This window comes from Zea mays, chromosome 5 (assembly GCF_902167145.1).
Source record: "Zea mays cultivar B73 chromosome 5, Zm-B73-REFERENCE-NAM-5.0, whole genome shotgun sequence".
NCBI classification, from domain to species: Eukaryota; Viridiplantae; Streptophyta; class Magnoliopsida; order Poales; family Poaceae; genus Zea; species Zea mays.
Genome location: NC_050100.1, coordinates 67,155,335 through 67,224,374, shown reverse-complemented (window position 1 = coordinate 67,224,374; position 69,040 = coordinate 67,155,335). Strand labels below are relative to the sequence as shown.

The following is a 69,040-nucleotide window of genomic DNA, read 5'->3' as shown; positions in this document are numbered from 1 at the left end:
GAAGCTTCTAAAATGAAAACTGCTGAAGCTGAATCCGGCGAAGCCGAAACTACCGGGGCCGAAGCCGGGGCCACCGAAGAGTCGAACCTGGAAACCACACTTGAGGTTATTGACAACATACTACTGAGAATGGCTGAAGAGGAAGCTACCGTGGCTACAGTGAATACGGCAACTGAGAAGGGGAAAGAACAAATTGATGAAATTTCAGAAGAAGAAGATTTTAACTTTCAAGATTTGCTCGGACAAGAATTAACGGATGCCGAAAAAGAGGAGTTGAAAAAATATGCCATATCTTGCGGATACAAATCAGGGGCTATGCTTTTTGGTGGGGTCAACGAAGGGAAATTGAGATGCCTTCGGAACCGCACCGAAGCCAAAATTGTTAGAACCCTTTCCAAAAGCATTGGCTTGCCGAAGCTGGAAGCGGACTTATGCCGTTACCAACGACAACACATCGCCGGAAGTTTGCTTTATGCTAACTTCAAGGTAACGAATATTTTTTATTATTTTATTACTATTATTATTTAACTTTTTTGGGTCGTGTTCTGACGAAGATCATTTCGACAGAGCATATTATTAAGCAAAGTTCTGAAGATGCAACAAGATCTGGAGGACGAGAAAAACAAAACCGTCATTCAGGATTTGGCTGAAAAAGTTGAAAATCATGAAGCCAATCTGAAAAAGAAAGACTTCGCAATTCAAGATCTTGAAATTATGGTCAAACAGCACGAAGGTGCACTAGAAAAGAAGGATTTCATTATTTAGACCATGGAGGGCTCTTTGGCTGAAGTCCAAACTGAAAATGACAAATTAAAGAATGAATTGCTGCGTCAATCAGAAAAATTCGAGCAAGAAAAGAAATATTTTGAAGCGAGCCTGAAGACTGAAGTGGATAAATACTCAAATTTGCAGAAATCCTTTACAGAACTTCAGGAGAAATGCTTAAGCTTCGGCATCCGATGCGTGCAGCGGCAAAAGGACGTATTTCACTCTGTCGGAGCTAGCTCTTCGAAATTTACACCTTCAGCTGAAAACTTGCCAAGAACATTAGAACATATTGAAGGCGAAGTTGATGCCCTTGACGAAGTTATTGGTGGGCACGCTGACTTCTGCGCCCTGGTAGCTTCTCGGGGCACAGCTGCTGCTTTTTTGAAGGCTGGCTGCACACATGGAAACATTGTGAACAGACCAAACTTCAGCTTGTCAGCTTCGGATTTGTTAGATATCCCAAGCTTAGCCAGAAGTATTGGGAATAGATTCATGACCCGGATCTGGGTAAGTGGCGGGCGGAAAATGGCAGGCGACGAAGCTCGAAGCCATCTTAAGCCGGTAAAAAACTTATGTTTGTTACTTTTACCTTCTCCTTTGAAATTTGTATCTTTCTTACTGTGTTGTTTGATATATACAGGATGACGAAGCTGAAGATTGACAATGCTGAAGTTTGACAAAACTGAAGACAAAGCCTTAGCTGAAGCTTGAAATTGCTTATACTGTGCTTACCTGCAAAAATTCTTGGAGAAACTCTTGTAATATAGATATGGAATGACATGTAAATTTGTACATACCTTGTAATATATTATGTCTCCTTTAACTGCATCCAGTCTGCTTTGCTGTGGACGAAACTTGTCTTTTGAGCCGAAGGCGAAAAACACCTTCCCTTCTTTTCGTACACAACGAAGCATAGAAAAAAATTCCTTCGAATCCTTCGAATCCAGTCTGAAGCACCTATCTTTTTTGTGTAGCATGATCATGATTCTATATATGTCTAAATGGATGTTTATGAATGCAAATGACATGATGATATGTTATGTGCAAATGAATATTAAGACACGTTCAAAAAACCATAAGCGCAGCCCTTCGTCCCCTCAAGAATGATAAAAATCTTTTTGTCGTTTACTTTTCGGCTTCACCGTTTATTTTTCGGTATATCAGCGTTGACTTTTCGCGGTAAGCCTCCCTTAGGAGCTTCTTCGCCTTTTACTTTCAGCGGAATCAACGTTTATTTTTCGTTGTAAGCCTCCCTTAGGAGCTTCTTCGCCTTTTACTTTCAGCGGAATCAGCGTTTATTTTTCGCTGTAAGCTCTGCATTCCCTTAGGAACGACTTTTGAGCTTCTCCCTATTTTCTTTTCTTTCTCTTTGCACTCGAGGGTGCGTTCTCAGCTTTTACATTTACATCCTTGGGGGATATCAGTCTTATAAAATTGAAATAAGGAAAAGAAAAATTACATGTTGTGGCCCCATTAAAAACCTTTCTCCCCCTTTGGAAAGGAAAAGGGTGCCACGAAAAAGAATATATAAAAAATTACATCAAACTAAACATAATATCTCCGAAGCTCATCCGCATTCCACGATCTGGAATGTCATTGCCGTCCAAATCCTTCAACCTGTAGGAACCAGGTCTTGACGAAGATACTACCAAAAAGGGGCCTTCCCACTTCAGCTGTAATTTACCTATTGTTTCAGGGTTAGCTACTCTTCGAAGTACCAAGTGCCCTGGTTCAATGTTCTTCAACTTGACCTTTCTATCTCGCCATTTTATTGTTTCAGCTTGATACTTATTGATGTTTTCCACAGCTTGGAGTCTGATCCCTTCAATAGCATCTTTTTCTACGGAGCAATCAGCTTCATGTTTGCCCTCTGCCGAAGCTACTGTCCTTATTGATCCTGTTTTAGCCTCTTCTGGGGTTATTGCTTCGTCACCAAACAATAGTTTAAAGGGTGTAAAGCCTGTTGATCTTGAGATGGTTGTGTTATGACTCCACACCACTTTGATTAACTCGTCTGGCCATTTTCCCCTCGGCTGATTGAAGATTGACTTCATTATTCCTGTCATTATGATCCCATTGGCTCTTTCAACATGTCCATTTGATTCTGGGTGTCGGACTGATGCAAAATGGATCTTCGTACCGATCTGATTACAAAATTCTCTGAAGGATTCAGAATCAAACTGTGTCCCATTGTCCACAGTGATAGCCTTCGGCACTCCGAAGCGACAAATAATGTTTTGCCAGAAAAACTTTTGAATAGTAAATGAAGTTATTGTGGCTAAGGGCTTCGCCTCAATCCATTTGGAAAAATATTCCACTGCCACCACCACATATCTTAAGTTCCCCTGTGCTGGTGGTAATGGACCTAGCAAATCCAGACCCCATCTTTGCAATGGCCAAGTGGGTTGTATTAATTGAGTTAAAGACGAAGGTTGTTTTTGATCTCTTGCACATTTCTGACAACCTTCACACTTTTCAACTAAATCCGCTGCATCCGAAGCTGCCTTTGGCCAATAAAATCCTTGGCGAAAAACTTTCCCAAGCAAGGGCCTAGATCCAATGTGAGATCCACACAGACCTGCATGTATGTCCTTCATTAACTCTATACCTTCGGATCTGGATAAGCACTTGAGTAATGGGGAACAGACCTCGCGCTTGTATAACTCTCCTTCTATTATAACATATGGTCGAGCTCTTGCTTCTATTCTCCTGTTATAAGCTTCGTCATCTGAAAGAAAATTACCCTGAAGGAAAGAGATGATCTCAGTTCTCCAATCTTCACTATAAATAGGGGATATGTTAAGGATTGCTCTTTCAAGAAGCTCGACCGAAGGTGCTTTTATTGTTTCAAAAAACACTTCCGAAGGTATAGGCAGCCCCTGGGCTGCTGACTTAGCCAATAGATCAGCGTATTCATTTTCTCCCCGAGGAATATTTTTGACAGAGAAACCTTCGAAGGAAGCCTCAATCCTTCGGACTGTATCTAGATACTTTTCAAGCTTCGGGTCTCTTGCTTTGTAACTTTTATCAATATGACCAGAAATAACTTGGGAATCAGTTTTAAGGATGGCCCTTCTGATTCCCATTGCCTTTAATTTCCGAAGACCCAAAAGCAGAGCTTCATACTCGGCAATGTTATTTGTGCAACTAAAATCAAGTTTTGCTGCATAACAAGTTTTAAGCTTGGAAGGTGAAACCAACACAGCAGCCGCTCCTGCTCCGAAGGTTCCCCAAGACCCATCGCAAAACACTGTCCATGCTTCGGCGTCTTTATTTGCTTCTTCCTCCTGAGCCCCTGGCGTCCAGTCAGCAATGAAGTCTGCTAACGCCTGGGACTGAATCGAAGATCTATGAACATATTGAATACAAAATTCATTGAGCTCTGCAGCCCATTTTCCAATCCTTCCAGTAGCTTCTCGGTTACTCATAATATCCTTCAGAGGTTGTGAAGAAGGAACAATTATGTTGTAAGCTTGAAAATAGTGCCGAAGCTTCCTGGAGGCCATCAAGACAGCATACAGTACCTTCTCCAACTCTGTATAATTTTTCTTTGACAAACTAAGAACCTCGGATACAAAATATATTGGGGCCTGCCTCTTAACTTGGCCTTCGAGCTTTTCCTGAACAAGTGCTGCACTTACCGCTGAGTGCGAAGCTGCCACATATAATAACAAAGGAGCCCTGGCGTAGGTGGAGTTAGTGTTGTCAGATCTATCAAATATTGTTTCAGCTCTTCAAAGGCCTTCTACTGGATTGGTCCCCATTGAAAGACTTCGGCTGACTTCAGAACTTCAAAGAATGGTAAGTTTCTTTCTGCTGATCTGGATATAAATCTATTGAGAGATGCCAGCCTTCCTGTCAATCTTTAAGCCCCCTTTTTTGTACTTGGTGGCTCCATTCGAAGTATAGCTTCGATTTTGCTTGGGTTGGCCTCAATTCCCTTTGTTGAAACTAAGCAACCAAGAAATTTCCCCTTCTTTACTCCGAAGACACATTTTTCTGGATTCAGCTTTAGACCAGCCTGTCTAAAATTAGCAAAGGTCTCTTGTAAATCAGCAATGTGGTTATCCTGCTTCGTGCTCTTTACAATGATATCATCAACATAAGTTAGTACATTCCTGCCTATCTGAGAATGGAGAACCTTTGCTGTCATTCTGCTGAAGCTTCCTCCAGCATTCTTAAGCCCTTCAGGCATCCGAAGGTAACAGTATGTTCCACTAGGGGTTATGAAGCTGGTTTTTGGTTCATCCTCCTTCTTCATCCAGATTTGATGATAGCCTGAATAGCAATCTAGCAAACTCATAAGTTCTGATGAAGTTGCTGCATCGACTAGAGAATCTATCCTTGGCAATGGGAACTCATCCTTCGGACAGGCCTTATTGAGATCAGTAAAATCGATGCACATTCTCCATTTACCATTGGCCTTCTTCACCATAACAGTGTTAGCCAACCATTCTGGGTATTTTACCTCTCTAATGACTCCGGCACTGAGGAGTCGTTTCACTTCATTCCGAGCCCCTTCGGCCTTATCATCAGACATCTTCTGAAGCCTCTGTTTCCTGGGTCTGAAGGATGGATCTACGTTGAGCGAGTGCTCAATAACATCCCTGTTAACTCCGCAAAGATCATTAGCTGACCAAGCAAAAACATCTTTATTGTTGAACAAAAACCTTATCAAGGTTTTCTCCTGCTCTTCAGACAATTGAGATCCCAATAGCACCTTCTGCTCTGCTATATCCTCACATAAGAGCATGGGTTTCGACTGGTCAGCTGAAGCAGCTTTTTCCCTTCTGAACTTGTATTGCTCACAAGCTTCAGTTCCATCTATATTATGGATTGCTTTTGAGTCTGTCCAATTTCCTTCGGCCCTTCTGGCAGCTTCTTGACTTCCATGAATAGCAATGGGCCCTTGGTCCGAAGGTATCTTCATGCAAAGATAAGCTGGATGCAGAATTGCTTCGAAGGCATTAAGAGTACCACGACCAATGATTGCATTGTAAGGATACTCCATGTCAACAATATCAAACATAACTTGCTCAGTCCTTGTGTTGTTGATGAATCCGAAGGCCACTGACATTGAGATTTTGCCGAGTGCTACAATCTGCCTTCCTCCGAAGCCGCAAAGGGGATGCGTAGCATCAAGAATTTTATCTTCGGGCTCTTGCATCTGTCTGAAGGCCTTAGCAAATATGATATCAGCTGCACTGCCTGTATCAACCAAAACATTGTGGACCATAAATCCTTTGATAACACAAGAGATAACCATAGCATCATTGTGTGGGTAATCCTTGAGTTGAAGGTCCTCTTGGGAGAAGGTAATAGGAATGTGAGACCATCTTGACTTGATGAAGGGTCCTTGTACCCCGACATGTTGTACCCTTCTCTGTGCTTCCTTCTTCTGTTTCTTGTTGGCTGGTTCTGAACATGAACCGCCTGTTATCGGAAGTACCAGCTTCGGAACCGAAGCAGCTCCAGCTCGAGTATTGAACGAAGCCATCAGTTCAGAAAAGTGGAAGTGAGTTCACCGGAGGTGGGCGCCAATGTTGGAGACTCGTTCTCAAATGCTATGAATTAAGAACAAGGCAACATAAAATGTTAAATGTCAATGCCCTTCGTCCAACGAAGCATTATTCCTTTAAGGATTAATGGACTTCGGACGAAGGTTTAAGACGGTACAATTACGAAGGTTAAATCTTCGTAATCGAACTTTAATGGATTATATGAAGTAATATAAAATATGAAGCATCAAAGACAAACAAATTATAAATGAACAACATTACTTTCATAATATATCAACTTAATGTATTTAAGTATTAAATACAATTATACCTCTGCCTTGGCAAAGATTGATTCCCGAATGATGCGATTGCAATTACAGGAACGCGTGAACAGTAAAGGAATGTTGTTCACTATTTATAGGCACGGGACACAGCCTGTGAGGAATTACAATTATGCCCCTCATAAAAGTTTACAACAACGACTCAAACATTTATGGACTAAAAGGTCATTCTACTTTTAAGTCGGTTTGTAATTCCGAAGCTTCATGAAGAGGAACCTTCGGTCATCACATGCGGACAGCTTCAGCCGAAGCTGTTTCCTCCTGCAGGACCTTCGGCGACGAAGCATGGTCCCAACAGCGTGACCCCGCTTCGCTCCTCCTCGACGCGCAGTGCCTCACCCTCGGGGGTCGAGGGTGCCTTGGGCTGAACCGAGGGTGCCTCAGGCCGAGCTGAGGGTGCCTCGGACCGAGCCGAGGGTACCTCGGGCTGGGCCGAGGGTGCCTCGGGCTCGGGCGTGTCGTCGATCTTGACGGAGGGTTGATGCAGGTCTCGGGAGAAGACGTCTGGGGGAACCGTTGTTCGCCCCGAGGCTATTTTAGTCAGCTCGTCCGCAGTCTCGTTGTAGTGCCGGGCGATGTGGTTGAGCTCGAGCCCGTAGAACTTGTCTTCTAGGCGCCGAACCTCATCGCAGTAGGCCTCCATCTTCGGGTCGCGGCAGTGGGAGTTCTTCATGACTTGGTCGATGACGAGCTGCGAGTCACCGCGAGCGTCGAGGCGTCGGACCCCTAGCTCGATGGCGATCCGCAACCCGTTGACCAGAGCCTCATACTCAGCCACATTGTTGGACGCCGGGAAATGGAGGCGTAGCACGTAGCATAGGTGCTTCCCGAGGGGCGAGATGAAGAGTAGGCCTGCGTCGGCTCCTGTCTTCATCAGCGACCCGTCGAAGAACATGGTCCAGAGTTCCAGCTGGATCGGAACTGTTAGGAGCTGGGTGTCGACCCATTCAGCCACGAAGTCCGCCAAGACTTGGGACTTGATGGCCTTCCGAGGGGCGAACGAGATTGTTTCGCCCATGATTTCCACCGCCCACTTTGCGATTCTACCCGAGGCCTCTCGGCACTGGATGATCTCCCCCAGGGGGAAGGATGACACCACAGTTACCGGATGAGACTCGAAGTAGTGTCGCAACTTCTGTCGCGTCAGGATCACCACGTACAGCAGCTTCTGAACTTGTGGGCAGCGGATTTTGGTCTCGGACAGTACCTCGCTGATGAAGTAGACTGGCCTCTGGACGGGCAATGCCTGCCCCTCTTCCCGTCTCTCAACCACAATCGCGACGCTAACCACCTGAGTGGTCGCGGCGACGTAGATCAAGAGGGCTTCTCCGGCAGATGGGGGCACCAAGATGGGCGCATTCGTGAGGAGCGCCTTCAGGTTCCCGAGGGCTTCCTCGGCCTCAGGGGTCCAAGTGAAGCGCTCGGCCTTCCTTAAGAGGCGGTACAGAGGCAGGCCTCTTTCGCCGAGGCGTGAGATGAAGCGGCTCAGAGCCGCAAGACATCCCATGACTCTTTGTACGCCTTTTAAGTCCTTGATGGGCCCCATGCTGGTGATGGCTGCGATCTTCTCCGGGTTGGCTTCGATGCCCCGCTCGGAGACGATGAACCCCAAGAGCATGCCTCGGGGTACCCCCGAAGACACACTTTTCGGGGTTGAGCTTCACGCCTTTCGCCTTGAGACATCGGAATGTCACTTCAAGGTCAGAAAGGAGGTCGGAGGCTTTCCTCGTCTTGACTATGATGTCATCGACGTAGGCCTCGACCGACCGGCCAATGTGTTGACCTAACACATGGTTCATGCACCGCTGGTACGTCGCGTCCGCATTCCTCAAGCCGAACGGCATGGTGACATAGCAGTACATGCCGAAGGGCGTGATGAAAGAAGTCGCGAGCTGGTCAGACTCCTTCATCCTGATTTGGTGATACCCTGAGTAGGCATCGAGGAAAGACAGGGTTTCGCACCCAGCAGTGGAATCCATGATTTGATCGATGCGAGGCAGAGGGTAGGGAACCTTCGGACATGCTTTGTTTAGACCAGTGTAGTCTACACACATCCGCCATTTCCCTCCTTTCTTTCTCACAAGCACAGGGTTGGCAAGCCATTCGGGATGGAATACCTCTTTGATGAACCCTGCCGCCATTAGCTTGTGGATCTCCTCGCCTATGGCTCTGCACCTCTCTTCGTCGAATCGGCGCAGAGGCTGCTTGACGGGTCGGGCTCCGGCTCGGATGTCCAGCGAGTGCTCGGCGATATCCCTCGGTATGCCGGGGATGTCCGAGGGACTCCACGCGAAGACGTCGGCGTTCGCGCGGAGAAAGTCGACGAGCACCGCTTCCTATTTGGGATCGAGCTCGGAGCCGATCCAGATCTGCTTGAAGGCGTCGCCGCTGGGATCGAGGGGGACGGACTTAACCGTCTCCGCTGGCTCAAAGTTGCCGGCGTGACGCTTCATGTCTGGCACCTCCTTAGAGAGGTTCTCCAGGTCGGCGATGAGGGCCTCGGATTCGGCGAGGGCCTCGGCGTACTCCACGCACTCGACGTCGCATTCGAACGCGTGTCGGTACGTGGGGCCGACGGTGATGACCCCGTTGGGGCCCGACATCTTGAGCTTGAGGTAGGTGTAGTTGGGGACGGCCATGAACTTCGCGTAGCATGGCCTCCCCAGTACCGCGTGGTAGGTTCCTAGGAACCCGACCACCTCGAACGTGAGGGTCTCCCTTCGGAAGTTGGAGGGTGCTCCGAAGCAGACGGGAAGGTCGAGTTGTCCGAGGGGCTGGACGCGCTTCCCGGGGATGATCCCGTGGAAAGGCGCAGCACCTGCCCGGACCGAGGACAGATCGACACGCAGGAGCCCGAGGGTCTCGGCGTAGATGATGTTGAGGTTGCTGCCTCCGTCCATGAGGACCTTGGTGAGCCTGACGTCGCCGATGACGGGGTCGACAACGAGCGGGTATTTCCCCGGGCTCGGCACGTGGTCGGGGTGGTCGGCTTGGTCGAAGGTGATGGGCTTGTCGGACCAGTCTAGGTAGACTGGCGCCGCCACCTTCACCGAACAGACCTCCCGACGCTCTTGCTTGCGGTGCCGAGCCGAGGCGTTAGCCGCTTGCCCACCGTAGATCATGAAGCAGTCGCGGACCTCGGGGAACTCTCCTGCCTGGTGATCTTCCTTCTTGTCGTCGTCGCGGGCCCTGCCACCCTTCGCGGGTGGTCCGGCCCTGTGGAAGTGGCGCCGAAGCATGGCGCACTCCTCAAGGGTGTGCTTGACGGGCCCCTGGTGATAGGGGCATGGCTCCTTGAGCATCTTGTCGAAGAGGTTGGCACCTCCGGGGGGTTTCCGAGGGTTCTTGTACTCAGCGGCGGCGACAAGGTCCGCGTCGGCGACGTCGCGTTTCGCTTGCGACTTCTTCTTGCCCTTCTTCTTGGCGCCGCGCTAAGTTGACGCCTCGGGGGCATCTTCCGGTGGGCGGCCCTGGGGCTGCTTGTCCTTCCGGAAGATAGCCTCAACCGCCTCCTGGCCAGAGGCGAACTTGGTGGCGATGTCCATCAGCTCGCTCGCCCTGATGGGGGTCTTGCGACCCAGCTTGCTCACCAGGTCGCGGCAGGTGGTGCCGGCGAGGAACGCGCCAATGACATCCGAGTCGGTGATGTTGGGCAGCTCGGTGCGCTGCTTCGAGAATCGTCGGATGTAGTCCCGGAGAGACTCTCCTGGCTACTGTCGGCAGCTTCGGAGGTCCCAGGAGTTTCCAGGGCGTACGTACGTGCCCTGGAAATTGCTGGCGAAAGCTTGGACCAGGTCGTCCCAGTTGGAGATCTGCCTCGGAGGCAGGTGCTCCAACTAGGCGCGAGCGGTGTCGGAGAGGAACATGGGGAGGTTGCGGATGATGAGGTTGTCATTGTCTGTTCCACCCAGTTGGTAGGCCAGCCGGTAGTCCGCGAGCCACAGTTCTGGTCTTGTCTCTCCCGAGTACTTTGTGATAGTAGTCGGGGGTCGGAACCGGGTCGGGAACGGCGCCCGTCGTATGGCGCGGCTGAAAGCCTGCGGACCGGGTGGTTCGGGCGAGGGACTCCGATCCTCCCCGTTGTCGTAGCGTCCTCCACGCCTGGGGTGGTAGCCTCGGCGCACCCTTTCGTCGAGGTGGGCCCGACGGTCGCGGTGATGGTGCTCGTTGCCGAGGCGACCCGGGGCCGCAGGCGCTGTGTTGCGCGTGCGCCCGGTGTGGACCGAGGCTTCCCGCATGAATCGGGAAGTCGCGGCGCGATGTTCCGAGGGGTACCCCTACCTTTGGGAGGCGGAGCTCTCGGCTCGTCGGACCGCGGCGCCCTCCACGAGATTCTTGAGCTCTCCCTGGATTCGCCGCCCCTCGGTAGTTGATGGCTCCGGCATCGCGCGGAGAAGCATTGCCGCTGTAGCCAGGTTCTGGCCGACCCCACTGGAAGCGGGTAGTGGCCTTACCCTGACATCGTCGGCGATGCGGTGCTGGATACCCTGGGGTAGATGACGCATTTCTCCGGCCGGAGGCTGGCCCGCCCATTCCTGCCCGACGTCCCGGTGGATCGGCTCAAGTGCTCCTGCTCCCTCGTCGAGCCTGGCCGGCACCCCGCGGATTTGCTCAAGCTGTGGGTCATGACCCCCCGCCTGAACGGGGACCACTGCTAGCTCCCGTAGGATGTCAACGCGAGGCACAGGCCTAGGGAGATCACCGTTCTCCGGCATACCAAGATGGTTGACTTTGGAGGGACCCCCTAGATCGACGTGGAAACATTCGCGACTCGGGCCGCAGTCCTCGTCGCCGAGGCTGCGGCTACCGTCGGAACAGTCGGAAAGGCAGTAGTCGCATGCGGTCATGAAGTCCCGCATGGCACTGGGGTTACTAAGTCTGGAGAAATCCCAACAGAAGTCGGGCACGTCGTCTTCCTCGGACCCAGAGGGCCCGTAGGTCGAGACGTCCGTCAGCCGGTCCCAGGGTGACCGCATACGAAACCCCAAAGGGTTTGGACTCGCCTCTACGAGAGCGTCCGCCAAAGCGAAGCCGCTTGGCGGGTCGAGGCTGAATCCAAGGGGCGTGAGATGGGAATCGATCGGTACCTCTTGGTCGACGGGTGGTGATGAAGTCACGTCAGGGACTGACTGCACCGTCGTCTCAGGTACGAGGGTGACGCCCAGCAAGCCTTTCGCGAGCGTGCTGGCGTCGTCCGTTTGCTTGGAATTGGCGCGTTGCGGGGAGGCGGCGCTCGTCTTCGTCTCAAACGCGAGGTCGATGCCCGGCGCACCCCCCGTTGGGGTGCCGGCGCTGTCGACTCGCTCGACAGCCGACGAGGCGCTGCCTCCTGCTTGGCCTTGGTTGCCCCGCCTCCTCCTCCGTCGGCGGGGGAGAAGACAGGGTGAGCTCGAATGTTGTTCTTCCACCACGCGGGGAAGACGTTGTCGATTCCGCCGCCGGCGGGCGGGCTGTCGGCCGCCCTTGCTGCTGTCGCACGACGGGGAAAGGAGTATCATTCGTAGCTGCCATCGAGGGACATGAACTCAAGACTCCCGAAACGGAGCACCGTCCCGGGCTGGAGAGGTTGCTGGAGACTGCCCATCTGGAGCTTGACGGGAAGCTGTTTGTCAACACGCAGCAGGCCCCTACCTGGCGCGCCAACTGTCGGCGTTTCGAGACCGGGGGGTCCCTGGGCCGACGAGTGAAATGTCGCCGCGTGCCCCAGCCCAGATGGGTCGGCGCGAGGCCGAGCGCGAAGGGGGGAAAAGGTGGCCGGAGACGGGCGTGAGAGAGGTGGAAATCCTGAGCCTTCGTGTTCGTCCCGCGCCCAGGTCGGGTGCGCTTGCAGTAGGGGGTTACAAGCGTCCACGCGGGAGAGGGAGCGAGCGGCCTCACGCGAGCGCCTGTCCCATCCTCGTCCCCGCGCGGGCCACCCTCCGTAAGAGGGCCCTGGTCCTTCCTTTTATAGGCATAAGGAGAGGATCCAGGTGTACAATGGGGGTGTAGCAGAGTGCTAACGTGTCTAGCGGAGGAGAGCTAGCGCCCTAAGTACATGCCATCGTGGCATCGTGGCATCCGGAGAGGTTTGGGCACCCGGTTCGTGTGGTGTCGTGGCCGTCGGAGGAGCGCTGGAGCCTGGCGGAAGGACAACTGTCGGGGCTGTCGAGTCCTTGCTGACGTCCTCTTGCTTCCGTAAGGGGGCTGAGAGCCGCCATCGTCATAGAGCGTGCGGGGCGCCATCATTACTTTGTCTGGCGGAGCGAGCCAGATGGGACGCCGGTCTTGTTTCCCATAGCCTGAGTCAGCTTGGGGTAGGGTAATGATGGCGCCTCTCGTTGACGTGGCCGGTCCGCGCCCTAGGTTGGGCGATGTGGAGGCTCCTTCGAGGTCGAGGTCGAGTCTGTCTTCCGTGGCCGAGGTCGAGTCCGAGCCCCTGGGTCGGGCGAGGCGGAGACCGTCTGCTGAGGCCAGGGCTGAGTCCGAGCCCTGGGGTCGGGCGAAGCGGAGTTCGTCGTCTTCAGGGGCTGAGCCCGAGTCCGAGCCCTGGGTCGGGCGGAGCGGAGTTCGTGATAGTCGCCTAGAGGGGGGGTGAATAGGGCGAAACTCAAATTTACAATATAAACACAACTACAAGCCGGGTTAGCGTTAGAAATAAAAACGAGTCCGTGAGAGAGGGTGAAAACAAATAGCAAGCGAATAATGAAGTGAGACACGTGGATTTGTTTTACCGAGGTTCGGTTCTCTCAAACCTACTCCCCGTTGAGGAGGCCACAAAGGCCGGGTCTCTTTCAACCCTTCCCTCTCTCAAACGGTCCCTCGGACCGTGTGAGCTTCTCTTCTCAAATCGAAACCGGGAACAAAACTTCCCCGCAAGGGCCACCACACAATTGGTGCCTCTTGCCTTGATTACAATGGAGTTTTGATCACAAGAACAAGTGAGAAAGAAAAGAAGCAATCCAAGCGCAAGAGCTCAAAAGAACACGGCAAATCTCTCTCGCTAATCACTAAAGCCTTGTGTAGAATTGGAGAGGATTTGATCTCTTTAATGTGTCTAGAATTGAATGTCTAGCTCTTGTAAGTGGTTGAGAAGTGGAAAACTTGGATACAATGAATGGTGGGGTGGTTGGGGTATTTATAGCCCCAACCACCAAACTTGACCGTTGGTGGAGGCTGTCTGTTCGATGGCGCACCGGACAGTCCGGTGCACACCGGACATGTCCGGTGCCCCAGCCACGTCACCAGTGCCGTTGGAATCTGACCGTTGGAGTTCTGACTTCTGGGCCCGCCTCGATGTCCGGTGGCGCACCGGACATGAACTGTTCAGTGTCCGGTGCGCCGGTATGGGCTCGCCTGCCTTCTGCGCGCGCTGCGCGCGCATTTAATGCGTTGCAGGTAGCCGTTGGCGCGAAGTAGCCGTTGCTCCGAGGATGCACCGGACAGTCCGGTGCACACCGGACATGTCCGATGAATTATAGCGGAGCAGCCTTCATGAAATCCCGAGGCTGGCGAGTTTCTGAGCCGCGTCCCGTTGGAGCACCGGACACTGTCCGGTGTACACCGGTCAGTCCGGTGAATTATAGCGCGCTGGCTCTGGATTTTCCCGAAGGTGACGAGTTGCAGTTGGATTCCTCTGGTGCACCGGACACTGTCCGGTGGTGCACCGGACACTGTCCGGTGGCACACCGGACAGTCCGGTGTGCCAGACCAGAGGAGCCTTCGGTTGCTCCTTTGCTCTTTTGTTGAACCCAACATTTGGTCTTTTTATTGATTGAGTGTGAACCTTTTACACCTGTATAATTTATACACTAGAGCAAACTAGTTAGTCCATTAGTTTGTGTTGGGCAATTCAACCACCAAAATTATTTAGGAACTAGGTGTAAGCCTAATTCCCTTTCAGTCTCCCCTTTTTGGTGATTGATGCCAACACAAACCAAAGCAAGTATAGAGGTGCATAATTGAACTAGTTTGCATACTGTAAGTGTAAAGGTTGCTTGGAATTGAGCCAATATAGATACTTACAAGATATGCATGGATCGTTTCTTTCTTAATTAACATTTTGGACCACGCTTGCACCATAGGTTTTGTTTTTGCAAACTCTTTTGTAAATCCTTTTCAAAGTTCTTTTGCAAATAGTCAAAGGTAAATGAATAAGATTTTGTAAAGCATTTTCAAGATTTGAAATTTTCTCCCCCCGTTTCAAATGTTTCTCCTTTGACTAAACAAAACTCCCCCTAAATGAGATCCTCCTCTTAGTGTTCAAGAGGGTTTTGATATATCATTTTTGAAATACTACTTTCTCCCCCTTTTGAACACAATAGGAAACCAATTGATAATATTCTTGGAAAACACGAAGTTTTTGAAATTGGTGGTGGTGCGGTCCTTTTGCTTTGGGCTCTTACTTTCTCCCCCTTTGGCATGAATCGCCAAAAACGGAATCATTAGAGCCCTTTGACATACTTTCTTCCCTTTTGGTCATAAATAAATGAGTTAAGATTATACCAAAGACGAAGTCCTTTTGCTTGGTGCTCATGCTTTCTCCCCCAAGAATGGAGAGTTGCTTGGAGTGACGGTGAAGGATGAGTTACGGAGTGGAAGCCTTTGTCTTCGCCGAAGACTCCAATTCCCTTTCAATATTCCTATGACTTGGTTTGAAATGCACTTGAAAACACATTAGTCATAGCATATGAAAGAGGTATGATCAAAGGTATGTAAAATGAGCTATGTGTGCAAGTTAACAAAAGAAGTTCCTAGAATCAAGAATATTTAGCTCATGCCTAAGTTTGTTAAAAGATTGTTCATCAAGTGGCTTGGTAAAGATATCGGCTAATTGATCTTTAGTGTTAATATATGAAATCTCGATATCTCCCTTTTGTTGGTGATCCCTTAAAAAGTGATATCGAATGGCTATGTGTTTAGTGCGGCTATGCTCGACGGGATTATCCGCCATCTTGATTGCACTCTCATTATCACATAGCAAAGGGACTTTGGTTAATTTGTAACCGTAGTCCCGCAGGGTTTGCCTCATCCAAAGTAATTGCGCGCAACAATGGCCTGCGGCAATGTACTCGGCTTCGGCGGTGGAAAGAGCGACTGAATTCTGCTTCTTTGAAGCCCAAGACACCAAGGATCTTCCCAAGAACTGGCAAGTCCCTGATGTGCTCTTCCTATTGATTTTTCACCCCGCCCAATCGGCATCCGAATAACCAATCAAATCAAAAGTGGATCCCCTAGGATACCAAAGCCCAAACTTAGGAGTATAAGCCAAATATCTCAAGATTCGTTTTACGGCCGTAAGGTGAGCTTCCTTAGGGTCGGCTTGGAATCTTGCACACATGCATACGGAAAGCATAATATCCGGTCGAGATGCACATAAATAGAGTAAAGAACCTATCATCGACTGGTATACCTTTTGATCCACGGGCTTACCTCCCGTGTCGAGGTCGAGATGCCCATTAGTTCCCATGGGTGTCTTGATGGGCTTGGCATCCTTCATCCCAAACTTGTTTAGAATGTCTTGAGTGTACTTCGTTTGGCTAATGAAGGTGCCCTCTTGGAGTTGCTTCACTTGAAATCCTAAGAAATACTTCAACTCCCCCATCATAGACATCTCGAACTTTTGAGTCATGATCCTACTAAACTCTTCACATGTAGACTCGTTAGTAGACCCAAATATAATGTCATCAACATAAATTTGACATACAAACAAGTCATTCTCAAGAGTTTTAGTAAATAGAGTAGGATCGGCCTTTCCGACTTTGAAGCCATTAGCAATAAGGAAATCTCTAAGGCATTCATACCATGCTCTTAAGGCTTGCTTGAGCCCATAAAGCGCCTTAGAGAGCTTATAGACATGGTTAGGGTACTCACTGTCTTCAAAGCCGGGAGGTTGCTCAACATAGACCTCTTCCTTGATTGGTCCATTGAGGAAGGCACTTTTCACGTCCATTTGATAAAGCTTAAAGCCATGGTAAGTAGCATAGGCCCATAATATGCGAATTGACTCAAGCCTAGCTACGGGTGCATAGGTTTCATCAAAATCCAAACCTTCGACTTGGGAGTATCCCTTGGCCACAAGTCGAGCTTTGTTCCTTGTCACCACACCATGCTCATCTTGCTTGTTGCGGAAGACCCATTTGGTTCCTACAACATTTTGATTAGGACGTGGAACCAAATCCCATACCTTATTCCTAGTGAAGTTGTTGAGCTCCTCTTGCATCGCCACCACCCAATCCGAATCTTGTAGTGCTTCCTCTACCCTGTGTGGCTCAATAGAGGAAACAAAAGAGTAATGCTCACAAAAATGTGCAACTCGAGATCTAGTAGTTACCCCCTTATGAATGTCGCCGAGGATGGTGTTGACGGGGTGATCTCGTTGGATTGCTTGGTGGACTCTTGGGTGTGGCGGCCTTTGCTCTTCATCCTCCTTGACTTGATCATTTGCATCTCCCCCTTGATCATTGCCGTCATCTTGAGGTGGCTCATTTGTTTGATCTTCTACTTCATCAACTTGAGCTTCATCCTCATTTTGAGTCGGTGGAGATGCTTGCGTGGAGGAGGATGGTTGATCTTGTGTATTTGGAGGCTCTTCGGATTCCTTAGGGCACACATCCCCAATGGACATGTTCCTTAGTGTGATGCATGGAGCCTCTTCATCACCTATCTCATCAAGATCAACTTGCTCTACTTGAGAGCCGTTAGTCTCATCAAACACAACGTCACAAGAAACTTCAACTTGTCCAGTGGACTTGTTAAAGACCCTATATGCCCTTGTGTTTGAATCATATCCTAGTAAAAAACCTTCTACAGTCTTAGGAGCAAATTTAGATTTCCTACCTCTTTTAATAAGAATAAAGCATTTGCTACCAAAGACTCTAAAATATGAAATATTGGGCTTTTTACCGGTTAGGAGTTCATAAGATGTCTTCTTGAGGATTTGGTGTAGGTATAACCGGTTGATGGCGTAGCAGGCGGTGTTGACCGCCTCGGCCCAAAACCGATCCGAAGTCTTGTATTCATCAAGCATGGTTCTTGCCATGTCCAATAGAGTTCGATTCTTCCTCTCCACTACACCATTTTGTTGTGGTGTGTAGGGAGAAGAGAACTCATGCTTGATGCCCTCCTCCTCAAGGAAGCCTTCGATTTGTGAGTTCTTGAACTCCGACCCGTTGTCGCTTCTAATCTTCTTGATCCTTAAGCCGAACTCATTTTGAGCTCGTCTCAAGAATCCCTTTAAGGTCTCTTGGGTTTGAGATTTTTCCTGTAAAAAGAATACCCAAGTGAAGCGAGAATAATCATCCACTATTACAAGACAATACTTACTCCCGCCGATGCTTATGTAAGCGATCGGGCCGAATAGATCCATGTGGAGTAGCTCAAGCGGCCTGTCGGTCGTCATGATGTTCTTGTGTGGATGATGGGCTCCAACTTGCTTTCCTGCCTGGCATGCGCTACAAATCCTGTCTTTCTCAAAATGAACATTTGTTAATCCTAAAATGTGTTCTCCCTTTAGAAGCTTGTGAAGATTCTTCATCCCAACATGTGCTAGTCGGCGATGCCAGAGCCAGCCCATGTTAGTCTTAGCAATTAAGCATGTGTCGAGTTCAGCTCTATCAAAATCTACTAAGTATAGCTGACCCTCTAACACACCCTTAAATGCTATTGAATCATCACTTCTTCTAAAGACAGTGACACCTATATCAGTGAATAGACAGTTGTAGCCCATTTTGCATAATTGGGATACAGAAAGCAAAATGTAATCTAAAGAATCTACAAGAAAAACATTGGAAATAGTATGGTCAGGTGATATAGCTATTTTACCAAGACCTTTGACCAAACCTTGATTTCCATCCCCGAATGTGATAGCTCGTTGGAGATCTTGGTTTTTCTCGTAGGAGGAGAACATCTTCTTCTCCCCTGTCATGTGGTTTGTGCACCCGCTGTCGATGATCCAACTTGAGCCCCCAGATGCATAAACCTACAAAACAATTTTAGTTCTTTACTTTAGGTACCCAAACGGTTTTGGGTCCTTTGGCATTAGAAACAAGAACTTTGGGTACCCAAACACAAGTCTTGGAACCCTTGTGTTTGCCCCCAACAAACTTGGCAACTACCTTGCCGGATTTGTTAGTAAGCACATAAGATGCATCAAAAGTTTTAAATGAAATGCTATGATCATTTGATGCAATAGGAGTTTTTCTTTTAGGTAACTTGGCACGGGTTGGTTGCCTAGAGCTAGATGTCTCACCCTTATACATAAAAGCATGGTTAGGGCCAGAGTGAGACTTCCTAGAATGAATTTTCTTAATTTTGCTCTCGGGATAGCCGGCAGGGTACAAAATGTAACCCTCGTTATCCTGAGGCATGGGAGCCTTGCCCTTAACAAAGTTAGACAAGTTTTAGGAGGGACATCAAGTTTGACATTGTCTCTCCTTTGGAAGCCAATGCCATCCTTGATGCCAGGGCGTCTCCCATTATAGAGCATACTTCTAGCAAATTTAAACTTTTCATTTTCTAAGTTATGCTCGGCAATTTTAGCATTTAATAACGCTATATGATCATTTTGCTGTTTAATTAAGGCCATGTGATCATGAATAGCATTGATATCAACATCTCTACATCTATCACAAATAGACACATGCTCATTAGTAGATGTAGAGGGTTTGCAAGAATTAAGTTCAACAATCTTAGCATGCAAAATATCATTGTTATCTCTAAGATTGGAAATTGTAACATTGCAAACATCTAATTCTTTAGCCTTAGCAATTAATTTCTCATTCTCATTTCTAAGGCTAGCAATAGAGACATTCAATTTATCAATCCTAGCAAGTAAATCAACATTATCATTTCTAGGATTGGAAGTTGAATCAATATAAACATGAGAATCAACCTTAGCAATTAATTTATCATTTTCTTTTCTAAGGTTGTTAATGGTCTCATGGCAAGTGCTTAGCTCACTAGACAATTTTTCACATTTTTCTACCTCTAGAGCATAAGCATTCTTAACCTTAACATGTTTCTTATTTTCTTTAATTAGAAAATCCTCTTAGGAATCCAAAAGGTCATCTTTTTCATCAATGGCACTAATCAATTCATTCAACTTTTCTTTTTGTTCCATGTTAAGGTTGGCAAAAAGGGTACGCAAATTATTTTCCTCATCACTAGCATTATCATCACTAGAGGACTCGTATTTAGTGGAGGATTTAGATTTAACCTTCTTCCTTTTGCCGTCTTTTGCCATGAGGCACTTGTGGCCGACGTTGGGGAAGAGGAGTCCCTTGATGACGGCGATGTTGGCGGCGTCCTCGTCGTCGGAGGAGAAGTCGGTGGAGCTCTCGTCGGAGTTCCATTCGCGGCACACGTGGGCATCGCCGCCCCTCTTCTTGTGGTACCTCTTCTTTTCTCTCCTCTTGCCCTTCTTGTCGTTATCCCTGTCACTGTCACTTGATAATGGACATTTAGCAATAAAGTGACCGGGCTTACCACACTTGTAGCAAACCTTCTTGGAACGGGATTTGTAGTCCTTCCCTTTCCGTTGCTTGAGGATTTGGCGGAAGCTCTTGATGACGAGCGCCATTTCCTCATTGTCGAGCTTGGAGGCGTCGATTGGTTGTCTACTTGGTGTAGACTCCTCCTTCTTTTCCTCTGTCGCCTTGAATGCGACGGGTTGAGCTTCGGATGTGGAGGGATCATCAAGCTCGTTGATCTTCCTCGAGCCTTCGATCATGCACTCAAAACTTACAAAATTCCCGATTACTTCCTCGGGGGTCATTAGTGTATACCTTGGGTTGCCACGGATTAATTGAACTTGAGTAGGGTTAAGGAAAATAAGAGATCTTAGAATAACCTTAACCACCTCGTGGTCATCCCACTTTTTGCTCCCGAGGTTGCGCACTTGATTCACCAAGGTCTTGAGCCGGTTGTACATGTTTTGTGGCTCCTCCCCTTTGCGAAGCCGGAACCGACCGAGCTCCCCCTCGATCGTCTCCCGCTTGGTGATCTTTGTGAGCCCATCTCCTTCGTGAGCGGTTTTGAGCACATCCCAAACCTCCTTGGCGCTCTTCAACCCTTGCACTTTGTTATATTCCTCTCTACTTAGAGAGGCGAGAAGTATTGTTGTCGCTTGAGAGTTGAAGTGCTCGATTTGGGCCACCTCATCCTCATCATAGTCTTCATCCCCTACGGATGGTACCTGTGCACCAAACTCAACAACGTCCCATATACTTTTGTGGAGTGAGGTTAGATGAAATCGCATTAAATCACTCCACCTAGCATAATCTTCACCATCAAAAGTTGGTGGTTTGCCTAATGGGACGGAAAGTAAAGGTGTATGTTTAGAAATGCGAGGGTAGCGTAGGGGGATCTTACTATACTTCTTGCGCTCTTGACGCTTAGAAGTGACGGACGCCGCGTCGGAGCCGGAGGTGGATGGCGATGAAGAATCGGTCTCGTAGTAGACCACTTTCCTCATCCGCTTTTTCTTGTCCCCACTCCGACGCGTCTTGTGAGAAGAGGATTTCTCCTTCTTCTCCTTGTGGTGTGAAGAAGACTTCTTCTCCTTCCCTTTGGAGGAGTTCTTCTTCTCCTTTCTCTTGGTGCGGGACTCTTCCGATGAAGTGCTCCCGTGGCTTGTAGTGGGCTTTTCGCCGGTCTCCATCTCCTTCTTGGCGTGATCTCCCGACATCACTTCGAGCGGTTAGGCTCTAATGAAGCACCGGGCTCCGATACCAATTGATAGTCGCCTAGAGGGGGGTGAATAGGGCGAAACTGAAATTTACAAATATAAACACAACTACAAGCCGGGTTAGCGTTAGAAATAAAAACGAGTCCGTGAGAGAGGGTGAAAACAAATAGCAAGCGAATAATGAAGTGAGACACGTGGATTTGTTTTACCGAGGTTCGGTTCTCTCAAACCTACTCCCCGTTGAGGAGGCCACAAAGGCCGGGTCTCTTTCAACCCTTCCCTCTCTCAAACGGTCCCTCGGACCGTGTGAGCTTCTCTTCTCAAATCGAAACCGGGAACAAAACTTCCCCGCATAGGCCACCACACAATTGGTGCCTCTTGCCTTGATTACAATGGAGTTTTGATCACAAGAACAAGTGAGAAAGAAAAGAAGCAATCCAAGCGCAAGAGCTCAAAAGAACACGGCAAATCTCTCTCGCTAATCACTAAAGCCTTGTGTAGAATTGGGGAGGATTTGATCTCTTTAATGTGTCTAGAATTGAATGCCTAGCTCTTGTAAGTGGTTGAGAAGTGGAAAACTTGGATACAATGAATGGTGGGGTGGTTGGGGTATTTATAGCCCCAACCACCAAACTTGACCGTTGGTGGAGGCTGTCTGTTCGATGGCGCACCGGACAGTCCGGTGCACACCGGACATGTCCGGTGCCCCAGCCACGTCACCAGTGCCGTTGGAATCTGACCGTTGGAGTTCTGACTTCTGGGCCCGCCTCGATGTCCGGTGGCGCACCGGACATGAACTGTTCAGTGTCCGGTGCCCCGGTATGGGCTCGCCTGCCTTCTGCGCGCGCTGCGCGCACATTTAATGCGTTGCAGGTAGCCGTTGGCGTGAAGTAGCCGTTGCTCCGAGGATGCACCGGACAGTCCGGTGCACACCGGACATGTCCGGTGAATTATAGCGGAGCAGCCTTCATGAAATCCCGAGGCTGGCGAGTTTCTGAGCCGCGTCCCGTTGGAGCACCGGACACTGTCCGGTGTACACCGGACAGTCCGGTGAATTATAGCGCGCTGGCTCTGGATTTTCCCGAAGGTGACGAGTTGGAGTTGGATTCCTCTGGTGCACCGGACACTGTCCGGTGGCACACCGGACAGTCCGGTGTGCCAGACCAGAGGAGCCTTCGGTTGCTCCTTTGCTCTTTTATTGAACCCAACATTTGGTCTTTTTATTGGCTGAGTGTGAACCTTTTACACCTGTATAATTTATACACTAGAGCAAACTAGTTAGTCTATTAGTTTGTGTTGGGTAATTCAACCACCAAAATTATTTAGGAACTAGGTGTAAGCCTAATTCCCTTTCAGTTCGCCGTCTTCCGGGGCTTAGCCCGAGTTCGAGCCCTGGGTCTGGCGGAGCGGAGTTCGCCGTCTTCCGGGGCTGAGCCCGAGTCCGAGCCCTGGGTCGGGCGGAGCAGAGTTCGTCGTCTTCCGGGGCTGAGCCCGAGTTCGAGCCCTGGGTCGGGCGGAGCGGAGTTCGCCGTCTTCCGGGGCTGAGCCCGAGTCCGAGCCCTGGGTCGAGCGAAGCGGAGTTTCATATGGTGCTTGAGGCCAGGCCTGACTGCCCGTCAGCCGCACTCTGCCGAGTGGCGCAGCAGTCGGAGCGGCGCAGGCGGCGCTGTCCTTCTGTCAGGCCGGTCAGTGGAGCGGCGAAGTGACTGCGGTCACTTCGGCTCTGCTGACTGAAGGGCGTGCGTCAGGATAAAGGTGTCAGGCCACCTTTGCATTAAATGCTCCTGTGATTTGGTCAGTTGGCGCGGCGATTCGGTTAGGGTTGCTTCTTGGCGAAGACAGGGCCTCGGGCAATCCGGAAGTATGTTCGTCGCTGGAGGTGGGCCTCGGGCGAGACGGAGATCCTCCGGGGTCGGCTGCCCTTGCCCGAGGCTAGGCTCGGGCGAGGCGTGATCGAGTCCCGTGAATGGACCGATCCCTGACTTAATCGCACTCATCAGGCCTTTGCAGCTTCGTGCTGATGGGGGTTACCAGCTGAGAATCAGGAGCCTTGAGGGTACCCCTAATTATGGTCCCCGACAATATGTATATATGTTTTTTGTAAAATAAAAAATATAATCATGTCGGGCCGGGTCAGTACTACGAGTCGAGGCTACAACCCAAGCACGACACGTCGTTCTTGGCTCTTGGAAGCATTAGGTCGTTTCGAAGACCACATTGGCGCAATGAATTCCATGGTGTTTGAGGTTGCTGAATTGGATGGAACAACAATAATTTGTCACACTAACAGTAAAATGAAAGATTATTTGTTGGTTTTAAACGTTAGTAATTGATACGAAGTAGCATAATTTATATGGAGCGCATCAAGTTTTATTAATGCCTGACTTTAACAATCACTCTATATTTTGATCTATTTTTTTTATAAGTTTGACTTCATGTGACTTATTTTAGAAACTTGAGCTTACAAACTTTGTCTTATTTGGTCTCTGTATGGTGGAATTATGTCATTTTATAATCTCTGTTTGTTCAGTCAGTCGTTATGAGCTCTCTTGTAATCGCTCACTTCATTGGCTGTATTGTACCAAGACATATTGCATAGAGTAAACAATAACATCAGTTAGCCAAATCAAAAAATATTATACAGAGAGCGGAGACCATCAATAAAAGATCTTAAATTTTTTTGATGGATAGTTTACGTGAGTATTGTTGTAAGTTGTCACAACACACGGATAATCGACTAGTTATATGTTAAAACCTAACTCCTAGAAGAATCGAACTATTACGTCTATCAACTTGAAGACCAAAACTTTCGTTCCTCAATATTTATGTTGCATTTTGATATCATACAACAATTGAAAACAGGGCCTTGGTCGAGTTAAAAAAAACGCGAGTGAAACACACTGACACCGCACACACGCCAACCGGCCTACCGCCTTCTTCTCTTGTCTCGTCCTCCTCGCGACTATGGCCGCCGCCGCCGAGGTAGACCCCAGCCCCAACCCGCCGCCAACTACAGCCTCCGGCCTCTCCAAGACCAAGACGCGGGAGGCCGACCGCCGCCGACGCCGCCGCAGCAAGGCCAAGAAGAACAAGTCCGTCACTGAGGCTGATGCCCAGGACGCTGACGGGGGAGCTTCCAGCTCCGACGCCAAGGAGAACGCCGATCCCAACCCCGAGCCACAGGTGAGCTACTTTCCGCGCCGCATCCTCCGTCTCCATTTGCAAGTCGGCCACGCACGGGCACGGGGCCGAAGATCTAGGGTTTCTGAACGTGATGTATTTGGATTTGCTCCAGGTTGAGGTGGAGATAGAGTACGTGCCGGAGAAGGCCGAGCTTGACGACCCTCTCCTGGATGATTTCAAGGCCATCTTCGAGAAGTTCACCTTCAAGGACGCTGCTGCAGCGGCGGCCGAGGTATTTGGATTAACCAAGTGTTTCTTCAGTCGGTCGGTCGATTGGTGAGCCCAAACTCTGGTGTCCTGATGTTCGCTGACAGGATGATAAGAAAGACGAGGGTGCCGCTGATGCCACAAAGAAGGGGTCACTGGATGATGATGACGACGACGAAGATGATGAGCAGGAGGCAAACAAGAAGAAGGACGGAGGCCTATCCAATAAGAAGAAGAAGCTGGAACGCAGGATGAAGATTGCAGACCTCAAACAGATATGCAACAGACCTGACGTCGTGGAGGTGCACTTTTCATTCCAATGAAGTGACCCCGCTGCTAGCAATTTTATTTTTTGTTGATAAAAACCAACTATGTATAGACCATCTATCTTCATCTCATTTTCTTTCCAATTCCAGGTCTGGGATGCAACTGCTGCAGATCCAAAATTGCTTGTATATCTCAAGGCGTACCGAAATACAGTACCTGTCCCTAGGCACTGGTCTCAGAAGCGCAAGTTCTTGCAGGTTTGTGACTCTCAACTCATCTATTTAATTTTAAATATGGGTGCTTACATTTGCTGAAATCAGTTGGTGTACATTTACATATCGTGTTTGCATTCTCTTCTCGGCGAGTCACTGAGGGTGTGGGGTGTGGGAGCACAACGTCGATATGGTTTCACACCTCTTATACAGATACCTAATTCTTGCAGGGATGGCTATAACAACTGGGGCGGCTGGGCTTGCTGGTGCAGTACTTGAGTGGGTTCTGTAGTCTATATATTGGATCATTGTAACTAGTTTATTTCACTTGGGGGCCTCTTCAGTGGAATGGAATAGATTAAGGTCCAGCTAGAGTCTGTGACATTAAATATTAATTCACGTGCCTTATATATTAATTAACACCACAAATACACGTGGTTTTCCTCTCTCTTTTTTTGCAAATCTTACTGAAGTCTACATATTTAAGCACACCAATATTTTCTTATTCGTCTGTTAGTTATAACCGTTTCTTGTTTGTATATAGTGAATTTACAATGCTATCTTGTTGTTTCAGGGGAAGAGAGGTATTGAGAAACAGCCTTTCCAGCTTCCTGACTTCATTGCTGCAACTGGAATAGAAAAGATAAGACAGGTAACTTGCTTCTGGTATCTCAGTAATCTACCTCTCCCTCTCTCTGCTTATCCAATTTTTTTCTTGGTGGAACACTGCAGAACTATTGATATCAGTTTGGTGGCATAAACATGAACCGCCTGATTGATTTCTAAATGTATACACAGGCTTATATTGAGAAAGAGGATAGCAAGAAGTTGAAACAGAAACAGCGTGAGCGTATGCAGCCCAAGATGGGCAAAATGGATATAGATTATCAGGTAGACTCCTTTCCACCCACAAAGCGTGAAATGTGAAAGGGTAGTAGTAGGACCATGAGCAGACATATTTCTACTTAGTACTTTCTTCCTTAGTCATATATTCACATGATATCTTGTTGTGTGGCTGTTTTTGACTGTCGTCGTGCCTCCACATTTGATTTTAATTTTATTGTCTTAAAGTCGTGACCACTTCATCGTAGTTTTCATATCACTAGCAATTATTGGTGTTTATGTCTTATGGAGTATATTATGCCCTAGATTTGGCTAGTTACCTGGTTTTGAGATTGCTGTCACACAGATGGATTGTGTAACAATAAATTTTTCTTGGCAGGTTTTGCATGACGCGTTCTTCAAATATCAGACAAAACCCAAGCTGTCTAGTCATGGTGATCTGTATTATGAAGGCAAAGAATTTGAGGTACGTATGTTTTTTGTGTTATAACTGCAAAGATAGAGCAATTACCATCCAGATGGTCATTGTACGGTTTTGATGTGATAACTCACCATGTTCTTAATTTCTACTTTATTCCAAAGGTTAAACTGAGGGAAATGAAGCCAGGCATGCTGTCTCGTGAGCTTAAAGATGCTCTTGGTATGCCTGATGGCGCCCCTCCCCCATGGCTTATAAACATGCAGGTTTGTTCTTTTAATCTGAATTTCAGATGTTCTCCTATTGATAATGCCTCTGTTACTGGATAACTTGGATCAATGTACAATGTTCCAGCGCTATGGTCCACCTCCATCTTATCCCCAACTGAAGATCCCAGGTCTAAATGCCCCAATCCCCCCTGGTGCCAGTTTTGGTTATAGACCAGGGGAGTGGGGAAAGCCACCAGTTGATGAGGTATGTTTTCTATTGAAACCTCGCTTTGACACTGTCTAGATGTACTCAAGGTTCCTTTCATGAGCTCTTGTATTGTTCCTTGCCAACAGCATGGACGTCCACTCTATGGAGACGTTTTTGGTGTTCTGCAGCAGGACGAACCTAACTACGATGTATGTTTCACTTTACGTTTTAGTGGGCAAATACTGCAGAGTTCAGAGCCAATTTAGAAGCAGAACTTGTTTTCTTCAACCTTGCAGGATGAACCTGTTGATCGCAGCAAACACTGGGGAGATTTGGAGGAAGAGGAGGAGGAAGAAGAGGAAGAGGAGGAAGAGGAAGAACCAATGGAAGACGAGGAAATGGAAGACGGAATTCAGTCTGTCGATACCATCTCAAGGTGGTTTACTATATTTCTTTCTTTAGTATTTTGTAGGTCCTTGTTTTCCCTTTTCTTTAGTAATGCTGATGCAGTAGACATGTATGCCTAACTTTTTTTTACCTCCAACCAGTACTCCAACTGGTGTTGAAACACCTGATGTTATCGACCTTCGGAAGCTGCAGAGGAAGGAGACTGACAAGCAGGCAGAACGGCCGCTGTACCAGGTAAGTAGATGTTTGTGGTATTGCTGGGGTTTGTGGTATCTTTGTTAATATCCATTGCTCATGTTCCTTCCTTGGCTTCTGAAGGTTCTTGAACAAAAGGAAGAAAGGATCGCCCCTGGGACTCTATATGGGTCAAGCCATACGTACGTCTCCTAACCACAAAACCTTTTGCATGCTCCCCCTGCTTTTGTATTTATTTTAAGCATAAAAAGAGATGTATCTCATGCCGTGAGTGCTCGCTTTACAGGTATGTGTTGGGAACACAAGATAAATCATCAGCTCCGAAAAGGGTGAGTGTTGGAGCTGCCTCCATCTACCCCCTTGGGTGCTCTTTGCAACTAGTTCGTTTCCCTGATATTTGATATACTTGGTCTTCGTCTAAACTCGTGTTAAAAAAAAATCGGTGGCAGGTGGATCTGCTTAAGAATCAAAAGTCAGACAAGGTGGACGTCACCATCCAACCCGAGGAACTGGAAGCCATGGATGATGTTCTGGCAGCCAAGTAACGACTGATGTCTTTGTTCAGTTGAGATATAAGTGTTTTTTTTTGTTCTTCCGAAGTCAGACCTGTTCTCTTCCGATAATGCAACAGGTATGAAGAAGCTCGAGAGGAAGAGAAGCTTCGGAACCAAAAGGAGGACTTCAGTGACATGGTGGCAGAGGTATGTACTATTCTTCCATGACACTTCTGATTTGGAATAGCTGGGCTGATTGACACGAGTGAGCGCTCTCTGCAGAATGCTCACAAGAGGAAGAGGAAGCAAGAGAAGGAAGGCAAGTCGAAGAAGAAGGAATTCAAGTTTTAAGGGCAGGCGGGCGATGTAGGTCATGAGGCACCGTTGTAGCTGTTCCAAATATGACTGGCTGTATGGTTTAGTTGCTGCGATCAGACAGTTCCGTTCCGTGTTCCAAGTTCCAACCGAGAGGTCGGGCTCATTCGCTTGGTTAACACAAATGTCGCTTTGGATTTTCACTGGAATATGCTTAATTACTCTGTAAGAAATCGTTGCGCTGTTGAAATATCACGTGCTGGAAAGGCGGTCTTTGCTATGGGGGGGGGGGGGGGGGTGCTTTGACCTGCCGAAGGGGTTATGCGGCGCGATGATCTATTTCGGTGGAGCCAACAAGACAATTGATTATGGCTAGTGTGGGAACATTTTCCCGTGTTTTTCTTAGAAAAAATGAACTAATTTCTTTTGAGCAAATGAAAACCCCTTAAAAAAAATAGGGTTTTCAAAATAGCTCTGGTCAGAAGAGAAAAAAATACAGCTTCTGCAATTCAGATTTATACAAAGGTAATTTAATACTATGGGGTGTTTGGTTGGTCTGAAGTTTAATGTTCAAATTTAATGTCTGAGTGTCAATTACAGTTATCAAATCTAGTCTAACTATAAAACTGTAATTATAAAGACTAAGTTTAAACGAAGGCCTAAATAAATTATATTTAATCCTAATATGTATATTTAGTTTATAATTAAATTATATTTAATACTTCTACTAGACAAGTATATATGAAACAGGGCCTAAATAAAATATTGCATTGGTGTATATATGGAACTCTTCTTTCTTTCTCTGGGTATGGTTTGAGGGAGACGAAGGGTGAGAATTGGTCGGAGCTAGCAAGTAGGGCCAGATGAAATACTCGTCGGTTTGGCTCGGTACCTTTGAAATTTTTTACGAGCTAAGCTAATATACCGGCTCGATTTGTTAATGAACCAACTTTGTTTGTTAACGAGCCGACTCATGAGCTAACGTGTATATGAATTATGAATTTGTAATGAATTGATGAGTAGTGAGCCGTGTTAACTTGGTGTTGAATTGATGTGGTTGTGTTAACTTGGTGTTGAATTGATGTGGTCCGTAAAATCGTGAGCTATAGTTACTATTTTTGTTGTTAAACTGATTTGAAATTAACTAGAAATTGATTTTTATATGCATACGGTTTGAACTCAACAAACTGAGCCGATTTAACTCTCTGAATCGGTTTCTTAGCAAGCCAACTCAAACTCGCAAGATCCAAGCCGGTCTGAATCAATATTTAGTTCTACTAGCAAGCATGACCATGCGTGCGGCCGAAGAGAAAGAGAGTGGACCGAAGTGGGGCAAGGACGGAGTAGACGCGAGTAGGGAGAGCTGATGAGGGCGGGTGGGGCACGGCTGGTTGATGCAAGCGAGCGAAGTAAACGATGTTAGGAAGTAGAGTTCGTAAATGAAAAATAACGAATCGGTATATATCTAATAAGTGTTGGTAGAGATATATCGGCTCCATTAAACTTCTTTAACAAGCTTGGCGAATCTAGTCACTACATTTGTTTGTATTGGGTGAATCTAGACTTGGTGGATCTGAAACGTTTAACCAACTTTTTTGTAGAGTAAAATTGTTTTCGATTTTAGTTGGTGAAGTTGTCTGAAACATAATCTAACAACTGACAATATAAAGGAAGAAATGGTTTAGGATTATAGATCTATATTAAAAATGAATTGCCTAATTTTCTGTCCCTTCCTTTATGGCGTAAGGATCGTTTTAGATAGTAAATAGTAGTAGAGTTGAGTTTAAAATAGTAAATACGATAGAGAATGACATAGCCCATGATACAAATGGTAGTGACAAGGGAGTGATCGCTTTCCCTTTTCTTTTTTCTTCCTCTGAATCTGAATACGATATCAGAAAAGCAAACGATGATAACATTGTTGTTAGTAGGTACAGTGCGTACTAGTGGTTTTGGTGTTTGGGCAGTTTGGCAGAGGGTAGGGTTCATTTCACTCATCACGGACCGACCGGCGACCGCACCCAATGCAAGCAATTTTTGCGGACAGGGGGACCTTCCTCTTCTTCTTCCTCGTCCCCGGCCCCTGCCCCTCTCCCCTGCGGAGACGGAGCGCCACCTTCCTCACCTTCTAGAAAGAACTAGAACCCTCCCTCCAGAACCTTGAAGACCAGCCCAGACCAGACCAGCCCCGAAGCTCTCCGCCGGCCCCGCCCTTGACGACATGAAGCACCAGCCGCCGCGCCGCTGGGGCGTCGTGGCGGCGGTCGTCGCACTCGTCCTCCTCGCCTGCCTCCAGATCCAGTACCACCACCTCAAGGTCGCCCTCTTCCCTCCCTCCCTCCTCCGTCCACGCCCGTCTTTCCATTTTTAGCTCTCTCTCTCGCTTATTTCTTCACCCTCGCCCGCTGCTCTCAACCCGGGGATAATACACATGCTGCTGTATCTTATCTTCAGGTGGATCTCGGCAAGGCCGGCTTTGCCTCTGCCACGCAAGAGAATAACGCGATCCGCAGCCGCAATCGCATTCGCTGGGGCCCCGACAGGAACGGCGCCCACTCCTTGCCGCGCGGGATTGTCCACCGCCACTCCGACATGTCCCTCCGCCCGCTCTGGGAGGACGACACTGCTTCCACCCACAAGGTACTATACCCACAGTCTTTCGCTTTCTGGTTTCTGCTTTTGGTTGCTCACTGCTTCTAACAGATCAGTTCATGCTTCGCTCGCGACGAATTATCGCTACTTGCATATGGCAACGGTAATCGTCTGGTCAATCGATAGCAAATAAAGAATACAAGGCGATAGGTCACCGGTAGAAGCTGAAGCATGTCGTTGAGTCACCGCTACCGTCTTGTTCAAACCATTCTCAATTTCAACAAACAAACAAACAAACAAACCATCCTCAACTAAAGATCCCGTTCATCCATGATCCATGTACATATAACATGATGTGCCGGTTACTCGTTGGACTACTAGTTGTTCTCACATCTTGTTATCTGTTCTGCCTACTTCATTTCCTTCCATACTCTGCGCGCAGAATAAAAACAGTGACTACAGTGCTCTCCTCGCCATGGCAGTCGGCATCTCCCAAATAAAAAACATTGACACTATGGCCCGTAAGGTCTGCATGCTTCTCCTTTCTCTTACGCTTAGCTGACCATGTTGTTCAGTAAAAGAGAATAGAGCTTCACTAAATACGATCTGTTACCGTTTGCTTTCTTCAGTTTCTGAAGGAAAACTATGCAGTCATGCTCTTCCATTATGATGGAAATGTAGATGGATGGCGTCATCTTGAGTGGAGTGATAAGGCCATACACATCCTTGCTCACAACCAAACAAAATGGTAAACTTTATGAAAGTACATTGATCTGTTATATATGGTAGCTGCAAGTTCGACAGCCCTTATGCGCAGCTGTTAGTCTTCCATCATATTCTGTCACATCTCAGAAGAATGAACTCATGTCCCTTCTTCAGGTGGTTTGCTAAGCGTTTTCTGCATCCTGATGTCATGGCTATCTATGATTTCATTTTTCTATGGGATGAAGACCTTGGAGTGGAGAACTTCAACCCTAGAAGGTATGCATTATGGACATAATAATTCTTTCCCTATAGTCAGACACACTACTCAGTTGTCACGGTGGAACCAAAACTTACCATATTGTCATCCAAGTGCTGGATATCAGCCATTTTAGAGCAGATCAACTAATTGATTCTCATACTCTTTTTTGCTATGGCCTGGTAGTTATCAAACATTAATCAGATATTATTTATTAGAATGGGAATATGTGCAGCCAGTTTGAGCCTCTTTTCGTAACTGTTTAGTGAGATCTGTTCAGAGGGAAACTGAGTAAGAACTTCAAACAATGTCATCTTCACTTCCTTTCTACTGTAGAAGCTTCCTGTGAATACATCTATGATTTAATTGTGTTTTTATGTGCAAATACGCTTCCTCATCTTTCGTGTTGTTTGGTCCTAGATATCTTGATATAATGGTGTCCGAAGGCTTGGAAATAACACAACCTGCTCTGGACCCTGATCTATCAACTGATATCCACCATCGAATCACAATCCGTAATAAGATGGCAAAAGTTCACAGGTGATTTTGTCTTTCTATTTTTTTTTAAAGAAAACATTTATGTTTCTTTTGAAAGTCTTTCTATTATCTAAAAACACATTTTCACTATTTATGCAGGAGAATATACGACAATCGGCCTAGTATGAATTGTTCTGACGAGAGCAAAGGACCTCCATGTACAGGGTATGCTTTAGCCTTATGCAGTTATTTTATTTGGAAGATAGACTAAGTTTTTTTTTTTGTGTTACATTGAGATGGTATATTCCTATTTATGTTAGTCCCTAAACAGGGCACCATTTGGATTGTATCTTTTGGACATTTGATTTATGAAGCAAAATCATATTGTGCACCTGACTTATTCTCGACCCATTATCTAATGAACAAACATATTCCACCATTTACTCTGTCAAACAGTTAAAGAGTTTTGATTCACATTCTTGATAGGTGGGTAGAGGGCATGGCACCAGTTTTTTCTCGCACTGCTTGGAAATGTGTATGGCATCTAATTCAGGTGCAAATACTATTCCTCTAGCCTATTTTTTTGTAAAGATTATTGTGATAATAAATTGGTCAATATGAGTCATTGTCTCATTTTATTAAGTGTGAGTGGAAGGTCATGAATTTCAATAATTAATACACTTGTTTAATCATTTGTGTTTGCAGAATGATCTTATTCATGGATGGGGTCTTGACATGAAGCTTGGATATTGCGCTCAGGTTCTCAATATATGTTAACAGTCTTAAAAGATATTTTGATAGGATGTCTGTTGACTATTGAGGCATGCTATTTCAGCTTCCATGTCCTTTGTTAAACACGGTGGAGCATGGGCATGCTATTTCAGGTTGATTGACACAGTCACATGATATTTCAGGGTGATCGAACAGAGAAAGTTGGTGTTATTGACAGTGAGTATGTAGTTCATCAAGGGATACCATCATTAGGAGGGCCATCACTTAGCAGCAAGGTGCTTGACATCTCAGCAACAAACTATTTTTTTAGAAACTTGGAGTCCGGTAGGACCAAGGATGAAGTGTACTGATTCATCCAAACTTTGTTTGAAAAAAAAACTACCAGAGCATCGATTTTCCTTGTGTGCTTTTCTTTTACCCTAGTTGGCATATACCTGCATGATAGTAATGTTAGGTGTCATGAATTCATGATCGTTCAATAAAATTTGCATGTGCCGCTACTGACATCTTGTTGACGCAGACACCTCGAAGATCATTGGATTTGAGGACCCACGTGAGTATAATCTGTGGCATTTTATCTTCCCGGATCAAAGGATTAAAGGTTGACATGTTACCTACTGTTGCTTTAATAGATACGAAGACAATCATCGGCTGAGCTGGAGAAGTTCAAGGAGAGGTGGAACAGGGCTGTAAGGGAAGATGAAGGATGGAGGGATCCTTTTGATTCTTGATTACTTGGAAAGCAGAGTGTGACACTTCTGATAACAAAACTGGCCAGTGGCCACAGTCACAGCAGTAGAGTTTGGAAGCGGAGAGCATCTTCTGCTTCATGTCAAAAACACTTGTTTGGTTATAGGATGACGAGACGGTTGGTTGGTTATAGGATGATGACTTACATACACACACACACATCATAACTTTATCCACATGAGTTAAAAGCGGGAACATTATCGTCAATACAAGGAGCTGATGGAGAAGTTGAAACTAACAAAGTAACAGGGGGTTTCCGAAAGTGCTGTAATTTTCCGTTGGAAATATCTGTTCGGGAGAGTTGTATAGTGTCATGATATACACACTTGTGCAGTTATTTGATGAGGAAACTTACATAGCCTAGAGCAGATGTGTTTCCTATATTATTATTGCCTTGTACAATGTAAGATGAATTCCATGAGTCAGAAATAGCATCAGGTCTCTATGCTTATACTTGGACAAGTTAAGAGGATGGCACGGCATATTTTTTGTGTCACCGCACCGAGGTTGTCGCTCTCTTTATGTGTATCAAAAATATAAAAGCTCTTGTTTATGTACATGAACGATGTTTTGGGTGTCATTGGAACTTTGCATTCTTTCATTTTAGTGGAGTTAGAATCTACATTTTAGATATAAGGTAGTCTTAAATTCATTAAAGGGTGTTTGTTTTTGAAGAATCAATCATTTTAGACGAGGTGCTGCATTATGAATATTCCATAAATTTGGTAGAATGAATTTATTCCTTATATTATTACTAATTATTCTATTCATTCCAATTTATAATCCGTTTGACTTTTTAACCTAAGTTTGATCGTCTTGTCTTATTAAAAAAACTCATAATTATTATCAATTTTTACCGTAATTTTGTTTAGCATATACTTTAATTATGACTTTGAAATTTTTATTTTTGCCAAAATTTGAATAAGACGAGCAAGTCAAACTTGATAAAAAAAACAAACAAATTATAATTTGGGAAGCGGGAGTATTAGCCTATGAGGATTGAGATGGATCAACTCATCTCCATTCCACAAACCAAACAAAAAATTGAAGAGTGAGAAGATAATAAACCACCTCATTCATCAAACCAAACACACTATAAATTTATAGATCTTTCTGCTATCTTTACACTTTATAACAACTTTGTGGGGTGTAAACTTATGATGTGTTTGGTTTGAGAAATAAAGTGGTCCATCTTCTTATCACATTTCACTTTTTTATTTGGTTCGTGGAATAGAATGAGCTGATCTATCACCGCTCCATTCCTCATAAGCTAATAATTAGTATATACGTGAAGAATGGGTTGATTCCATTAAAATTTATGAGATAAACTCATGACGCATCACCTCTTGAATTAGAATTATAGGATGACTCCACAAACCAAACATACCATCAGTTCAGTAGTCCATACGCTCTAATTATATTTTTCACATATCTTCACGCTCTATGGGTGTAGTAGTGGTATCGAGTATGGCATTTACTTCACATGCATGATTCTCTTCATTCTATCTGTATACATATACTATTATAACTATCGAGGGTATGTTTGGTTGGACGTATAAGGAGAAATGAAAGGATACGACTATATTTTCTATAGTGTTTGGATGAGAGTCACGTAAGGAAAAGGTGAACACCGGAGCAACTTTTTGGTGGCAATGTGGCCCCAAAAAATCGAGAGAACGGTGTAGCCCCCACCTCATCTACTTTTACCTCAAACCAAACACACCATAAATGTCAATATTACAAGTTATTTGGGCATGCTGAACATTCATTGCATCCCCTTTTCTCCCCTTGTTGCCAAAATTTGTCCCGATAATGGGGATGTTTCTTTTAGCTTATGATCAGATTGTGCTCGTCACAATTGTTGAAAAAGATGAAAAGAATATGATTCTGACAGCTAAACACTTTACTTATCAGTCTGTTTCTATAAGAATATAGAATCCTCGAGTCGTTGCCAGGAGAGGAATTCACGGTTTTCTAGTTCCTAAATTCTATAAAACACTTCATATTTTCCGCACACAAGTCCTCACGATATTTAGATTCTTATGCAGCTAGTTATACACGAATTCAAATTCTATATTTAAAAGGAGTACCAAACAGGTCCAATGTGTGTAATAAAAAGAAAAAAAAAGATTCCAGTAGCAGCAGTAAAGCCCATTCGTATGTGGCCCTGCTCCGGACCGAAAGATAAAGCCCATTTGAAATCCAGCTCGGCCTGCTGTCAGTTCAGGAGCAGGACGAGTCGGGGTCGGCGCGGCGGCAGGCCGCAGGCCGGCAGCAGGCTCTCGCTTCGCTCTCTCGTTGTCTGTCGAGAGGAAGAAGACGAGGCGAGGGACGGCAGCAGTAGCAGCTCCAGCATCTTCTAGCTTCTTCATTCATGGGATTCGGTCTCTACTAGGATTAGGGGTGCTTCATTTCATCCGATCCCCAACGACTTGACCTGATTCTGATCTCGACGACGATGCGGAAGCGGGATCTGGGCATCCTGCTGCTCGCCGCCTTCGCCATCTTCTTCTCCCTCCACCACGAAGGCGACTTCTCCTTCCGGGAGTCCTGGTACCACCTCACCGACGAGGACTTCCCCATCAAGTACGAGGCCGACCGCCTGCCCCCGCCGCTCGTCGCCGATCTCAACGGCGACGGCAAGCCCGAGGTCCTCCTCCCCACCCACGACGCCAAGATCCAGGTTCTCCAGCCGCCCCACGCCCGCCACCTCAACGATGACTCCGCCTTCCAGGAGGCCCGTGTCATGGCCGACATCTCTCTCCTCCCCGACAACGTCCGCCTCGCCTCGGGGAGGCGCCCCATCGCCATGGCCGTCGGCAACGTCGACCGCTCCTACAGACCTGGCGAGGTCAGGAAGCAGGTGCTCGTCGTCGTCACCTCCGGATGGTCAGTCATGTGCTTCGACCATAACCTCAAGAAGCTGTGGGAGCACAACCTCCAGGACGATTTCCCTCATGCCGCCCACCACCGCGAGGTCGCAATCTCCATAACCAATTATACTCTCAAGCATGGAGATGCAGGCCTCGTCATCGTTGGAGGAAGGATGGAGATGCAGCATCATGTATGTTGATGCTATTACCCTGTCTGCACTACTGTCATGCCTATCTGTTTGCCTACATTACATATATGTTGGCAACTTGCCCTTGTAATGATTCATTCGCTTATCAGTCAGCAGATCTCTTCGATGAATTTATGATACCAGAACACAACATGGATGATCGCCGTCGAAGCGCCAGTGAGAAACAGGTTATTATATTCTGTGCTTTTAGCTTTTCATCTTGTTAGTGTATTCTACACTCCTTGAATAGTAATGCATGGAAAACAGCTATTTACATCCCTGAACTTTGATTTGTGGCTTCTGTCGGGTTTCAACTCTAGCCTATCTCAACTTGCTTGAGACAAAAGGCTTTGTTGTTGTAGTGTATTCTACCCTACAAGCTCCTTGCATGATTAACTGACTAACACCTAACCCTGTGTTGGAGCTGCATGCAGGGCTCTGAGGCTGGCAATGCAGACCTGCGCCATTTTGCCCTTTATGCCTTCGCTGGACGTAGTGGCGACCGTAGATGGAGCCGGAAGAATGAGGTGCACTGGATCCAACTTCTCTTTTTATTTCATATATTTTTTTTGCCTCCACTGTAGTAAATGATGATCACCGTTATTTCGAGCCCCCAAGCATGGAAAACTCAAATTTCCATGGCATTACTTTAAGATTACTGTCTACAGAAGCCTTATACATTCTTTCTATGTTTTCTCTTGTGGCGCTGCAGAACATCCAGTCACAGCCATCAGATGCTTCTGTGATGTTACCACAGCATAATTACAAACTCGACGTTCATGCCCTCAATAGTCATCAACCTGGTCAGGTGAACAATGTGTTCTCCAATCTTAATAGCGAATAACTACGAGCAGTGCTTATCTTTGAGCAAGTCTTGTGTCAATGCTTCCTCTGCTCTTTGTTGCTTGGTTTATGTATTTGACTATTTTAAGGGTCGTCTTCTGACAGATTTTTGTATCTACCTGAATTCTTCATTATGATCAACAGGAAGCCTGGGATATATGTTGCCATCATTTTATTCTTGCTTGGAAAACATGAATTTCTTGCTTATCTGCACACTCCTTAATGGTAGCATGTTATAAACTAAAAATGTGTTATGTTTAGACTTGAAAGGTAGTGTTTCCTAATGAAGTTTGCTACCTATTTTTGGTTTGATTTGAGAATATACATGGCAAATGTGTTGTTCTTAGCTTATCTTTTGACCCAGGCAGATGCTAAGCATTTAGTTCACACAGTGGCATTTTAGCCAATTGGAAACTAACATGTCACTTGTTAATTTTCAGTTCGAATGTCGTGAATTCAGAGAATCAATCCTTGGCATCATGCCTCATCATTGGGTAAGAATAGTACTTGTTTTCTTGTACCTAGCTTTCATGCTCTGGAACTGTTGAGCTCAGGTATGGGTATTCCTTTTCAGGATAGGAGAGAGGATACTACCCTACAACTTGCACATTTTAGGAAGCATAAAAGGAAACAAGTTAAGAGAACGCCTGGAAAGGCTGTTATTAATAGCGTGAACAAGCCCATTGAACACAATCCACCTGGGAAGGATGCTTCCAATAGAATAGCTAGAGCTCTTGGGAAGGCTGCAGATATGGCTAACTCAAATAAAGCCAGGAAGGTAATGACACATAAGCATGGCTATTACATTTCAGAATTTTCCTTGTCTTATAGCAAAGATTGCAATCATCTCCCTGAAGCATCATGGATAGCCTTGCATCCTTGTGCACACATACCTGTCTGTTTGTTGCACTTCTGTTGTTACTTTGTCCAAATAGATTAAGTGCTCACACAAAATAAAGTAACACCTCATGCTTTGTACTGAGGTGAAGGTTGTTTCTTTTACTGCAGGCACAGAGGATGCAGTATGTTCCGACAATCACTAATCATACTCAAGTTTGGTGGGTTCCTAATGTTGTTGTTGTACATGAAAAGGAAGGGATAGAGGTTGTCCATCTAGCTTCTGGACGTACAATATGCAAGGTCTACATGATATGTCCCTTTAATTTTATCTTACTTTTAATTCAATACAACCGTACAGTATATCACCTCTGACTCTCTTTTTTTGAAATTATTCTCATTTCCAGCTTCATTTAAATGAAGGAGGCCTTCATGCAGATATTAATGGAGATGGAGTTCTGGATCATGTCCAGGTGCGTTAGGAGTGTATTTACACTGGAATTTTTCCTTTATGTACTGACTATTTCTTTGGTAGCTCTGGGCAGTTGAAATATGGATGTAAATGTAACTCATATTTTCTGTCCATAAGTTTGTTTGAGAATAATTTGGGAGCTCTGGATCCATCGAGTACTGCTCCCATAAGACTCTGTGGTCTCCTGTAGAGTAGATGTTTATGCAAACACTAGGTATGTGCCTGTGCGTTGCCACGAGGTGGGAGAGCGTGGAGAGCGGCGCCTAGGCTACAAATATATTTTTTTGTTTATTTTTAAACACTAAGGTACGTGTGGTCTAGTGGTTAGTCCCAAATTTCTGGAACAGAGGTGTGTGAGTTCGAGTGCTCGTTCTGCACTGTTTTTTTGCGGGCGCTGGGCATGGGGAGGGTGAAGCCGTGGTAGCACCAGGTGCCCACATTAGGTTCTTAATAGACTAGTATAGATTAAGCAAATGAGTTGGAGTGCTTTAGGGATTCAAATTAAATCCTTCTTGAAGGAGAAGTACTCTCTATCTATCCTTATAGTTTGATTTGTTTTTATATCGGTTTATCCCAGTATGTCATAAAACGAGTTCAAATGAATTGTATTTCTTGGATGTGTTTTTATCTTGTATATCTCATGTGTAATGTGCAAAAACTGTGCACACAATAATATAATGGTGCAGGAATCTCCTTGGCTAAAAATTAAAGTATCAGACATTTTGTTTACTGTAAATTTGATGTCTAGGACTTTATTTTAGGGATGACAGAATTAACATGTGCCATTAGGAAGACAGATCCAACTTAGAGCTGTTATAATATCTTTTACCTATTTGGTTCTTGTTACTTTTAAGGTGATTGACGTGCATTGGGCTGAGCACTTGCTAGCTGCAACTGCAACAATGTTTTTTTTATTGTTGGTGCATCCACTTGTAGAAGTGATGGCTGATAGTGATGTTTTGCTGTAGGTTGTTGGTGGAAATGGTATTAAAGAGCAGACTGTCGTGAGTGGATCAATGGAAGTGCTGAAACCCTGTTGGGCAGTCGCTACATCCGGTGTGCCAGTGCGGGAGCAACTTTTTAACGTCTCTATCTGCCATTACAACCATTTTAATCTGTTCCATCATGGTGACTTCTCGAGAAGTTTTGGGAGGACATTTGATACAGCTGGTTTAGAGGTCGCGACTCCTATCCTGGTCCAGACAGACGATGGGCATAAACACAGGAGAGGAAGCCATGGTGATATCATCTTTTTGACAAGCCGGGGAGAGGTGAGTACTCCTTTGTACAAGTTGATGGAACATGGAGCCCTACATATATCTGCAAACATATAATGATTATGTGTTTGTGATTGTAGGTGACATCGTACTCTCCTGGGCTGCTCGGCCATGATGCGGTGTGGAGATGGCAAGTATCATCAGGGGCGACATGGTCCAACCTTCCATCTCCATCGGGAATGATGGAGAACATAGTGGTGCCTACCTTGAAGGCCTTCTCCCTACGTGCCTATGACCCGAAAGAGGTGATCATCGCCGGTGGTGACCAGGAAGCGGTGGTGCTCTCTCCTTCTGGTGGCATACTGGCCATGATCGAGCTCCCAGCGCCCCCCACTCACGCTCACCTCCTGGAGGATTTCTCCGGGGACGGTCTCACCGACATGATTGTGGTAACTTCCGGTGGAATATATGGATTCGTGCAGACAAGGCAGCCTGGGGCTCTTTTCTTCAGCACGCTGGTGGGGTGCCTGATAGTTGTGATCGGCGTGGTATTCGTGTCTCTGCACCTCAGTTCGTCCAATGCCGCCAAACCCAGGGCTTCCTCGTCTGAATACAGATGATGTTTTGATATGCAAGGTCAAGAGACTTTTGGTACTCCTATGTTCTAGTAGTCTATATATTTAACCAAATGAGAATTCGTGTTATTGTATGATAAGAATTGTTCCTACTAGTATATCTCATGATATACTGATAGTGCAATCTCGTTTTTTGTTGTCTACCTTGGTGTTCCTAGCCCCCACAACCATTTGTACGTTGGTTTTTTTTTTAAGTTTGTTTGGTCAGCAGGTCAGGCAACAATCCAGTCCATCTAATTTGAGTACATGATGGTCAAGATTGTTTCCTGGTCGACAAGTTGCCTGCCCGGCTATAAACAAAATATGATGTCCTAGCATGCAAAGCTCGTCTTGTCTACAGTAGAATGTGTAAAATAGAAGATGCAGACAAGTTTGAAATAGAAAATGAGATATAAAATAGAAGACGTAGACAAGTTTGAAATATAGAATGAGATAGGAGATCTGTTGAAGATAGTTTGAAGTTGAAGATAGTTTGAAGATAGTCTTATTGTGTTGTCACAATTCTACCAAAGAGAGGGAAAGAAAAAAAAATGACACCACACGTCAGGCTCAGCTCACAGAGGCCACCGCCGCCGTGTTCCTCTGTCCCGCGGGCCCCCACCCCACCCGCGTCTTCAACTTCCTGCCTGCCGCTCTTCTCCTTGTTTGTTCCCTTCCGTCTAATTTGGCTGCGGGTGCAGGTGGAGGCCGAGGCCGAGGCCAACGCCGCCTGCGCCTGGCCTGCCGTGAGGTGGAGGCGGAGGCGGAGGCCGAAGCCAACGCCGCCCGCGCCTGGCCTGCCGTTCCGCGTCATCTTCTTCCTTCGCGTAACGACGCCGGCCAGGCCAATAAATAAACAATTTCCAATTCCGTTCCTGGAGGACGTCTGCACGGGGACCTTCCCAGCGGGCGACGGCCGGCTGCATCCATGGCGGTGGCCTTCCTGCTGCTGGGATTGGGTTTCCTCCTTGGCCTCCTCTCCCTGGCGATCGCGGAGGGGCTGACGCTCCTTTGGGCCATCCGAAGCCTCACGCGCCGCACATCGGCCTCACGCAGCACGCCGCCGCCATCACTCCCCATCCACCCGACGCCGGCGCGGTCTGTGTCTCGCCACAGCCTCAACCGACAGGTTTCATATTGTTGCTTCTGTTCAGTTCAATCCAATCCATCCGTTAAGGTTAAGGTTAAGCCAAATAAATAGATAAATAAATAAAAATCGCCCACTGTTATTTGCAGGACACCTCATTTCATCCATCCACTGCTGCAGTATTCCACACGTTCACGACCTGTACCTTGACACCTTTCCCATTCTATCTACGAGTAAACAGGGCTTCTTATGGATGCTGGAGCAACCCAAGGATAGCAGCATCAATGGCGCTAGCCCAGGGATCAGAGACAGGAAGCTCCTCGTCGAGGTTTTCCCTGTAAAAATGTCTGCTACGCTTCAAGGACATTCCCTCACCTTGTCTGGACCCGATGATGCCTCGCAGCTAACCATTGACCTGCTCGGTTGCACAGTTGCTGCTGTTTCTGCATCCAATCTGCCCTCACGTAAATGGTTAGTGCAAATCGTAGCTGGCCTCTTCAACATTCATCTCTCTCTACTTATTGTTGTTGTTTTCTTGCCATCAGCTACAAAGCGTGACTTACTCGGTGTATGCATTATTATGCTTTTAGCAGCTATCTGGATCCTTGACTTACTACATAATACAATACCCAGATTTGATACACTCCTACTATATAAGAAATCAGAGTCAAATAACTGTAGCAGGCTCCTAAAGTTGATTATACAGTTTGGCTAAAACTACCGTCAGTACCTGTTTTTTTTTCAGGGCCAAGAGGTATCCGATAAAACTGGAAAGCAAGGAATCTGGTATTTGCAGGGGGAGCAAGGTATGCTATGTTTATGCAGACACCTCTTGGGAGAAGGAATCATGGTGTAAAGCACTCCGTCTTGCTTCTACTACGGACAAGGACAAACTCAAATCCCATGAAATGCTGACCCAAGAGTTCCGCAGTTACATGTCCTCTCTGAAAGCTGGATACCCTTCCTTTCTGGGACCCTCGACACTCTCCAGTCAGGAACATGTGCTTGTGGACAACACTGTGAAGAATGATGGACCTTCAAAACTCCGAGGTTTTCTCAAACGATTGGTGGGAAAGAAGGCATCTGCCAAGGCTTCTCAGGAGAGCAAAACAGGTCCGGCGCCATCTAAACAAGATACAAGCCAACCCAGTACTCCTAGCTCCACTATGAGTTTCAACAGCCAGCTACCAGCTTCCCCCAGTGCAAAGGTGGATGAAAAGCTTGCCGATGACGGTACACTTTGTTGGAACCTCCTAATCTCCCGGTTGTTTTTTGATGCTAAAATGAATGATGAGATGAACAAAGCCATCAGAGCACGTATTCAGGTCAGATGATGCTGACATTTTCAAGTGCATTTTTCCTTTGCCCGTGTCTTATATTTGTTTGGTTCCTGTTGGTCAGCGAACATTGTCGAACACCAGAACTCCAGCCTACATTGGTGAGATCACGCTTACTGACCTCAACCTTGGCAAGCTCCCACCATCTCTGCACAGAATGAGAGTCCTCCCACTGGATTTGGACGAATCGTGGGCTTTCGAAGTTGACTTCGAGTGTTCTAGTGGAATACTGCTGCATATCGAAACAAGACTTGAGGTTCAGGCGCCAGAGCTGGAAAAGGACATTATGAAGACTGATATTAGAGGCAATCCTAATGGGGACGCGAGTTCAGATTTCCTTGATAGTATTGAGCAATATGGTAACCAATTCGGGCCTTCAGAAGTTTCGGATTTTGCAGCAGAGGTCAACGATGAAGCAGGTTTGTGTCGCTTCTTTCACATGTTTTCTTAATCCACTTATTTGTTGTTAGAATCATCATTTCTGCAATGTCCATAAATGATCCAGTAAATAGTATGTGATTCATGACCTTTTGTGGTTATGGCAGATACCTTAAGGAAATCAAAGAGCGCTGGGTGGGCATCAACATATATGTCAAGGTGGAGAAGTATCTTGAATTCAATAGCGGACCAGGTTTCACAGGTTAGTTCTCTCTCTCTCTCTTCATATATATACCTTACTTATACACATTACCAGATGGGCAATTGGTTGTGTGCTAAGGAGTGATCATTTTTCCATATTTCTATATTTATGTGTAGTGTTTTGCTTCAGTTTGGAATGTTGGCATGTAGTTCTGACCTGGACTGTGCTTTCTCACTTTCTTTGTAAAAAAAACAAAAACAAAGGTGCCGCTATCATTGGCGATTAAAATTTCTTCAGTTCGTGGAACGATGCGGATACATCTAAAGCCTCCTCCGGGTGATCGAGTTTGGTATGGGTTTACGTCCATGCCGGAGATAGAGTGGGAGTTGGAATCATCGGTTGGGGATAGGAAGATAAGCAGCAGTTACATCGCCTCGCTTATCGGCAACAGGATCAAGGTGTTTTTACTTGCCTTCCATGGGTCATGACTAAGTTGTTGCTTTTGCTGGTTGAATACGGGTTGTTGGACTGATGTCCTACATTCATACAGGCTTCGGTTCGTCAGATCTTGGTGATGCCCAACTGTGAAAGCTTTCCTATTTCCTGGATGATAGCAGATACGGATGACTGGGTGCCCCGCAGAATTGCACCTTTTATATGGCTGAACCGTGAGCCCGCTGATAGGCGTGCTGCAGACACAACTAGAGAGATGATGCCAGGGGAAGCTTCCACATCCAAGGCCATTGCAAAGAACAAGTCGAGTCCGCTGCCGTCTACAAAAAGAATCACCAACGGTTCCTGGAACAAGACAAAGATACGTGTTGATGGGCAAGAGCAAGAGCAGGCAGAAGCATCAACGAGCTCGCAGTCTTGGCTGGTTTCAGCAAATGGTGATGCAACAAGGGAACAGCTGAGGATGCCACTGCTGAGCAGCAGCGGAGACGAGAGAGCAGGCCCTGTGGAGGAGCAGCAAGCATCACCTTCTGCTGCTGAGGAGGAGGGAGATGCGAAGAAGAGGAAGAGGCGTGCACGGGTGATGGATCTAGGAAGGAGGATGGGCGACAAGCTGGAAGAGAAGGGCAAGCGTTTCGTCGGGAAGATGCGGGAGAACGCGAGGAACAACCGCTTGCTATTGCCGGACTTGGAGCAGGCCACCACCCCTCCTGCTCCTGCTCCTAGTTAGGCATTTTAAGGATGTTACTCGACAAAATGAAAATTAATCAGTTGCAGCGCCTAGCAACAGCTCCTAATTAGGAGCACTTGTATTATGTAAAAGAAAGAAAGAAAAAGCTTATGAGATATGATTGTACCACACAGATGGATGTATGCATCTCTCATCTCACCCACTGAATTAACACAACAAAAGAAGTCATTATTCGTCCATTGCCTGAGAATACCGAGTCCAACACAGCATGAAGGTGTGCTTTGTTTGTATTTAGTACGGTAGTTTGACCAGGTCCGTCTAACAGAACAGGACTGCTACATCTCATTTTTTGAAGTTGCTACTAGTTTGCTACATCCTTGAGCTGACAATACAAGATGGTAGGTAGATACACGTCCCAAACTCAATTCAGTACATCCCAAGATGGTAGATACACAGAGCATCCCAAAGTACATTACATTATCTAAATAAGATAATGACGTCTGCTCGAGGGACCAACCAGCATGAGTCACTGGTCACTTATACAGGTCGGTCAATCTTGAGATTCCTCCAAGGCTTCCTTCTCCCTCTGCTGTTCCACTGCAACCCGGAGTAGATACGTTGAAACCCTAAACGAACTAAAACAGATGAAGCATCTGCAGATTAAACATATACGAACACTCACATGCAATCTCAGCCAACGCTTTCTGCGTGCGCCTTTCCAGTTTATCAATTCTCTTCTGCACATCACGTTTCAGATCCCAATTTGGATTCTTTGGTGCTATGTTTCCAAAAAGGTTCTGCATGCACAGCATAACGTTGAAGGATTAACTGACAGTTTTGTCTCGCCAAAAGTACAAGCAAGAGTTCTTGAAATTGGGAACACCACAATTGTACCTCCACTTCCTTTGGCTCTGCAGTTTCGGCACTAATTGGGTCTTCAAACTTGGGAAGAGACACTGGAGCCAGCTTGCCTCCTCGAAGTTGTTCATCATGGGGAAGGTAGTTTCTGAACTTCATGGCTGGAAGCTCACTGCATCAAAATTAACACACAGTTGTCACTTCTTCTATAAAATTATTAACTCGCTCACACAGCATTAAGAAACAACCCAGACTTAAAAACCACTAATGCCAAGCTAGAGACTCTTATTTTTCACGTACATAGAATTTCACAAAATGAACAAAAACATGAACTATTATCATATATGGAGTCTGCAAACAGGTGCGAATTATGAGTAGGATAAGAAGTGCATCGTCATATACTGAGTAAAGATTGTCAGCTTCATTGCCTTACCCATCATCTTCAACCTCTTCGGCCTCCTCAGTGGGGCTACCATCCTCTTTAGCAGCCTCACCAGGTGCATCCTGATGACCTGGTAATTCTGGCTCTTCTGCCATCTCATGGTTGCCATTTCTGATACAATCAATAAAAATAAGACACATTGACACAGGCTATAGACATCATTTGGACTTTATATATCCGCACTTTATCGAAATTGTAACTACTAGAGTTTTGAAACAACAGTGCTTTGTAAGTCAAACAACCCAGAGTGAAATGACTAGTAGGTTTGCTGACCATTGCATTTACTCAATATAAACACTGTGAAAGAAAGTCTTCAGTTCTAGCGACATTAAACATATATGTATAAGCAAAGGAACTATTCTAGAACACTGAACTTCTGCCTTAATCATGCATCAGAATTTGGATAGCATGACGTCACATTATTGAGTTTTTTTTTTTGATACGAGGATACCCCCATTTCTATTATTTGGCATAACAGAAATACAAAAAAGCTCATAGTTTCCAACATCAGGCACACAGGCACTGAGTAGCCACTAGCACCGCACCACACCCGCTATCCGGGATGCCTGATTCAGACATCATAAGCAGATAGCAAAAAAATGGGCCCCCAGGTGGGTCACATTATTGAGTTAATGCCTTCGTTCAGAAATCACAGTCGTCAGTTTATTGTCACCTTATGAGTTAGTGATGAAAAGCCTTGATCCATGACGAAAAACGAGAGCATGCCTTGATTCTTATAAGGAGGGAAGTTCCCGTGGTGGGGGTGGTGATCTTACTGGTGTTCTCCGTCGGTGGAAGGGGTTGGGGCGCCGTCGGGGGTGGAGAGGAGGTCCTTGGCGGCACGGAGGGCGCGGAGACGCTCGCGGCGTGCAGCGGCGTCCTCCTCGGCGCCCATATCTTCCCCTTCCTAGCGTGCGGGAAGGCAGTGGCTATGCTAGGGTTTCGAGGGAGGATTTAGTCTCTCTCTCTTTCTCGAGCGTTTGAAGAGGAGCAAAGGATGAGAGAAGGAAGACGAAGGCTCTCGGTTGATGGGCCTTTGGGCTTATTGGTCCGGGAACGGGCTCTATTTCTTCCCTTTTGCCGATGCCGCTGTAGAGGAAAGCACTGTTGTTTTCCAGTCTGGGTTCTGACTTGAGTTACAAAGCACTGTAAAGTGCGGATATATATTAGGACAAATTTAGAGTTAAGTGAATCAGCCTATTAGGAGCTTTGTAAAGTGCGAGCCCAGACTTGAAAATAAGGGCGTGTTTGAGAGGGCTCCAAAATGCTCGGGCTCCCGCTCTTCCAACTGCACTGGCTCTGGCAACAGAGTCACTTTCTTGAGGCTCTTGGGAGGGAGTCATTCCCTGTGAGAGCGCATTTTACGGAATCAACGGAGCCGGAGCCTTGGAAAAACACAAAGTAGCAACAAAGTACATTAATCTTATTAAAGATATGTACACTAATGTTGTGACAAGTGTCCGAACAAGTGATGGAGACACCGATGACTTTCCAATTAACATAGGACTACATCAAGGGTCGGCTTTGAGCCCTTATCTTTTCGCTTTGGTGATAGATGAGGTCACAAGGGACATACAAGGAGTTTTACCGTGGTGTATGCTTTTTGCCGATGATGTGGTACTTATTGAGGAGAGTAGGAGTGGTGTTTCTCAAAAGTTGGAATTGTGGAGGCAGACGCTGGAAGCAAAAGGTTTTAGGCTTAGTAGGTCTAAAACAGAGTATATGAAGTGTGATTTCAGTGCCATGGGGTATGAGGATGGCGATGTTAGTCTTGATGGGCAAGTGGTACCCAAGAAAGACACTTTTCGTTACTTAGGATCAATGCTTCAAAAGGAGGGAGACATCGATGAGGATGTCAGTCATAGAATTAAAGCCGGATGGTTGAAGTGGCGACAAGCTGCGGGTGTCTTATGCGACCACCGGGTGCCACACAAACTAAAAGGCAAATTCTACAGGACAGCAATCCGGCCGGCTATGTTGTATGGAGCAGAATGTTGGCCCACTAAAAGACGACATGTCCAACAACTAAGTGTGGCAGAGATGCGTATGTTGCGCTGGATATGTGGCCACACAAGGAGAGATCGAGTCCGGAATGATGATATACGAGAGAGAGTAGGAGTGGCGCCAATTGAGGAGAAGCTTATGCAACATCGCTTGAGATGGTTTGGACATATCCAACGAAGACCTGAAGAGGCACCAGTGCATATCGGAATAATTAGGCGTCCCGAAAATGTGAAGAGAGGTAGAGGTCGACCAACTTTGACGTGGACAGAGGCTGTGAAGAGAGACCTGAAGGAGTGGAATATTGACAAAGAGCTCGCCGCAGATAGGAAGGGGTGGAAGTGTGCAATTCACGTGCCAGAACCCTGATTGATAGTTTCGCTTTTCCTCCTTAATCGTTTGACCTTTTCTTGTGTCCATTTTAGATCTTGCTGGTCCTTGTGGGTTTTATCTCTTTTATGTGTTTCCCCGTTTCGTTGTTTTCGGTTCTCCTTTGCCTTTGTTTCCCTTTTCTGTTCTTTGGGGGTTGAGCTCTGAGGTTTTCATACGGGGTTTCATCTCTAGCCTACCCCAACGTGCTTGGGACAAAAAGGCTTTGTTGTTGTTGTTGTTGTTGTTGTTGTAACGGAGCCGGAGCCGCTGGCGCGTTTCTGGCTTGCGCACATGGGATGTCGGAGGTTGGTCGGCCGGGAGCCGGAGCTCCCCGGAGCCGTCCAAAGAGGCACTAAGTCCTTTTTTAGACTGGAAAATAAGCACTGTAGACGATACTTCTGAGTTCTGACCGGAAAATAAGTCATTTTTGAGACTGCTTTAGCTAAAAAAATTATTAGTAGAGTTAAGTGAATCAGACTATTAGGAGCTCTCGAAAATTGTGAAACTCTAAATATAAACCTTTAAAGATATCTATATAAGCTATTTTATTCCTTATTTAGATTTAAAATGTTTTTAAAACTATTTAAATTTGTAATATAAACATATTATCTCTAGCAGACTACCTATATTACTCTCTATTTTAAACATTATTATGTAAATAATATTGTCTATAGTACAAAACAATGTTATATATGTCTATTTACGGTCTATTGGAGTCAACAAAAGTTATTTTGTTTTTGTGGTGGCTTTGTGGATCAAACCATCCTTTTTGCTGGATAGTTGATGCTAGGTCCGCCACTTATTAAATTAATAGTAGTTATATGGTGATTAAGCTATATGGATCATTCATCGGCCTTATATAATATTTACTCCTTTAAAGCACCATTTTTTTGTGTCACGTGTGAATTGCATAGGTATGTTTCCCTCTCCCGTTTCTCACTTATAGATAGGTCATTACACTATAAAAATGGGTTGTTAGAAACACGACAACAAGCTACATGCACTGCAACACTTCCATATAGTATCACTTCAATAGTTGAAGGAGGACACGAGCGAGATATAAAAAAAGGGTCTCGCTCCTTTTCAAGTAATACCTTCATTGGCCTTTTAACTAAAATAAAATATAGTTTAATATCTGATATGTGAAACATATGTTTATTTTTATATTAAAATTATTTATTTATTATAGATATCAGTATAATTGTAATCTCTACTAACTATTAAGGAGGTATTGTAGACTGCCCCCGCCGCTACCGAACCGTCCGCGCCAGCCCCGCGAAACCCGTCGATACCGCACGCCCGCCGCCACGAATCCCTCCGCTATCGAACCCGGCCGCACGCCCGCCGCCGCGAAATCCAAGGGCACAAGCACACCACGCTGTCGGCCCGGTCGCGCTGCTCCTCCTCCGAGTCCGAGATCTGAAGGCACGGGAGGAAGGAATCAGTCGCGCTGAGATCTGGGACGAGTTAACCGCCGCGCGCACGGGGTGCTGCGGCGCCTCCCTACCGGCCCTGCCGGCGAGAGCGCGGTCCGATGAGGCAGCGGCCGTTCCTGGACCAGCGACGGCCGTCGTACAAGCGCCGGTGGCAGCAGCGGCCGTGGTGGGTGCGCCTCTTGCTCTCCCTCCTCCTCGCCCTCGCATGTGTCCTCCTCCTCGCTGTCCTCCTCGGCTCCCCCGACCCCGACACTTCGTCGTCCACCTCCGCCGCGTCCTCCGGATGGTGGCCGAGTACCGCCAACCCTTGGTGAAGATCGAGGGCGCCAGCCTCAGCATCGCGCAGGTGGCCGTCGTGACCACCGGCGCTGGCGAGGCCCGGGTCGAGCTGGACGAGTCCGCCCGTAGCCGGGTCAAGGCAAGCAGCGACTGGGTCATGAACAGCATGATGAACGGCACCGACAGCTATGGCGTCACCACCGGCTTTGGCACCACGTCGCACAGGAGGACCAAGGAGGGCGGCGCTCTCCAGAGGAAGCTCATCGGGTTCCTCAACGTTGGCGCCTTCGGCACCGGCACGGACGGCCACGTCCTCCCAGCCGAGGCGACGCGCGCGGCCATGCTCGTCCGCATCGACACCCTCCTCCAGGGGTACTCTGGGATCCGCTTCGAGATCCTTGAGGCGATCGTCAAGCTGCTCAACGCCAACGTCACGCCGTGCCTGCCGCTGCGCGGCACGGTCACCGTGTCCGGAGACCTCGTGCCGCTCTCCTACATTGTCGGCCTCATCACTGGGCATGAGAACTTTGTTGCGCTCGCCCCAGACGACAGCAAGGTCAATGCCGCTGAGGCATTCAAGATTGCCAGAATCCAGGGTGGCTTCTTTGAGCTGCAGCCCAAGGAGGGTCTTGCGATGGTGAACGGCACGGTCGTGGGCTCTGGCCTCGCCTCCATTGTGCTCTTCGAGGCTAACATCCTTGCCATCCTCGCCGAGGTCCTGTCCGCCGTGTTCTGCGAGGTCATGAACGGTAAGCCGGAGTACACCGACCACCTGACCCACAAGCTCACCGGGACAGATCGAGGCTGCTGCCATCATGGAGCACATCTTGGAGGGCAGCTCCTTCATGAAGCTTGCCAAGAAGCTCGGTGAGCTCGACCCCTTGATGAAGCCCAAGCAGGACCAAGGTGAGCGCTCTCCTCTGCCCCCCTCCTTCCCCTATCTCAATCTGAAGTTTTCTTTGCCTGGATGCTTGAGGAGCCGAGGCGGGTCAATGTGTAGTGGTTGGTGAATTTCGAGTAGAATGATGATTATTTGGGAGCTGGACAGATTTCAAGACAAAATTGTTGTGCTTCCGAAGTTCTGTTTACCCTTCCTTCTGTCACTGTGCTTTTGGAATTTGCCTTTGGTTACCTCGATGAAACCGTTTCCTTCTTTTATGTGATTATGTTGTTGTTCTTTATTGTGGACATCTCTAATAGCTCTAGGACTGGCACTGTAGGAGCATAAGTGTTCTATTGAGAAATGTGATTGTTTTCATCTTCATCTACGACTGAATGAGGTCTAGAGGAACCGTTTTTTGGACACATTATATTCTTTTCTTCAGATACATCCAATTATCTGAATTTTGAACCGCGATAATCCTTATCCTAGCATATACACCCATTTTCAGTTATACAAACGTCCCCCTTGATGTTGTTGTACACGTGACTTTGGAGTATCTGTTGAACAAAAATGCTAATTGTGTGTTCACCTATGGGCGTTGGTTGTATACAGTTTGGCCACATGAAATGCATATAGAGATGGTGCAATAAGAAGGGCAACATTACATGTGAAATCTGTAACCAGGTGGGTGCCTCTGTTGCTTTGCTACATTATCAAAAGACACATTTCTCTCTATCTCTCTCTGTTTTATACTACGTATCGTACCATTTCTAGATGGTGGCACGCAGTTTGACCTTGCGGATAGATGTGGTAGGTTTATGAGCAATCCATTCCAAAGCAACTAAAGTGGTACGGAAGAAATAAGGAGAAACGGGAAAACTCTGTCGTGTATCTTGTATTTTGCTGCTCTTATTGAAGTTTTCATGTCTGCCTCGTTGTTCTACAAGTATACTCCCCAAATTATGCCATCCCTCCACCTAAGTGTTGCTCAGATGAAACGGGCATGGATCTTAGGTACCTGCCAATGCATTTCTTCATGCTTTGCTCAATTTGCGGGAAACCAGTCGTTTCTAGATGAAAAAAAGATAATGACCACCAATGTGGGTATTCTGAATGGGTGGTCTTTTTTTCTTATTCTTTCCGGCAAACAGGCAAAACTGGGTTGGATGAATCGACCCTCACGACTCCCATTTCCTAGCCATCGCCATCGCAGAGTAGCAGCTGCTGCAGGCTGAGTTCGACGACTGTGTATCCGCAAACTCTAGCGGTGCCACGTGCTGTCGAACCATTGCTTTAACTGTACGTTCAAAGAAGCTCTTCCGCCTCCACTTACTCGAATTCCTGTTTGTGCTGGGCGCGGTGGTAGAACCTAACGTTGTCTCTGCCTGCCTGCTGCAGTTGATGCTCCTTCTGCTTGTGCGACATGTGATCGTCGTCGTGAGGGACGTTAGCATGCTGCAAGATGCAACCGTGCTGTTCAGCGTGAGTTTCAGCACACCTACCTAGCTACCATGTGGCTGGCATAGGCAACATGGGTGCTTGATTTTGTACTATCAATATGGCAAGAATCCTATGCATGGTATTCTACAACTTGGAACTAGCCAACACTGAATAACTTTTCGGTTACAAGATACATAATACCCTTCTATACCTTGTCCATTTATTAGTTTCCTTGTTTTCTAAATGATACACTTCCACTTTAAATATCTGTTAAACTTCACAATCTTCAGAATGTTTGGTGCTATCGGTTCAGCTCTCAACCAGTAATTACCATCGACATTCTAACAGTGACTATGTATTAGTCCCTCTGTTCCAAATTATATATCGTTTTTAGCTTCTCTTCATATCTATTTACTACATATGTTCTAAATTATGAAGACACTTTGGCTTTTCTATACAAAGTTTTTTTCTATACACTAAGATATACACTATGTGTGGATACGTTTAGGATGAAGTGAGCATAAGGATTTGCTACTTATATTTTATAGCTTTGGCTACATTTCGGTGCTTTTCTTGGTATCTATCTACAATGTGTCACATTATATTTATTTTGCCTCTATACTAAAACTAAATTAGTAAACGTAACTGGAATTTACATGTTCTATAAACGTAACTGGAATTTACTTATATTTTTATAAACAGCACAATGGGCTGGTGAAGCGTCCCGATCCTTTGGGACTCAAATGTGATACAATTACTAGTCCCATGAGGCTAGTAACCACATTCCTTACTTCAAATAGTACAGAGTTCGAAGAAATGTTATTACAATACCGGGGTACAAGCTCGAGAGAGCCAGAATACAAAGCACAGTAGAAGATACACTAGCCCAAGCCACAGGCAGAACTGGGTGCAGACACAGCCCCCTCAATCAAGCATAGCAAAAAAGAAGTCTTCGGCTGCTGAAAAACATAAATAAATCTGGATGAATACGCTAGGTATTCCGCAAGCCCATCCCGCTCCCGTAAAGAGAAAGGGACCTATATCATACATGCTTTATATGGTGGAGTTGAAGTCACTCTTCTTTTTCTCAGAGAAAGGCAGTACTTTTAGGGGTTTTCCCAAGGAAATAGAAATAACACAATACTCAACCACCACTGAGCTTCCTGCTCCCGTGGCATCGTTTTCTTTTCCAAACGCACTCACACACACATTTCCCTATTCACAGAGGTTGTAAAACACTAATTGTCATACCACACCAGACTCATCCATTCCTGTGGACACAGACTATTCGAATAGGTTTGAACTCTGCGTAGAGGGGTACACTTTACCCACTAGTCCGGCTCTGCGATCTCATGGCTAATGAGATCCGAATCCGAATCTCTTTCTTCCCTCGCACGTCCTAACCTTAACGGTTATACCAGAAGGAGTCAGGCCACCGCCATGTCCAAACCGGACAAAACATTCCCCCTCCTTATCCTCCCGGTGCTCCCCAGCCTTCATAACCCTGGGGTTGGACCGTACGAGATCAGATTGAGTGACTGCCCACACAGTCTCGAGTGGTTGTACTATTCATGAGTACAGGTAGTGAAAGATGACAAACCGTTCCTTATATGAGGGAACAATCCTTCTGCTCACGCCTAAACCAGCTGAGCCATCTCCTTAGGCCCTCCCCTAAACCAGGGAGTCCCTGATCATCCCACTCACAAGGTGATGAGGGTGAATACCCTTCATCGCACACTTTTTGAAAACCTCGCTTAGAGAACCACACTGCCTTTTTCCCATCCCCCATTTTGTATTCAAAAGATGTTTGTTAATGCGGGCTATCTCTCTGCTCACAATGCAAATATTCCATCCCTTAACCCCAGCTTAGGAGTGGTAGAAAGAATAGGTAAATTATGCATCAAGGGAAGGATGGACTTGCATTCGTCGAAGCTTTCCTGGCACAAAAGATTTATCTCCAGGAGGTCGGGCTCCGGCCCTTCTTCCGGGGCTACGGGTTCCGGATCGACGGTCCCCGCTTCTTCTAGCAAAACAAGCAATAAACAATACATCAAACATTGGTTTACTGAGTGGAGTGTGTCAAGTTCCTAACGTTATCATTTTATGTGACTTAGAAAGTGTTTGGATAATTTTTGGTACATAAAATATCAAGATATATGCACAAAACTAAATGGGAAAAAGAAAAGGAAAAAGGAAAAGGATTTTCGGCTCTGGTGGGCCGGCGAGGAGAATTTCGGCCCAGCCGGGTGCAGGTGCGCGCGCGGGCGCGAGCGCGCCGACCCAGCATGGCCCAAGGGCGGGAGACGGCACGAGCGCGCGAGAAAACGGCGTCGTGGTCATGGGGCCCACGCGCCAGGGAGAGTGGGAGGGGAGACGGCGTTAGTGGCCGATGGGGCAGGGGCGAACCGGCCGACCCACGGGGAAAACCCGGCCGCCGGCAGGTTCAACGGTGATTCGCCGCTGGTGACCCGGTTCCTGGGTATCGGGCAGGTGCCAAAGCACGAGGAGGGGCTGGCGAGCTTAAGGGTGGGCTCAATTTTGCCAGGTGAGACTGGGAGGGAGCTGACCGCGGTGAGGCGGCGGAGCTCCGCGGCGGGAGTCATCGCCGGTGAGGTTTAGGTGGTGATCGGGGGCAGGGGAGCGGTGTTCCGAGTCTGCGGTGATGTGGTGAAGCTGTTGAGCCTAGTGAATTTCTCGCTGAACAACCAGAGAAGGGGGGAAGAGGAGGAGCTTACCAGAGCGGAGGAAGGGCGGCGGAGCTGGTGCGGTGGAGCTCGGGAAGGGGGAGAAGAGTGGCTAAGGCCGGTGCAGGTCATGGAGGAGCTCGGGGCGGCCCTTTTATAGGCACCCGAGGGGAGGGGAGCAACGGTGTTAGGTGGACGCCGGTGAGGTGCACAGCGACAGAGTAAATGGTGCACAACGGCGGCGACGAGACCGCTCGGTGGGGCGGTGCCATGCAAGGACACGACCACAACAAGCGAGGACGAAGCGATGCCGAACTTCCCTGTGTGGCGAGTGCAGGCGGGGGAGGAGGAGAGGATGGTGGTCGGAGGTGACCGCGCTGGAGCCGTGCGCGGCGAGGAAGATAGGGTGGCTGACCGGCGGGGCCGGCTTGTTAGCGGTGCGCAGGCGCGAAAGAGCGAAGGTGAGAGAGAGCTGGCGGGTGGGGTCAGGCGGCAGCGAGAGAGGCGCGCACGCGGAGCGGGCTGGCGGGCGCGAGGGAGCAGGCCGGAGGTGGGCCGAGAGGGGAGGGAGCTCGCGCGCGCGGGGAGAGAGAAAGGCCGCGGGTATGGGCCAGAAATTGGCCCAACCAGGCGAAGGTTTCTCTCTTTTTTTATTTCTTATTTTCATTTTCTATTTGTATTTCTTTTATCTCCTTTCTTCTTGAACAATTAATTAACTAGATAATCTTAGGTGCTAAAAATATAATCTATGTGAGGTGCTTCTAATCAATCAAAGTGCATGCATATGATAAGAAGACCTATGGGGGAGATTAGGGGGAGATAAATAGGGGGGTTAGATTAGGGTTCCAAACCTCGGGTTGAAATTTTGGGATGTTACAAACCTACCCCACTTAAAGGAATCTTGCCCTCAAGATTCAGACGGGGCTCGAGAAAAGGTAAGGGTATTCCCTCCTCAGAGAGTCTTCACTTTCCTAGGTAGCTTCCTCTTCTCCTTCTCTGCTCCATTGAACTTTACAGAGTCTTACTTCTGAGTTGCGGGTCTTTCGGACTGCTGAGTCAAGAATCTTTATTGGCTTTTCCCGGTACTAGAGATCTTTTTGAATCTGGATTGTCTCTGCCTCGATGTGGTTCTCTAATACTTGCAGGCACTTACGGAGCTGGGACACATGAAACACATTGTGGATATCTGACATGGATTCTGGTAATTCAAGGCGGTATGCTGCGGGTCCCACTCTGCCAATGATGGGGTAGGGGCCGACGAATCGTGGTGCTAGCTTTCCTTTCATTTGGAACCTTTTGACACCACGCATCGGGGAGACCTTGAGGTATACGAAGTCTCCTTCCTCAAATATGAGTTCTCTCCGTCTATTGTCTGCATAACTTTTCTGCCGACTCTGAGCTTCAAGTAATCTTTTGCGGATCAGGGCAACTTTCTCTTTGGCCTCTTTAACAAAGGCAGGTCCTTCTAGTGTCTTTTCCCCTACGTTGGACCACATTAGGGGCGTCTGGCACTTTCGTCCATACAATGCTTCGAACGGTGACATCTTGATACTAGCCTGATGGTTGTTGTTGTATGAGAATTCGACATATGGCAAACTGGACTCCCAGTTTCTGTCGAATGTCAACACACATTGTCGGGGACCATAATTAGGGGTACCCTCAAGACGCCTAATTCTCAGCTGGTAACCCCCATCAGCATAAAGCTGCAGAGGCCTGATGGGTGCGATTAAGTCAGGGATCAGTCCATACGAGTGACTCGATCACGCTTCACCCGAGCCTAGCCTCGGACTCGGGCAGCCGACCTCGAGGGACTTCTGTCTCGCCCGAGGCCCCCCTTTTAACGGCGGACACATCTCCGGCTCGCCCGAGGCCTTGGCTTCGCTAAGAAGCAACCCTGACTAAATCGCCGCACCGACTGACCGAGTTGCAGGGGCATTTAACGCAAAGGTGGCCTGACACCTCTATCCTGACGCGCGCCCCCCGGCAGAGCCGAAGTGACCGCCGTCACTCCGCTGCTCCACTGACCGGTCTGACAGAAGGATAGCGCCGCCTGCGCCACTTCGACTACAGTGCCACTCGACAGAGTGAGTCTGACAGGCAGTCAGGCCTCGCCAGGGGCGCCATAGGGAACTCCGCTCCGCCCGACCCCAGGGCTCGGACTCGGGCTAAGACCCGGAAGACGGCGAACTCCGCTCCGCCCGACCCCAGGGCTCGGACTCGGGCTAAGACCCGGAAGACGGCGAACTCCGCTCCGCCCGACCCCAGGGCTCGGACTCGGGCTAAGACCCGGAAGACGGCGAACTCCGCTCCGCCCGACCCCAGGGCTCGGACTCGGGCTAAGACCCGGAAGACGGCGAACTCCGCTCCGCCCGACCCCAGGGCTCGGACTCGGGCTCGGCCCCGGAAGACGACGAACTCCGCCTCGCCCGACCCCAGGGCTCGGACTCCGCCCTGGCCTCTGCCGAATGACTTCCGCCTCGCCCGACCCAGGGGCTCAGGCTCGGCCTCGGCAACGGAAGACAGATTCGACCCCAGCTTCGGAGGAGCCCCCACGTCGCCCGGCCTTGGGCGCGGGCCCGCCACGTCAACAGGGAGCGCCATCATCACTCTACCCCGAGCCGACTCGGGCCGCAGAGAACAAGACCGGTGTCCCATCTGACCAGCTCCGCCAGATAGGCAATGATGGCGCCTCCCAAGCTCTATGACGGCGGCGGCTCTCGGCTCTCTTACGGAAGCAGGTGGACGTCAGCAAGGACTCGACCGCTCCGACAGCTGTCCTTCCGCCAAGCTCCGTTGCTCCTCCGACAGCCACGACATCACACCAGCAGGGTGCCAAGATCTCTCCGGCTGCCACATTGGCATGTACTTAGGGCGCTAGCTCTCCCTCCGCTAGACACGTAGCACTCTGCTACACCCCCCATTGTACACCTGGATCCTCTCCTTACGACTATAAAAGGAAGGACCAGGGCCTTCTTAGAGAAGGTTGGCCGCGCGGGACCGAGGACGGGACAGGCGCTCTCTTGGGGCCGCTCGCTTCCCTCACCCGCGTGGACGCTTGTAACCCCCCTACTGCAAGCGCACCCGACCTGGGCGCGGGACGAACACGAAGGCCGCGGGACTTCCACCTCTCTCACGCCCGTCTCCGGCCACCTCGCCTCTCCCCCCTTCGCGCTCGCCCACGCGCTCGACCCATCTGGGCTGGGGCACGTAGCACACTCACTCGTCGGCTTAGGGACCCCCCGGTCTCGAAACGCCGACAGTTGGCGCGCCAGGTAGGGGCCTGCTGCCTGCTGACGAACAGCTTCCCGTCAAGCTCCAGATGGGCAGTCTCCAGCAACCTCTCCGGCCCGGGACGGTGCTCCGTTTCGGGAGTCTTGAGTTCATGTCCTTCGACGGCAGCTACGACATGATACTCCTTCCACCGCCGCGCGACAACGACAATGGCGGCCGACAACCCGCCCGCCGGCGGCGGAATCGACGACATCTTCCCCGCGTGGTGGAAGAACAACATTCGAGCTCGCTCCGTCCTCTCCCCCGCCAACGGAGGAGGAGGCGGGGCAACCAAGGCCAAGCGGGAGGCCACGCTTCGTCGGCCGTCGAGCGAATCGACGCCCCCGACGCCCCGACGGAAGGCACGCCGGGCGTCGACCTCGCGTTCGAGACGAAGGCAAGCGTCGTCCCCCCGCGACACGCTGATCCCGAGCAAGAAGACGACGCCAGCGCGCTCGTGGAAAGCTTGCAGGACGTCGCCCTCGTACCTAGGACGACGGTGCAACCAGTCCCCGATGTGACTACGTCGCTCCTCGTCGACCAAAAGGTACTGACTAACTCCCATCTTACGTCATTTCGACTCGGCCTCAACCCGCCTAGCAACCTTGCTTTGGCGGGCGTTCTCATTGAGGCGAGTGCAACCCCACTGGGGTTTCGTATGCGGTCGCCTTGGGACCGGTTGACGGACGTCTCAACCTACGGGCCCTCTGGGTCCGAGGAAGATGACGATCCCAGCATCTGTTGGGATTTCTCTGGACTTGGCAACCCCAGTGCCATGCGGGACTTCATGACCGCATGTAACTACTGCCTCTCCGACTGTTCCGACGGAAGCCACAGCCTTGACGACGAGGGCTGCGGCCCAAGCCGCGAATGTTTCCACATCGAGCTAGGGGATCCCTCCGAAGGCAACCATCTCGGCATGCCGGAGGACGGTGATCTTCCTAGGCCGGCGCCTCGCGCCGACATCCCGCGGGAGCTAGCTGTGGTCCCCGTTCCGGCGGGGGGTCATGACCCACAACTCGAGCAAGTCCGCGGGGCGCAGGCCAGGCTCAACGAGGGAACAGGAGCGCTTGAGCCGATCCGTCGGGACGTCGGACGGGTATGGGTGGGCCAACCCCCGACCGGAGAAATACGTCACCTGCCCCAAGGTCTCCAGCGCCGCGTCGCCAACGATGTCAGGGTCAGGCCGCCGCCCGCATCCAGCGGGGTTGGTCAGAACCTGGCAACCGCAGCGATGCTCCTCCGCGCGATGCCGGAGCCATCAACTACCGAGGGTCGGTGAATCCAGGGAGAGCTCAAGAATCTCCTGGAAGGCGCTGCGGCCCGACGGGCTGAGAGCACTGCCTCCCGAAGGCAGGGATACCCCTCAGAACCTCATGCCGCGACTTCCCGATTCATGCGGGAAGCCTCAGTCTACACCGGGCGCACGCGCAACACCGCGCCTGCGGCCCCGGGCCACCTCGGCAACGAGCACCATCGACGCGACCGTCGGGCCCACCTCGACGAAAGGGTGCGCCGAGGCTACCACCCCAGGCGTGGGGGGCGCTACGACAGCGGGGAGGATCGGAGTCCCTCGCCCGAACCACCCGGTCCGCAGGCCTTCAGTCGGGCCATCTGACGGGCGCCGTTCCCGACCCGGTTCCGACCCCCGACTACTATCACGAAGTACTCGGGGGAAACGAGACCGGAACTGTGGCTCGCGGACTACCGCCTGGCCTGCCAACTGGGTGGAACGGACGACGACAACCTCATCATCCGTAACCTCCCCCTGTTTCTCTCCGACACTGCTCGCGCCTGGTTGGAGCACCTGCCTCCGGGGCAGATCTCCAGCTGGGACGACTTGGTCCAAGCCTTCGCCGGCAATTTCCAGGGCACATACGTGCGCCCCGGGAATTCCTGGGACCTTCGAAGCTGCCGGCAACAGCCGGGAGAGTCGCTCCGGGACTACATCCGGCAATTCTCGAAGCAGCGCACCGAGCTGCCCAACATCACCGACTCGGATGTCATCGGCGCGTTCCTTGCCGGCACTACCTGTCGTGACCTGGTGAGTAAGTTGGGTCGCAAGACCCCCACCAGGGCGAGCGAGCTGATGGACATCGCCACCAAGTTCGCCTCTGGCCAGGAGGCGGTTGAGGCTATCTTCCGAAAGGACAAGCAGCCCCAGGGCCGCCCATCGGAAGAGGCTCCCGAGGCGTCTACTCCGCGCGGCGCCAAGAAGAAGGGCAAGAAGAAGTCGCAATCGAAACGCGACGCCACTGACGCGGGCCTTGTCGCCGCCGCCGAGTACAAGAACCCTCGGAAGCCCCCCGGAGGTGCAAACCTCTTCGACAAGATGCTCAAGGAGCCGTGCCCCTACCATCAGGGGCCCGTCAAGCACACTCTCGAGGAGTGCGTCATGCTTCGGCGCCACTTCCACAGGGCCGGGCCACCCGCGGAGGGTGGCAGGGCCCACGACGACGACAAGAAAGAAGATCACCAAGCAGGAGAGTACCCCAAGGTCCGCGACTGCTTCATGATCTACGGTGGGCATGCGGCGAATGCCTCGGCTCGGCATCGCAAGCAAGAGCGCCGGGAGGTCTGCTCGGTGAAGGTGGCGGCGCCAGTCTACCTAGACTGGTCCGACAAGCCCATCACCTTCGACCAGGCTGACCACCCCGACCACGTGCCGAGCCCGGGGAAATACCCGCTCGTCGTCGACCCCGTCATCGGCGACGTCAGGCTCACCAAGGTCCTGATGGATGGGGGCAGCTGCCTCAACATCATCTACGCCGAGACCCTCAAGCTCCTGCGCGTCGATCTGTCCTCCGTCCGAGCAGGCGTTGCGCCCTTCCACGGGATCATCCCTGGGAAGCGCGTCCAGCCCCCTGGACGACTCGACCTCCCCGTCTGCTTCGGAACGCCCTCCAACTTCCGAAGGGAGACCTTGACGTTCGAGGTGGTCGGGTTTCGAGGAACCTACCACGCGGTACTAGGAAGGCCATGCTACGCGAAGTTCATGGCCGTCCCCAACTACACCTACCTGAAGCTCAAGATGCCGGGCCCCAACGGGGTCATCACCGTCGGTCCCACGTACAAACACGCGTTCGAATGCGACGTGGAGTGCGTGGAGTACGCCGAGGCCCTCGCCGAGTCCGAGGCCCTCATCGCCGACCTGGAGAACCTCTCCAAAGAGGTGCCAGATGTGAAGCGTCATGCCGGCAACTTCGAGCCAGCGGAGACGGTTAAGGCCGTCCCTCTCGACCCCAGCGGCGACGCCTCCAGGCAGATCCAGATCGGTTCCGGGCTCGACCCCAAATAGAAAGCAGTGCTCGCCGACTTTCTCCGCGCAAACGCCGATATCTTTGCGTGGAGTCCCTCGGACATGCCCGACATACCAAGGGACGCCACTGAGCACTCGCTGGATATTCGGGCCTGAGTCCGACCCGTCAGGCAGCCTCTGCGCCTCGGACATCAAGGAAGGGTCGGCCTCGCCTCGGCAGAGCCCGACCCTCCCTCGGGGGCTAAAAAGGGGGAACCCCTCTGCGTCGAGATTGGGCGTACTTCTCCGCGTCAAGAATTTTCAATCAAAAAAGGGGCCTCTTGCGTTCTCCTGGCTATGTCAGAAGCAGGGTCTCGGGGAGCGAACGTGGGTACATGTAAATGGCGAGGCCGACTGAGCCGAGGAACTCCTGCGCCTCCGGGTTAGGGATACCTCACTCATCACCTGCCACGAAGAATGACCCAACTCAGGAAGCCACCCTATTATTGACAAGCTAGGACGGACACGCAAATGGGAAGAAAGGAGAGTACGACTTCATGCAAAAAAGACAAAGTGTTCAGGCCTCAGCGGCCGCGGTGAGACGCACACCCAACAAGAAATTGTTCCAACAAGAATTAGGCGCCGCCTTGGGAAGGAGCCGCGCCCTCAGCACCGTCCCCGCCGTCGGTAAGGTCCATCTCGGCCTCCGGTGACGGCGCAGGGGGAAGGATCTCCGCCTCAAAGGTGGTCGCCAGCGCCGCGCTCGGACCCGCGGCGACCGCGTCGAGCCGCTGGACTTCTGCCAGGGCAGCTTCGTCTTCGTCAGGAAGACAGTACCCCTCACTAACCCGCTCCAGGTCCACAACGTAGTGGGAAGCGAGCACGGCGAAGGCCCGCCTGACGCCGTGGTGCAGCGCCTCGCGGACTCTGCCGCGCGCGTGATCACCCAAGGCTTGAAGGCGGCTTCGAGGGGAGCTTCCTGAAGGGACGTCGCCGGAGCCGAGGTTACGATAAACGTCCGAGACGGCCTCGGACATGGCCGCAAGGTCAGCCTCCCTCTGCTCGGCAGCTCTGGCAAGCGCCTCGGCGAGCGCCTTGGCGGACTCGTCAAGGGCGGACTCAAGCTCTGCGAACGACCAGAAGAAAGACCTCAAGCACAAGCAGAGAAAACGGACAAGGACAAGAACCAGGGAGGGCCAAGGCGTACCTCCGGCTCGGGCACGCTGCTCCGAGGCCGCGACCTGGGCCGTGGCTAGGTCGGCCGCGAGGGTCTCAGCTCGGCTTTCAGAGCCCGGCCCCGAGACTGGTCCCGCTCCTCGACGACCTGGGCGAACTCCGACCGCTGCCGTTGCGCCTCCGTGCGCGCTGCTGCCGCCTCGGCTCTCAGGTCAGCGCAGAGCAACTGGAGGTCCGCTACCTTGGCATCCTGCTGAGAAAGGCGCGCAGTAGCCCCGGCAAGCGAGGTCCTCAGGGATCGCAGCGAGCCCCAGACATCGGCCTTGCGGCGGATGAATGACGACTTGGCGGCGCTCCGATCCGTCAGGTCCTGGAGGAAGGAGACAGGGCGTCACGACGAACGCCTCGCTCGCAGAAAGGAAAAGGTATGCCTGAAACCGTTACCTGGAGGATTTTGGGGACATCCCTGCAGAGAACCTCCAGCGACGACCGGAGCGACCCCACCGTTGCTTCAGCGCGCTCGCGGAGCTCATCCCAGGACTGGTCCTCCTGTTCATCGTCGAGGACGAAGACAGGGTCCGAGGCCTCGCGGGTCCGAAATCGGAGCAGCTGACGCCGGGCCTCGGGGCTCCGCCGCACGGCGACGAGGCCGCCGCCCGGATGGACGGACCGCGCGCCCACGCCCACCTCTTCTGAGGCACTAGGCGCCGACGCGTCGGCCATCCCGACGCTGGCGGCAACTGGTCGCTCTCCGACTGGGACGGCGGCGTGGTCGACACGACAGGCGGGCTCGGGGCCACGTCGGCGTCGGCCGCCTCTCCTATCACGATGGCCGCCTCGGCAGAAGAGCCAGCCTTGGGAGCCCGCTCCCCAGAGACGGGCGACACCCGAGCCCCCTGCAGCGGAACACCCTGCGGAAGGGTCAGCTGAACGACAAGACCCGAGGCGGCGCTGGCCGCGCAGTCCGGTGCCGTCTTAAGGGCCTTCCGGGGTGCCAGGTCGGTCTGGCCATGGCTTCTCTTGCTGGATAAAAAAAAGAAAAAAAAAGAGAAAGGGAAAATCACAGCCGAGACATACGAATGGGAAGCCAAGACGAAGACATTCCAAGATACTCACCCACTTCGGGCCATGATCCACCGCGCCTGGGGGGAGCCTTCTTGGGTCCCGGCTCCCGAAACAGCCGCCGAGGTCCGCTTCGCCGGCACCTTCGGCGCCACCCTCGTTTTGGACGACCGGGGAGCAGATTGCCCGGGCACGGCCGCGATGACTTGAGGGTCACCCCCATGCGCCACCGGCACGAGCGACGGCCCCTGGGGAGCAGACGCCCTGACCTGGCCCTCCGGAGCCACCTCAGCTCCTCCGGCCGAGGGAACAGGTGACCTCTCGGGTCGCCCCCGTGCCTCGGGCTGGGACCCCGACGCCCCAACTCCGAGGACTGATGGTGTCGGCCCGCGCGGGGGCTGGCTCGACGGCTCCTGGCCACACCCCGAGTCGGGGCTGAGGCCGAGGCGGGCGACCATGTCGTCCTCCTCCTCCTCATCATCATCATCGTCGTCGTCGGGCGTCTCCGGCGACGGCTCCCTCGGGAGTCCTTCCCTCTCCTGCTGGCGACGGCGCTTCTCCAAGGCATCCCGAGCCCGCCTCCGCTCGCGGGCCATGGCCTTCTCCGCGTCCTTCTTCTTCTTCTTCTCCTCCACGGCGACCCGCCGCGCTGCTCGGTCCACCGCGTCCTCCGGGACCCGTGGCCGGGAGGGTTTGTGCCACCCCACCTCCTAAAAAAGGGGAGAAAGAAACCCAACCATAAGAACCCAGAGCAACCCGATGTATGAAGGAGGAGGGAGTGGACACTCACCAGATTTACGCACCCCTGGTCGGGGCGCATTCGAAGCTGGGAGTAGGCGTGGGAGTCCGGCTTCCCCATCGCAGCCGACACCCGCCATTGAAGGGCGTCGAAAGGAAGAGGATTAGGGGACATTCGCGAGCCCTCCCAGTCGGCCTCCGGGGTCATCTCCCAAAGCGGCAGCCGCCGCTCCGCCAAGGGAAGCACCCTCCGACGGTGGATGGTGGCAATCACTCCCGCAGCGGTGAGTCCCCCCTCCCGCAACGCCTTCAGGGCCTCGAGGAGGGGTTCGAGCTTCTTCTGTCTCTCGTGCGGGGTCCCGTGACGCCAGGCGTCGGTGGCGGCGGTGACTACCCGCTGGGAGAACGGTGGGAGCAACTCGCCGTCGTTCCGGAGGTAGAACCACCGGCGCTGCCACCCCTTGTTCGAGGACGCAAGGATGGCAGGAATGTACTGCGACGCCCGCGACTGCCTCAGCAAGAGAGTGCAGCCGCCGGCCCGCACTGCCGCACGGACCTTCCTCTCCCCCGTCGGCAAGGCGAAAGGCTCGGCGAGGAAGAGATGGGTCCACAAATCCCAATGGGGAGCGATCCCCAAATACCCTTCGCACACCGCTACGAAGATAGCGGCCTGCGAGATGGAATTGGGGGAGAGGTTGTGCAACTCCACCCCATAGTGGAACAGGATTGCCCACATGAAGCGGCAGGTTGGCACGCCGAATCCCCGCTCGTGGAAGGAGATGAAGCTCACGAAGTACCCCGGCGGTGGGGATGGAGCGACTCCGCCCGTGGGAGGAATCCACTCAGGTCGCTGCCCGTCGGTGAGAGGGCGAAGCAAACCTTCGCCAACCAGCTCCTCCAGATCGCTCGCCGTCACCGTGGAAAATGGCCACGGATCGCGCGGGGAGATGATGGTCACTCGGTCAGCCATCAGCAAGGCGGAAGGGATGGCGGCGCAAGGGGCAGGAAGGGCGGTTTCCTCTCCTCTGGTCAAAGCCTCTCGGGTTGCGAAAACCTAAAGAAAGAGGCAGGAAGTGGAGCGAAGAGCCGTCACCAGGTTCTCTCCCGAGTATATAAAGACCAGGGCGAAACCGTTTCCAGCGCTCCGCCCGGACCGGACGCGGGATTCAAAAAGCGCGATGCAAAATAGCCGTCCCTCGAACGGCTCGCGCACGCGCAACGGCCGCCCCGCCAACCACTCGCCCCGTCGCATTAACTCCGCGGCGGGACAGGCGGCGCTTCTGGCAGGAGAAGCGGACGACGCTTCGCCTTCGCCGTAATAACCGCGCCAAAAAAAGGTACGCCACGTCGTTCGATTTCGTATCCTTTTCCTTTTTTCCTCTTTCTCTATCTCTTGCAACAGGGACCGGGAAAGGGGGATACCCCGAAAAGGATCCTTCCCTGTGAAGGAACCGGGCTCCGAGCCCCCCCTACTGATCAGAGGTTCGAAGGCTGGCCCTCCGAAGGGTTCAACAGTCGCCTCAGATCGCGTGGGCCCGACACCCACTACTAGTCAGGGGTTCGAAGGCCGGCCCCCCGAAGGGCTCCATGGCCGCCTCAGGCTACTCGGGCTCCGCGCCCATTACTGATCAGAGGTTCGAAGGCTGGCCCCCGAAGGGTTCACAGTCGCCTCAGACGCCGAGCGAGGGATGACCAGGGGTACGTTCGATACATAACCAAGGCTCGGGCTGCGCTCCCGAGGTACCCTAGGACATTTCCGAGACCAGCGGGAGCGATCTTGTAACGGAATCCCATCGGAGGGAGGCATCGAGCCCTCGGACCCCGTCGCCAGGGGACCGGGTCCGGCAGATCACCCGCAGGTACTTTTGGGCGTGCCTCTGGGCCCCTAGCCGACCCCCAACAAACGGGGCACGGACGTCCACTCGGATTACCCGCTTGCAGCTCACCGGAGACACCATGTTCGGTGCCCATCGAGGGTAACATGGCGCACTCCCCCCTCCTCCTTGCGGAAAGGCGACGTAGGGGCGTATGCAAAAAGTCGAGTCTGTCCCTGATCGTCCTCTCGCCCTGTGCGGAGGCTCGGGGGCTGCTCTCGCAAACCCGGCTCCGGCCGAACCGTTGACAGCGTCAACATACCAGCCCGAGAACTTGGGCCCCGACCGTGCACCCGGGCTACGGCCAGTTCGCATGAGGGAACGACCAGACCAGCCGAAGCGTTACGCAAGGCATTAAGACCTCGAAGGAGTGAAACCACTCCTCCGAGGCCTCGGGGGCTACACCCGGCGGGTGCGCTCGCGCGCACCCACCGGAATAAAATGCAACCGAGGAAGGCTGGTCCCCTTGCAAAAAAGTGCGACGAAAGCCTCCAAGCGAGTGCTAACACTCCCTTCGAGGCTCGGGGGCTACTGTCGGGGACCATAATTAGGGGTACCCTCAAGACGCCTAATTCTCAGCTGGTAACCCCCATCAGCATAAAGCTGCAGAGGCCTGATGGGTGCGATTAAGTCAGGGATCAGTCCATACGAGTGACTCGATCATGCTTCACCCGAGCCTAGCCTCGGACTCGGGCAGCCGACCTCGAGGGACTTCTGTCTCGCCCGAGGCCCCCCTTTTAACGGAGGACACATCTCCGGCTCGCCCGAGGCCTTGGCTTCGCTAAGAAGCAACCCTGACTAAATCGCCGCACCGACTGACCGAGTTGCATGGGCATTTAACGCAAAGGTGGCCTGACACCTCTATCCTGACGCGCGCCCCCCGGCAGAGCCGAAGTGACCGCCGTCACTCCGCTGCTCCACTGACCGGTCTGACAGAAGGACAGCGCCGCCTGCGCCACTTCGACTACAGTGCCACTCGACAGAGTGAGTCTGACAGGCAGTCAGGCCTCGCCAGGGGCGCCATAGGGAACTCCGCTCCGCCCGACCCCAGGGCTCGGACTCAGGCTAAGACCCGGAAGACGGCGAACTCCGCTCCGCCCGACCCCAGGGCTCGGACTCGGGCTAAGACCCGGAAGACGGCGAACTCCGCTCCGCCCGACCCTAGGGCTCGGACTCGGGCTAAGACCCGGAAGACGGCGAACTCCGCTCCGCCCGACCCCAGGGCTCGGACTCGGGCTAAGACCCGGAAGACGGCGAACTCCGCTCCGCCCGACCCCAGGGCTCGGACTCGGGCTAAGACCCGGAAGACGGCGAACTCCGCTCCGCCCGACCCCAGGGCTCGGACTCGGGCTCGGCCCCGGAAGACGACGAACGCCGCCTCGCCCGACCCAGGGCTCGGACTCCGCCCTGGCCTCTGCCGAACGACTTCCGCCTCGCCCGACCCAGGGGCTCAGGCTCGGCCTCGGCAACGGAAGACAGATTCGACCCCAGCTTCGGAGGAGCCCCCACGTCGCCCGGCCTCGGGCGCGGGCCCGCCACGTCAATAGGGAGCGCCATCATCACTCTACCCCGAGCCGACTCGGGCCGCAGAGAACAAGACCGGTGTCCCATCTGACCAGCTCCGCCAGATAGGCAATGATGGCGCCTCCCAAGCTCTATGACGGCGGCGGCTCTCGGCTCTCTTACGGAAGCAGGTGGACGTCAGCAAGGACTCGACCGCTCCGACAGCTGTCCTTCCGCCAAGCTCTGTTGCTCCTCCGACAGCCACGACATCACACCAGCAGGGTGCCAAGATCTCTCCGGCTGCCACATTGGCATGTACTTAGGGCGCTAGCTCTCCCTCCGCTAGACACGTAGCACTCTGCTACACCCCCCATTGTACACCTGGATCCTCTCCTTACGACTATAAAAGGAAGGACCAGGGCCTTCTTAGAGAAGGTTGGCCGCGCGGGACCGAGGACGGGACATGCGCTCTGTTGGGGCCGCTCACTTCCCTCACCCGCGTGGACGCTTGTAACCCCCCTACTGCAAGCGCACCCGACCTAGGCGCGGGACGAACACGAAGGCCGCGGGACTTCCACCTCTCTCACGCCCGTCTCCGGCCACCTCGCCTCTCCCCCCTTCGCGCTCGCCCACGCGCTCGACCCATCTGGGCTGGGGCACGCAGCACACTCACTCGTCGGCTTAGGGACCCCCCGGTCTCGAAACGCCGACACACATGCTCTTAATAAATCCTCGAGGACCTTGTTGACTCTTTCTGTCTGACCATCTGACTGGGGGTGATAGGCAGTGCTGAAATCTAACTTGGTGCCCATAGCTTGCTGAAGGCTCTTCCAAAATTTTGAAGTGAACTAT

General features: G+C 50.0%; 5 protein-coding genes across 6 annotated transcripts; 4 read left to right on the top strand and 1 right to left on the bottom strand.

Annotated features, from left to right (window-relative positions):
* The first annotated feature begins 24,190 nt into the window (after window positions 1–24,190).
* Window positions 24,191–28,491, top strand: LOC100272396 (uncharacterized). Its single transcript, NM_001146876.1, has 17 exons — window positions 24,191–24,452; window positions 24,565–24,684; window positions 24,767–24,961; window positions 25,076–25,183; window positions 25,713–25,790; window positions 25,937–26,029; window positions 26,361–26,447; window positions 26,564–26,665; window positions 26,754–26,873; window positions 26,963–27,025; window positions 27,113–27,252; window positions 27,365–27,458; window positions 27,543–27,601; window positions 27,706–27,748; window positions 27,869–27,960; window positions 28,051–28,120; window positions 28,196–28,491. The coding sequence occupies exons 1-17, from the start codon at window positions 24,234–24,236 to the stop codon at window positions 28,262–28,264; spliced, it is 1,752 nt and encodes a 583-aa protein (NP_001140348.1). The 5' UTR covers window positions 24,191–24,233; the 3' UTR covers window positions 28,265–28,491.
* Window positions 28,492–30,148: 1,657 nt separating this feature from the next.
* On the top strand, window positions 30,149–34,293 carry LOC100191893 (uncharacterized). 2 transcript variants are annotated; one of them, XR_566509.4, is made up of 12 exons: window positions 30,149–30,545; window positions 30,683–30,868; window positions 31,263–31,346; window positions 31,450–31,568; window positions 31,700–31,801; window positions 32,202–32,321; window positions 32,418–32,483; window positions 32,745–32,811; window positions 32,964–33,079; window positions 33,173–33,265; window positions 33,511–33,543; window positions 33,623–34,202. XR_566509.4 is itself a non-coding variant. In NM_001137317.2 (12 exons), the coding sequence occupies exons 1-12, from the start codon at window positions 30,450–30,452 to the stop codon at window positions 33,719–33,721; spliced, it is 1,119 nt and encodes a 372-aa protein (NP_001130789.1). In that variant the 5' UTR covers window positions 30,228–30,449; the 3' UTR covers window positions 33,722–34,293. The 2 variants fall into 2 exon arrangements, 1 of the variants encoding a protein (NP_001130789.1); NM_001137317.2 differs by having other exon boundaries at window positions 30,228–30,545; window positions 32,964–33,017; window positions 33,623–34,293.
* A 1,661-nt stretch (window positions 34,294–35,954) lies between these two features.
* Window positions 35,955–40,948, top strand: LOC100383154 (uncharacterized). The gene is made up of 10 exons (NM_001175819.2): window positions 35,955–36,804; window positions 36,912–36,989; window positions 37,236–37,328; window positions 37,514–37,609; window positions 38,085–38,138; window positions 38,219–38,422; window positions 38,653–38,784; window positions 38,889–38,954; window positions 39,922–40,224; window positions 40,311–40,948. The coding sequence occupies exons 1-10, from the start codon at window positions 36,199–36,201 to the stop codon at window positions 40,788–40,790; spliced, it is 2,112 nt and encodes a 703-aa protein (NP_001169290.2). The 5' UTR covers window positions 35,955–36,198; the 3' UTR covers window positions 40,791–40,948.
* Window positions 40,949–41,345: 397 nt separating this feature from the next.
* LOC103626492 (uncharacterized) lies at window positions 41,346–45,171 on the top strand. The gene is made up of 7 exons (XM_008646909.3): window positions 41,346–41,913; window positions 42,021–42,342; window positions 42,617–43,196; window positions 43,273–43,627; window positions 43,754–43,848; window positions 44,052–44,246; window positions 44,339–45,171. The coding sequence occupies exons 2-7, from the start codon at window positions 42,125–42,127 to the stop codon at window positions 44,969–44,971; spliced, it is 2,076 nt and encodes a 691-aa protein (XP_008645131.1). The 5' UTR covers window positions 41,346–41,913; window positions 42,021–42,124; the 3' UTR covers window positions 44,972–45,171.
* Window positions 45,142–47,160, bottom strand: LOC100273359 (uncharacterized). Its single transcript, NM_001147798.1, has 5 exons — window positions 47,009–47,160; window positions 46,224–46,343; window positions 45,827–45,962; window positions 45,615–45,729; window positions 45,142–45,529 (listed from the first exon to the last, which is right to left on the bottom strand). The coding sequence occupies exons 1-5, from the start codon at window positions 47,125–47,127 to the stop codon at window positions 45,483–45,485; spliced, it is 537 nt and encodes a 178-aa protein (NP_001141270.1). The 5' UTR covers window positions 47,128–47,160; the 3' UTR covers window positions 45,142–45,482.
* Window positions 47,161–69,040: the final 21,880 nt, after the last annotated feature.

Coding starts and splice junctions, on each gene's coding strand:
- LOC100272396 (NM_001146876.1), top strand. CDS start 24,234: ATGGCCGCCGCCGCCGAGGTAGACCCCAGCCCCAACCCGCCGCCAACT. Junction 26,030..26,360: donor AAATGGATATAGATTATCAG/GTAGACTCCTTT, acceptor TTTTCTTGGCAG/GTTTTGCATGACGCGTTCTT. Junction 27,459..27,542: donor CAGAACGGCCGCTGTACCAG/GTAAGTAGATGT, acceptor TGGCTTCTGAAG/GTTCTTGAACAAAAGGAAGA.
- LOC100191893 (NM_001137317.2), top strand. CDS start 30,450: ATGAAGCACCAGCCGCCGCGCCGCTGGGGCGTCGTGGCGGCGGTCGTC. Junction 30,869..31,262: donor ACACTGCTTCCACCCACAAG/GTACTATACCCA, acceptor CTCTGCGCGCAG/AATAAAAACAGTGACTACAG. Junction 33,544..33,622: donor CATTGGATTTGAGGACCCAC/GTGAGTATAATC, acceptor TTGCTTTAATAG/ATACGAAGACAATCATCGGC.
- LOC100383154 (NM_001175819.2), top strand. CDS start 36,199: ATGCGGAAGCGGGATCTGGGCATCCTGCTGCTCGCCGCCTTCGCCATC. Junction 36,990..37,235: donor GAAGCGCCAGTGAGAAACAG/GTTATTATATTC, acceptor AGCTGCATGCAG/GGCTCTGAGGCTGGCAATGC. Junction 37,329..37,513: donor GATGGAGCCGGAAGAATGAG/GTGCACTGGATC, acceptor GTGGCGCTGCAG/AACATCCAGTCACAGCCATC.
- LOC103626492 (XM_008646909.3), top strand. CDS start 42,125: ATGCTGGAGCAACCCAAGGATAGCAGCATCAATGGCGCTAGCCCAGGG. Junction 43,197..43,272: donor CCATCAGAGCACGTATTCAG/GTCAGATGATGC, acceptor CCTGTTGGTCAG/CGAACATTGTCGAACACCAG. Junction 43,849..44,051: donor TAGCGGACCAGGTTTCACAG/GTTAGTTCTCTC, acceptor ACAAAAACAAAG/GTGCCGCTATCATTGGCGAT.
- LOC100273359 (NM_001147798.1), bottom strand. CDS start 47,127: ATGGGCGCCGAGGAGGACGCCGCTGCACGCCGCGAGCGTCTCCGCGCC. Junction 45,730..45,826: donor CAGAGCCAAAGGAAGTGGAG/GTACAATTGTGG, acceptor CTGTGCATGCAG/AACCTTTTTGGAAACATAGC. Junction 45,530..45,614: donor AGCGTTGGCTGAGATTGCAT/GTGAGTGTTCGT, acceptor TCCGGGTTGCAG/TGGAACAGCAGAGGGAGAAG.